The following is a 72,089-nucleotide window of genomic DNA, read 5'->3' as shown; positions in this document are numbered from 1 at the left end:
AGGTTGTTGCAGATAGATCCAAACAAAGACTCTGAAGTATTATAAAGAAGAGATTTATTGTAACAATGCAGAGGGTTGAGGGTAGCTAGTATGGAGAGTATGGGACAAGAGACTGAAGAGAGAAGGAAGTCAGAGGGAATGGTGTGGCTTGTGGAGGTGGCTGAAGGGCTGCTGGTTGAGAGCAGGCAGGCTGATGAAGATGGTCCTGGAGGACAAGACAACGCGGTTAGACAGGGACGTACACAAGAAAGACTAGTGGTTTGTCTCAATTTGCATACATCTTTACTCACACTTGCATTCTGAGTGCAAAAGTGAGTACACACTGCCAAGTATGGGAAATGCAGTGCACTGAGTACCCGGATGGTGTCCTCATAACGGTCTAAAGGTTGAGTCTGGAATGTCTCATCTTCAACAGTAGTCATCTTGTCTACATTTTGGAAGGGGAGCTTCAAGCAGCAGTTGCGGTTGAGGTTGTTCCAACAAATGAAAGTTAAGTATCATTATACTGTTGCTGGATGGAAGCCATTCGTTTTGTTAATTGGGTATTCAGCAGTCTGTAATGATTTGGTTCTGAAAAACGATAACACTGCTCGCTAGTTAACAGCTGCAATCGTCTTTAGCACTGAGTGCATACAAGCTGTATGCACAGAGAGACAGAGACACAGACACAGAGAGACAGACACAGAGGGACAGAGACAGAGACAGACACAGAGACACAGAGAGACAGACACAGATATACAGAGACACAGACTCAGATATACAGAGACACAGACACAGAGAGACCGACATAGAGACACAGACACAGAGAGACAGACATAGAGACACAGACACAGAGAGACAGACACAGACACAGAGAGACAGGGACACACACGGGAGAAACACCCGGAAATGTCAGGGAAAGCTAGAGTCAGTGTAACACATCACCACTGTGATAGATGGTATAACAACCCTCATAATAACTATAAAACCAACTCTAACCTCCTCAGTAGGCTGCAGAACATTCTTCTAGAGATAAATAATATGCCATTGAAGGAGCTGTATTTAACATTCTGACCATTAATATAGCAGCAAATAACGGTTGTCTATGTAAAGACATAGTGTAGTAATGTCTGCCTGAGCAGAGAATGAAGTCAGTCTGTCTCGTCTCCTTGCTTTGTTGTCGTCTCTCCTCAGGTGGAAAGTATCTCAGTACACTAAGCATTGGACAATTATGAGTATATGAGTCTATTTTATACTTGTTTTTCATGACGTATTATTCTTTTTACTCTGCTAAAGTCAGACAGTTTAAGTTGGTACTTTGCAGATTGAGCTTTTATGTAAAAAAACATGATCCCATTTGGAATACAGGAGTTATTCTTTACATTTAAGTATTGCTTCCTTTACAGACGTAGTGGATCTGAATAACTAAACCACTAAATGTCACCAATAAGAATGAGCAAGTGTGACATCTTGTTCCTTAGGTTTTAAGTCAATGCTACTAGTTTGAGTTTCTATGCAGTTCCCCTTTCTTTGTCTATTTGTCCACGATCTAGAAATGTCATACAAATCACTTCCTGATTGATTTTTCCTGATAAAGGTTGAATTCCTGTCTTACATTGGTGATTGAAAATAGCTATACCTATATATATAAATATTTATCTGAAACTGTGTCTAAGGGGATGAGAGAGAGAGAGAGAGAGAGAGAGAGAGAGAGAGAGAGAGGGAGAGAGAGGGAGAGAGAGACAAAGAGAGAGAGAGAGAGAGGATGAGTAAGGGGTTGAAGGATTTGATCTACAGCAGGTTGAGGTGAACATGAGAAGGGTCAGTAATCCAGCGTCTTAGGTTTCCTGTTAATCGCTCTTAAAGGAAGTGTTCTGAGGTTCCCACACACACAGTACAATGAGGCTAGTCACGGCTGCTGGAATGTTGTTAAAGCTACCTGCCACCATCATGCAGCCATTCCACAAGTCTTCCTTCTTTCATTCCTGTACATGCTCTCTCTCTCTCTGTCTCTCACTCATACACACACACACACACACACACACACACACACACACACACTAACTTGTCATGCATCAAGTGTAGACCATATTGTGTAAATGTCACATAAAGTGGATGCTGTTTGTCACATAACGCTGACTTCCTGTTGCCAGTAGATGGCAATATGACTATGTGTGAAAATGGTCTCGTAGACATCCTCAGACCATGACTATCAAGCATGGCAAGTTTGGGACAGATTTGAGCAAGTCCAGTGGAGTTACTATACATAAGCTTGTTTTTTCTTGGCGAATCACTTGAATTTGCCTGCATGCCACGGCTACACCATTGAATCAAACGTAAAGCCTTTGATAACTCTTAATCACAAAGGTCTTAAGATTGTACTGACCAAATCTAAATTAAAGGAGGAGGTTGTTAAAGTATTGCACCTGGAAATGGCCAAACATGCAGGGAAAATGCACACAAAATTCAAAATGGCGCTCTTCTTGTTGGGTTTAGGCCATGGCTCCTAGAGGCTTTTTCTCTGGACTATAAGTGATATATGTGTCTACCAAATTTTGTACATCTAGGTTAAATGAGGGCTGCTTTCTCAAAATGTTGTAAGAGGCACTATCGAGCCCCCCTGTCAATCCCAAGCACCACAACCACATCAGGTGACGTCATTTTGGACTTTGAATGTGTGCCAAATTGTAGTGTAACTTATTGTAAGTCGCTTATTGTAACTTATTGTAAGTCGCTTTGGATAAAAGCGTCTGCTAAATGACTGTAATGTAATGTAATGTAATGCCAAGTTTGATTTGGTTTTGAGCATCTCTAGCCCTCAAAGACGCCTTGATTTTTCATGGCAAAGGATGCATCACGACGACAAAGGCGTTCCACAACAGGTCAAAAACTTCATGGGCTGGCATCATGAAAATCGTACATCTATGTGGAAAAAATTTGATGTGGATCTTATTTACCTAAGAGTAGCAAACCAAAGTGCAGCGACTGGACTTCCTGTAACAATAGGTGGCGCTATGACTTTGATTCCAAATTGGCCTGTCGATGTCTTCAGGCCTGGAGTCGTATCAACCATGTGAAATCTGGAAAAGATCTGCAGTAGATATCATCAGAATATGACAGTTCAGTCCTTTTGAAAGGGGCGGAGCTAAGTGTTGACCCACACCAATGAAACATGAACACCGTGTTGAATGGAATTATATCTCACACAAAGGAATACAACCAATGTCAAGTTTGTTATAAAAGGGGCAGGGCTATGTAGTCGGGGGCGGGGAGAATCAACATCACTGAAACGCAAACTCTCTGCTGAGTAGAATCATGCCTCCACAAGTAGGGGCGGGGTTAAAGTGTAGGGGTGAGGGTATGAGTCAATATAGTCATGTACATGTGTTCAGTCCTGGAACTTTGTGCTAATGTACCTTTGAGTTATAATGACTTCTTATTTCAACTAAAGCAAAATGGCCACCACGCCATGGCTACGTCGCCATGGCTACGTCGCCATGGCTACGTCCTTCCACAAAAAACCTCTACAAAATAACTTTTCATCATGCAGGTCTGAAGAATGTGCTGACAATGTTTGTGTTGCATCATGACTAAATGGATTAATCTTAGCATGTCTTGTGTGAGAGACGAGAGGGAACAAGAGGAGCAGACAGGATGGAAACGAAAAAAAGAATTGTAACAAGAATTGAACTTAACATTTCCATATTAATTATAAACTTAGATGTTTCAAAATTAAGACATTTTGGCATACTTTACGCTTGCACAATGAATGTATAGGGACACTATATTTAGTGAGTCAGTAACCTAAAATACATTTTGTAGGACAACAGAACAAAGATTAAACCGATGCAAACAAAATGAATTCACAGAGTCAATTTGTGAATGGTAAATGAGGTAGATTCAAAATATATATACAAATACTATACTAGGATTAAACATGGCATGAGTGTGCATTCAAATCTCTGTTAAAGATCTCTGGGGACATAAAAGATGCGTATATGAAAATACATCAGGCAGAATCTTACCAAGTGATTAATATCAAAGGATTGGCCTCGTTATTAGCATGAGTATTTAAATTGCATGACGATTGAAATTGACCGTAATAGAAACTAATTTATAATAAATCATATTATTCAGGTCAACAGAAGGTCTAAAACCCTCATGTCAAAGCACTATTCCCATTAATAAACATGCTCAGCATAACACATCAATTTAAGTTGTTTTGCATCAAAACTTAGTTTCCTTAAGTTGTTTATTCATAATTGGATGTGTCCTCCTGCTCCACAGGAATGTAGATACTCAGACTGTTCATCTTTTGAAGGTCCAAACCTGACATTTGACTATAATCTCCAAAAGCTTCTTTTGAAGGAAATAACAAAGACAATTATCATCAAACACAAGTTATTACATTCACTTTGTTCAAAGACATTTTTGTCCTCTCTCTGCATCACTAATGTCCCCGTCGTCGTCCCGTTCATGCAGCTACATCAAGAGCTCCTCACTGACGGTCAGGTCTGCCTTCAGCCTCTTATAAACACTGATAGATGATAGATGATAGATGATGTGTGATGTGTGATGTATGATGTGTGATGTATGATGTATGATGTGTCCGTGTTCTCTGTGCTTTCATCAACAGCTGATGAAGAAGACGAGTTCCTGCTCGTCTCTCAGCTAGCTGTGTTGTCAGATCGTCTGTTAGTTCCTGAACTTGGTCTGATGGTGTTTCTTCACACACTGACATGTTAAAGTCTGTATCTGGTCGGAGCTCACCTGCTCACACACCTTTAATCATGCTCTGGGCTGTAGCTTTTGTAAATATGTTCTGCTGTGATTGCAGTCTGCCTTTTAATTCTTAGACAATTTTATGTTTTTCTTGGAGGCTAAATTTAGCTCCATGTTTGGTGTCAAATTGCCGACGTAACTTGTATTCCTTCATCACACTCTGCCTAATCGCACAGAAGACACACCGGTTATTCTCCTTGAAGCACAAACATGTATTCGCTTTCCTATCTTTCATTAAATTGTCTTCCCTCTGCATGAATTGTTCTCTTCTTGGACATTTTGGGATTATTTGTTGATTATTTTCAACTCAATCACTTGTTGGAAAACCGCAAAACCGTTGCCTCTCCTGTCCACCTGTTGTGATAGTTTTAATGTCGGCACTCAGACAACACGCTATCTCATAATTTTGACTTTCTATCTCAATATTTCGACCATGGGGATATTTTTATTTTCAAGTGTAACTTTTAATTTTTTTTTAAATTGCTGGCGGATTCGCGGGCCACATAAAATGACGTGGCGGGCCAGATTTGACGCGCAGGCCTTGAGTTTGACATGTTTGGCATACGTGTTCATTCTGGGAGAGGCTCTCTGACAGGACTGACACCAATAACTCTCCTTTGGTTGTATCTATACATACTACAAATTCATCTCTCAGAGGTGCTGACTTTATGGATTCTTTGGACCTTCTAAGCATTTACCTGTTCAGATGCAAAGGGAACAACTTCGTGGTGCAGGAGGGGTTGAACCCGAAAGACCATGATGCTCTCCAGCATGCAAATGTCCAGCCTAGTGTTATCTATCCAATCACAAAGTCAGCTCCAATGACTTCTCAATGTTAGCTCTCTGTTGCATCACATGAGAGGTATTCAAAGTGAAGCCTATTCTCCTTCATTTTCTATTCATTTTCTCAACGTTTCCTGGAAAGAACTTTGTAGTTTTGTGTGAAGTATAAGCATTAAGTATCTATTATGTGTTCTGAGATCATGGATGCTGCTCACCCTGAGTAGGTGGAGGACACCTTGAATAGGTTGTGTGTTCACAGGCTTGAGGGCAGCTCACTGGCCAGCTGTCTTTGAGGAAAGGCCAGATCCCCAGCTTCACTGCACACACCTCCCCACTAGCATGTTGCCCCGTGGAGTGAAAGCCAAAAGCATCAAAGCAACGGGATGAACTCACAGTGATGTCTCTGCTGTTGTCATTCCAGGCCAAACATGACCTCATTGCCCCTTTGCTTATGTAGACAGAAGATGTTTCTGCAACTACTAAGTTCAGTGATACGACATCAGGCTCCCAAACATTTAGACCTTAACATTTTCTTTTGATATTGTACTTTTTTTAAATTTAGTTTTTTACAACAGCAACAAATTAATCTAGAATTAAACAAATGATGAAAGTCATATGCTGTACATACAGACATCTCTACATCATAGAGGAACTGCAGCTGTAGACAGCTCATAATTGACCGTTCGCTGATGCACACCATTGTTTTTAGAAATCCAAAGCTTCACAGGCCTGTTGTGCCAAGCTACCGATACTAAACTATGAAAATGCTATGCTGTTCAGGTTGTGTATGTGACAAGGAACCTGGTGTCCCCGGTGTCCTGGTGTCCCCAGTGTCCTGGTGTCCCTGGTGTCCGTGTCCCTAGTGTCCTGGTGTCCCCAGTGTCCTGGTGTCCCTGGTGTCTGTGTCCCTAGTGTCCTGGTGTCCCCGGTGTCCTGGTGTCCCTGGTGTCCTGGTCTCCCTCGATCATGTTGGAAACACCAGTTTCCTGAAAGCTTCTTTCAGGACTTCCTGGTTGGCAACGGTAGGTTCCAGTATTATATTGGTCAGATATAGAATATTGTTGTAACTGTGAGCATGTGTGAAAGGGACAGAAATACTGCATTTGTGTGTCGGAACTATTCCTGTTGGCATTCTTCTTTTGTTGATGGGATCGTGGTTTAAGCATGTGAGAGATTGTTATGATGATAACGACCAGATGGACAAACTGTTTGTCAAGCTTGAAGATATGTTAAAAGTTGGTACATCATTCATAGGTTGGTGTTGGAATCTAAATACACTAAAATGTATAGTTGCAAAAAGACGTAAAATGAAATGCTTTTCCTCAACATTTGTAATTGACAGGACCTCAGAGGGGAAGTTGTGAAGCGTTGTCAATGATCATTGATCATCTGAATGATGAAGCCATTGATGATGTTGTGGAGATGTTCAGTTACCAGCACCACCAGAAGGTTAGTTACCAGCACGTTTACTACATCATGTTTACAGGCCAGTGTATTACAAAGTTCTGATGGTAGATTAAACTCCTTCTCTCTATGTTTTAAACCGTTATGTTTTCAGTAGATCTCGTATTAAGTCTCAGGGTTAGTGTAGCAGCTGACTGGAAGAATGTGTTCACATTGGCCCAGAATGAGTATTTTTTACCAACTGTTGAAAGAGAATACATGGCCTGCCTCTAAGCTTTACCTCAGCGATTGAACAGGAGCTCCGTCATCATTCATTTTAGCCTCTTCTGTGATTTCAGATTGTAGTGTGGATCATTCATTGCATCACTTAACCTGATCATGTAGTGATGCTGGACAGGTCATTTATTCTAGTGCCCAGGAACATGGTGCTCTCCAAACAGCTTACTATGCACATTTTCAGATCAAGTCTTTTTTTCTGGTGGTATGCCCATGAACCCTCTTCATACGCTCAGTGTTTGAATCTCTAGATCTATAGAATCCAGTTGGGCCATGGATGCCAGTAATTGATGCTGTGACTATGAGTGGATATTGGCATTCAGGTGTCCTCAAGGCATGACTCTCATCAAGCACGTCAAGTTTGAGGCAGATTTGAACAACAGAGTTGAGATAGAAGAGCCGACATGCCACGGCAACGCCATTCTATGACAACTTTTGATAACTTCACTATCTTTAGATTGTACTGACTAAATGTGAAGGTGGTCCAGTCAATTCCCTGGGCAGAGTTTGTTAAAGAAGAGCCTGGAAAAATTCAGAGAAATTCAAAATAGCCGACTTCTGGTTGGGTTTAGAGCATGGCCTACTATTAGTCACATTGTGTCTGACCTGAGCCCGACACCCATATCAGATCCTTATTTTCCTGAAAGACAGGATAATAATAATAATAAGAATAATAAACATTAGAAGAACAATAGTTCCTACGCTCTGACGATGTCGGTGCTCGGCCCTAAAAATAAATTTTTGACTGGAGGGGGACTTAGTCTGGTACTTTCATGATATTTATATTTCCTTTGGACTTATACCCCTTCAGAGAAAGACTCGCTATTTTGATCATTTCTTCTCGTGCCAAAAGCACAAAAGACTTTTGCGCTTGTACAAAAGAATAAAGTCCTGATTGTGTTGAGTTAAACGGAGCACATTGATCCCTGCCAGAGGATGAACCCTTTCTATTGTGTACGCTCTACACAGTTAAGGTAAGAACTGCAAATTCATCAGAAAAGAAGACAGTTGAAAGTTGCAATGAATATTGTAGGGCATATTTGCGAAACTTTAGACTTCTGGTAAATGGACTTGTCCTTGTATACCACTCTTCTGGTCTTCTGACCACTCAAAGCGCTTTAACACTACATGTCATCATTCACCCATTCACACCCATTCATTCACTGATGGCAGGGGCTACCATGCAAGGTGCCACCTGCCCATCAGGACTCTGACTAATCAGTCATACCCATTCACACACTGCAGGCACAGCCTATAGGAGCAATTTGGGGTTAAGTGACATGGAATAGCGGAGCCGGGGATCGCACCACCGATCCTCTAATTGAAGGACGACACTGATCCAGTACTGAGCTGTAGTCGCCCCAATCTTCACTTATAAGTAGAAGAATCACCAGCTATTGTGAGTCCCTTAGCATCTAGCGTATTCACTATAGTGACGCCACTGCACACCACTACCGTTGGTGTGCAGGCCTGTGCTACCATCTAGTGGTCAACATGTCTCTACATAATTTGTTGAAGACTCACCGTATTAAAACTAGAAGTTGTTATTACAAGCCTGAAACTACATCATTTACAATACAGATGTAAACAAAAGGACCATATTACCAACATTAAAAACAAGGGACTGGACCACACCAGTGGTGATCGGTCTGTTGATGCAAAGACTAACACTGAAAATGAAAATCACTGCAAAGGTGAAAATCAGTCATTTTTACGACCACGAATCAACGATGTAAATCTACCAGAGTAAGGTTAGGTTCCATCCTGGCTGGCTGTGGTCACCTATCCCACCACGTTGAGTTAGATGACTCATTGTGCCGGTGATATCATTCGCCCACAGAGACATATACATAAATATGGAGCCTCACTCATGATGCCGAGGAATAAGACAGCATTATGATAGGCTTCTCCTTCTAAAAGCTATCGCTTTTGGGTTCATCTCCACATGCATGAACAGTCGTAGGGATTTTTGTGCTCTGCATGAGCACAAGTATATGCAAAATATTACAGCAGTGCAATCTGCTTCTGTTTTCTGGCACTACCTGCATGTCTGTCTGGCTCTTTACACTACGTCAGTTGCTCTGAGCGTCTAATGATGGTTGCTTTGACCTTCTGTGTGGAGTTTGTATGTTCTCCCCGCGTCAGCTTGGAAAACAAAACAAAAAAGTTGACATTTTTATCTAGTTAACATTTTTATACATTTTTAAACCATAGTTTTATGCTACACTTTCCGATCTGAGTCATTTTACCTACATGTTTTTGACAAAGTTCTAATTTGAGCCACCCTCATATTTAGGAAGCATTATGGACACCATCATACTTTCCTATCAATCAACCCAATCGCCATAATCAAATGTTGGCATTGTAACTTTACGTTTCTGCAAGCGTCTCAATCTCTAAGTTGAATTACGATCAATAATTAAGATACAAATTCAGGACTCAACTTGACATAACCTGTGACTTGACTTATCCAAGAAAAAAATGACTTGTTTGAGACTTGGACCAAATGACTTGGGTCACATGTCTGCTGCCTAGACAACATTTCCATTTGAACTGTTCCTTCCAACATAATGCAACACAACACAACACAACACCACACAATTGAAGAAAGAGCTCACAGTTGAGTCTGCGTCTCTCTCAACAAAATGTGAACACAAGGTTCACAAAGGTTGGATTTACTGAAAAATGACTTCATCAGCCGGTATTATATTTTACACGTATCCCTGTTGTGTGTGTCCACCACAGTGTACAGTCGTTCATGCATGAGCAAACACACATTCACTCAATGCCATGACTACAAGTAATGTTGCTAATTTGTCCTCAGCATCCCTCCTTCCCAAACTAATTCAACCTGGAAAGCGCATGCCTTGGCTAATCCGACTCTCTGGCATTTACATTTAGAATGCTTTCGGTTTATCAAATCATCCCAACATTGTGGTAAATTCACTTTCCCTAAATCCCCTTTGGAGAGGAGATTAAAATGGTGGAGCAAGGCAGGTCAGAGGGAAAATAAAAGCAAATTCAAAGGTGCTCATTTGTCAGCTCAGCCACTTTCATGGAAGTCTTATTGTGTCAAAATGTCATTAGCGTACTTCAGACAGTGCTTTGGAACGGCTGGGGTGGTCTCTGTGAGTCCTGGGGGCATTCATTATGTCGGTGGGACATGTAGGCCGGGACGAAGCTTAATGCTTTCCCCTTGTCCAGCCGTTCTACTGTTCCCGCAAACCTAATCTTCTAGATATAATTATAGACATCCAATAATGAAAATGGTTCAGCATAAAACTCTCATAGGAGATGCAGGCGGCTTTTGATCTGTTTCTGCATTCCAACATGTATCTTTCTGAGAGTGATCTTAGATTTATCTAGCCTGTCAATGAAGATAGCAAACACATAATCTGAATGACACTGTATGGATAATAATCACTCTGTTTTTCAGGATTGGAAGGGTGGAGGTATGCTGTTGTTCCTAAGGTCCCCCTATTGGATTGTCAAGCCAATCCGACAGCAGGTGTATTGGTTTATCAACTTATTTGGATTATCTCTTGAACCCTAGCCCTATTTTTAGGCCTCTGCTCAAAAATTGCATACCCATACTAAAAAGAGTTTATCTCAGCAACTACAAGCTGTATTTGAATAATGTTGGTGTTATAATAAAGGGAGCAGTTGTGAGATTGGTTCAGATGTGTAAATATCAGTAAATATTTTACTGGTTAAGAGTAAATGAAGATGGCACACAGCACAAATTGAAAATGTTCAGGTTCACCTAAAAAAATAAAAGCACTTTCAGGATTATTATTTCTTTGGAATGATGTAGCTGAAGGTTTAAACCTCTCCCAGATCATAACACAATATGTGAACAGTCTCTCTGCAAGGTTGGACTTTGATAAAGTGAAGCAGAACAACATTAGAGAGGTATTGGTACAGAGTTCAGACGGGGTCTCCAAAATGGTCATTTTGGCACAATGTGTGCCATTTGAATTTTCTCATGTACCAAACTATATATTTCACTTGCATATCACTAATGATGTTCAATACATCCAAATACAGCAGTTGTTGCTTTGTTTTGGAGGCCAGAATCCTCTCTGCACCCTCTCTCTATCTCTCTGTTCACTCGACCCTCCCCCTCCCCACAGAGCCCTGTCTCAGCTACCCATTGGTCGATTTCAGTGATTGACACCTCTTTCGACGCGTTAGAGCCAATAGAATTGAGCTATACACACGTGGAAATGATCGACAGCACTGTTAGCCAATCAGAATCAGCAAAGTTCTGTAGCGATGTGTCGAGTAATCCAGGAAGATTTTTGTGAAGCGCGTATCGAGGCTCGTGTTGATGACGTATGTGGTGACGTTCGAAGCCTCGCGAGCCGGCCGTACCACGTGACTGATTCAGGAAATGGTTTGCGGGTTTGGCGTGTGATTCAAAATATACGGGGCAGCGAAATGCAATGGATCCCCCCCACCCCATTTTGCCATGGTGGCATTATAATCACTCTGCCTGTTTTGCATATATTGTCCACTTGATGGCGCAGTAGAGCAAATGAAGCACCACGAAGCTTCGGCCCACGAGTGAACCAATTGGATGGAAAGCGTCAATGCTTCATGAAGCTTCATCTCGCCATCACTACCGTTCTGTGACGCGTACTGGCTGTGAGTCACAAACATCCCATCCTGCCTCTCATTCTCCTCCGATCACCTAGGGACTCATTTAAATGTAACACAGGACGTAGCTGTAACGTATCAAGTGAAAAAATCACCGGCAAAATGATTTTATCACGGATAAACGACTACGTAAGAGAAATTTTACAACAATCCAGTCTCTATAGATGCATGTGAATTCTGACAATGTCTGTTGCCGTTGCCTTGTTGGGTACCTATGTCACACACCTATGTACATAATGCTACACTTCAACAATAGTCTCACTCATCTTTCACTTTTATAGCAAAGAACAGTAAAGGTATGCTGAGAAAATATTGTTAAATGGATTTGATCCTTACCAAATTTCTCCTGGGCCACTGATACCATTGGAAACTGCCTAACCTTTCATTTCATGATATTTCTATCTGCCTCTTACGCCACTATTTGGAAAGCTAATGCCTTTATTCAAGACCAATGCATTTAGGATGAAAGCAGTACCACAATTCCTCCACCAGATGGAGACACAGACTGTGTGTTCACATGGAAGGCTGAGAAGAGGCTGTTCAATGCTGGAAGAAGGCAGACTTCAAAGGAGCAGTTTGTGTTATGATGATAGCTGGATCTCGTGGCCTGTGCTCGACTTCAAACCTTCACTGTTCACTCTGGATGTGGAATACATTCATACTTTGACTATTGACATTTTGAGTGATCAGCAATTTTGAGACTTTATCTACAGTTTGGTTGTTGGTCTCTGATCCCATGGTGGTGCCCCATATATTATTAACATATGTTAATACAACTGCTTATATTCATCATTTTATTGACATGAATTATTTACTTTTCATACTTGCTAATAACCAAACACACTCCTGCCAGATCCTATCTGTGGTTGAGCGAGCTAGAGAGTGAATGAAGAGAGCGAGCGACGAGTTTTGCCTGCTGCTCTTAGGGTTGCTCCAAACATTGTAGTTTTAAATGAAACAAGTTTTAAATGAGTGAAAACTACACTATTCTTATTCGCTTTTAACTAAATGTTTTTAAAGCCAAACGCCTTATCATCAACGGATTATTACGATTTTTTATTGTATTCTGAATTGATATGCTCTTACTCTGTAGAGTGTAGTTTTAACATAAGATACCTCTCTGTATCAAACCTGCTTAGTAAATAAAATTGCCTTGCCAGGTCACAGCAGGTGACAGCACAGGCCATTCATAACGAGTGCATTAAGGTGCATTGAGGTGCATTGAGGTGCATTGAGGTGCATTGAGGTGAGCTTGTTCTAGGAGGCTCACTGGCATGGTTTAGTGGGACACTTGATGGAACTAAAGCTGGAGTTAGACTTAAGAGTACACAAGAGTCCATTCAGGTCCAAATGTACATTCTGTCATCGGAGGGTGTCGATCACATCGCCTCGTATGCAATATGCCGACATCCAAATATTGGTAATTTGTTGCGACCGCACACACCTGTCCAGCCTTCTGTCCGCAGCTGAGTGTGTCCGTGTCTGTTTGGTTAATGTTGATGGTTGCCGAAATGTAGTCCATAACATGCACAGAGACACAATATTGCACAGAAGCTCACGCGCAATGCATCCTGGTACATGTAGGCGGGGCTCTGTGAGCTCTCTCAGTCAATTTAGCAAGCACTGAGCAATCTATTGCTTCAGTTGACAACATTTACCATCAACACAGTGGCTGCTTTAGGTTCTTACTCCCACGATGCAATGCGTTATTTAAAATACAGGTAATACACCAGTGAAAAACCAATACATAAAAATCCTTGATATTATTATATATTATTATATTTTTAAAATGGTAAATGGACTGTACTTGTACACTGAAGGCACTTTCACACTACTCGTCATCACCACTTGTCATCCATTCACACACTGATAGGGCTAAGTGACACCTGCCGATCAGACCACACACCGTCAGCTATAGCAGCACTTTTGGGGTTAAGTGTCTCGCTCAAGGAGACATCGACATGTGACTAACGGAGCTGGGGATCGAACCGCCGATCCTCTGATTGAAGGACGACCCTGCTCTCCACTTACCCACAGTCAATAAGTGATCCACTTAAAAGGTGTCACATTTTCCCCTTCACATTTGTTTCAGCTTTGTCTTTCCTGCTATGATTACTAAAATAACCTTTCCAACTGATTGGTTCTCTCCTCCCACTGGTTTGGTTCTCTCCTCCCCCTGTTTGTAGCTTTTCTGCCACCTGTTTGTTTCTCATTTTCCACCTGTTTGTTCCTCTCTGATGGAGGATGATGTGGAGCCATCCTTCCTCTCATCCAATGCCCCTGTCCAGACCCTGTCATGTAGGCACCAGGCCCCACCCAACACAGTGGGCTGCCCTGGTGCAACCATCTGAAACCCTTTTCTCTGGCACCAACAAGCTGTGGTCCTCAGTGACCTACTCATAAAGGATGATAGTTTTTCTGAGAAGTCTCTTACATCATCGAGACGTCTGTTTCCAGATGGAGGATTAAAAGTGACATTGAGGCTTGTGAAAGGCACTTCATCGTGTGGGGATTTAAAAGAGACGTGGACACACATAGACCCCTGTTATTGAGTCTTTTCACAGTTCAGTTTGCTGATAATATCACATTGTCAGTAGTTCTAATAGAATTTAAACACAAAAATCAGTTCACCCAAACTGTTTTCAAGAACTTTGTAGTTTCAGTTTTTCTTAAATTTGTATTTCTCTTAATTAACATGATGTGGATGATATCAGATCGTTACTTGACATGCTTTGACAGATAGACGTTAGCTTGGGTACTAGTCTTTAGTAGAACATCTGCTTCCTGGAAGGAGAGTTGCACAACAGGACAGTCACAGCACAGGGGCCTGAAACAAGTCAGGCGTCCGATATTAAGTCATGATAGAGATGACTAATGAAGCTTATGATTCATCCTCCACAGATCCTCCACAGATTAAGGACTGTGCTCTTTATTATGGTTTTAGGTTGCTGTGAAAAGATGAGGGCTGGAAGGAGATTAGGGTCTAGGGCTCTATAGACATCTGCCAAGCCACTGCACCAGCTGGAGAGGAAACACAGGTTGTTAAACTCTCCCTCACCACCGTTGCCTCATTGGTGGCATTTTACCCACACCAGTCATCTGTTGCACTGCTGTATAATGATCTGCACACAAGGTGCCAAAACTCACTTTGTTGTGGAGAATGTTTTTTTTGTCTTTAAAATATTCGTTGCCACATCCTGGAACTATTTCCATTGCACATGTTAAATGCACTATAGTGATTCAGAACCAGGTAAAGCTAAATGCTAAAGATTGCTATGAATGATGAAGTCTCTGTGTTCCACAAACACATGATGTCTGGTGCATGAAAGTCATCGTGAAGTACAGATGTTTTGCCTGGTAGTAGTGGGCCTCCAAAGACAGAGCCAGCTGGCGCTTCACCGTCATTGTTCCCTCCACAAGCTGTAACCTTTCCTCATCCTGGTCCAGGGAGCAGAGATGTGTCTGAGAACTGCCTCCATGCAGCGCAGATCCAGGAGCATGACGGGTCCGGCCTTTCCATCTCCCGGAACCCTGCAACAGTTAAGGCCTGCAGGGAAGGTGTGTGTTGCCCATACAGGACCTCCTCATGCACATTGTGTTTCTAATAGATTTGGTAAAACTCTCTGTATGGAAATACAGAATTCCATCTGGGAAATTAGCCGGCTGTCACCCTGGACATGTACTGTTGGAGTCCGTTCCCTCTGGCAGGAGGCTGCAGCCCATCAAGACCAAGACCTCCATCAGGACCAAGACCTCCATCAGGACCAAGACCTCCATCAAGACCAAGACCTCCATCAGGACCAAGACCTCCATCAGGACCAAGACCTCCATCAAGACCAAGACCTCCATCAGGACCAAGACCTCCATCAGGACCAAGACCTCCATCAAGACCAAGACCTCCATCAGGACCAAGACCTCCATCAGGACCAAGACCTCACGCCACAAGAGCAGCTTCTTACCTTCTGCAGTTGGGTTCATCAACAAAGCTCGGGACCCCCACTGACAGGACAGTTTCTACTGCTACACACATCCTTTCTATATTAAAATACACTTGCAACTTTTATAATATTCTTGTTTTAATGTACTGTTATCTGTTTGTTTGTTTACCGTATATTATTGTACATTTAAATACTGTTCTATTTTTTAATGATGTCTCGATTATTGTACTGTGTTCATTTTGTATTGTTATGCACCATTCACCTCAGTCAAATCCCTTGTATGTGTAACGTGCTTGGCAATAACTGGTTGTGATTCTGATTCTGATTCTGATCATTCCGGGCCAGGTCAAGCTTAAAGCTCCTCTATGAGGTGTCAAAGCCTCCCCAAGCAAAGGTTGCTTGAACACGTAAACGGCACGGAATTAATTAACGTGTTACGATGACACATTAATGCCACGGGAAAAAACAGAGATGCGTAATAATGACGGAAAGCGGAAATCTTGGGAAATGTCGTGCTATTTATACGCCTTCCCAAGAGTTTGGGTTGACAAAGTAAGGCGCTGGTAATTTGTCATTTTATTCCAAAAGTCATAAAGAAAGCAAGAGAAACACATGATAAAGCCAGGTTGAAGAGTAACTGCTCGTCAGGGATGATACGAAGACAATCCAAGAGCAGATGTTTCACAAGAAGCAGCCGTAGTGTGTGAGGAGAAGGGTCACAGCTGGAGAGTAGACAATCTGTCAAGCAATATATCTGTGATATATATATATATATATATATATATATATATATATATATATATATATATATATCAACGATACAGTTTGAACTGAAACAAGCAGGGGCTGTGTGGGAGTGAGGACAGCGTTTGAGGGAGAGCATCACAGCATTAAGTGAACATCAATAAGTCATGCTCTCAAATTGAACAAACATGCTTTTGAATAAAGATAGAAAGAAGATCCATACTCGAGGGGTTCTTCCCCCGCCTCAAAGAAATGAGGCAGAAGAAGCATCTCACCGTCTGACATGCACACGCCCCGTCTCAACAGGCAGACAGCAGCTGTTTATGACAGCGTGGTCCTGTTAAAACAGCGTCTACGTCACCGGCTGCGTGATGCCATCACACAAGCCTACAGGAGGCGCCGGGCTTCCAGCCGCACTCTGCAACAGCCTCACACTCCCATCACGGCCCTCCTCAGAGGGACGACAGTGGTAGGCTTCTGCACAGCAGCATCTTGGGCCTCATTGTGTCCTTCATTCATCTGCACAATGTGTCTGAATCCTCCCTGACTCGTTCCCTTTGAACCATGCTAGACGGCAGGTGACACGTCACCGGCTCTTAGAGGGCTGCGCCGATACTCATAGAGTCCGGAGTTACATTACGTAACAGACATTCATGGTTTTGGTTTAACAGCCCACAGCTTTACTGTTTCTCTTAACTCACATCGCTCTTATAGAGAACCTGTACACTACCTGGGGAACATGGTGGAGTCCTATCTCATCCTACCTGTTTGGTTTAAGGCTGTAGATGGTAGTGGTTTCATGTCCACCCCTGCAGTTTCTGTCCCTCTCCATTTCAATGTTTTTCTTCTCTCGCTTGTCACAGTAGAGTTTGACTTGAGATTATGCTGTTGCCTGTATTTCTGTTCCAAGCAGGCTGAATATAATCTAGGCTTGGCCAAAGTTATGAATAAGAACAAGTGCAGATGAGTCACATGTCTCAGCCTACAGGAGGATTGCACTAACACAGCATTGAAATAAGAGCCAAGATGGGAACAAATGTGAGCGTCATTGCCAGTCTTCCTTCACCAGACACACACCATCCCAGCTGACCCCCCCCCCCCCCCACACACACACACACACACACACACACACACAGAAATCATCTTTGCAAACACACAAACACTTTGGGATTTTGGATTCATGCAGGTCTCCTGATGATGTATGCAGATGAAGAAGCTTTGGTGGAAAACCAAGTCTGTATGTGGAGAGACATTTGTACGCCTGCATGCTGGGTGCACATCTGTTAGTGTGTGTGTGTGTGTGTGTGTGTGTTTGTATGCCCCAGCTGCACTCTGCCATCCCCCATCGGATCTCTTCTGACCCTGTTTAACCGGGAATCCAATCAGATTTGTGCAGAGACCGGAAGGCCTGTCAGACATGTCAGCTTCAGCTCGCCAAAGACTTCACTGCCAGATGTTCACTATGGCATCTGCTTAAACTGTCTCACTGTTTCTTTCTCATCCTCTCTCTCTATCTGTGTCTGTGTCTGTCACTATCTACTATGTTCATCCCTCCTGTTTCCTAATTCATTTGAAAATACTCAAACAATATTTACATCATTCCTTTTGGAGCTTTGCATGCGTCACAAATTGACCATTTCTTTTAAAACCACTGAGTTAGATTTAGAAAAAACATCATGGTTCAGCTTCAAATAAACACATGAAGTTAGGTTTACATAGCAAATATATATATATATATAATAATATATATATATATATATATATTATTATATATTATTGGTTTACCCAACGCTTCACTGTGGTTTGTAACACCGGTCTCGTGGTCTTAGTCCTTGCTTGTGTTGAATTTGTTTTTGAATATGTACATCATCGGTCACTGTCAATATCAATCCTACGCGCTGTACACACAGTATAGTCATCTTTACTTGTACATACGATACATAATCATCCAGTCCATATATATATCTATTCACTATTGATTTATTTGTTTTGTTTACAACTTACAGAACACTTGACTTGTATACAGACATTTTATTTCTTATGTTATTGTTGGCAGTTAGTGATTTGTATACATATGTATATACTACTTGTGTTTACACCTATTTTTCACTCCCTGTGTACTTCTCCTTTATCTGCCATCTTTGTTGTCCTGGTCTCCAGCTGTTAGTTCTATTTCTGTGGAAGTACATTGTGACATGTACAAATACCTTGTATGTGCATGAATACTTGGAGTGCAAGAAGAAGATGAGAGCAGATACTCAGCGGATGAGTGAAATCTGTTCAAAGTTAAGAACGATGAAACAACTAATGTTTATTTTGCAATAAATTCTGAGCAACCGTGAACAGCGAATCCTCTCTGGAGTCATTTAGAAAAGAAGGCTGGGAGTCTGAGGTACTGCTCACACACGTATGTGGTGAGAACAACAGCAAAGAGAAGTAGTGTAAAGAACAGCAAACTGAAGTCGTCAATGACGTGATGGATGTTTGCTGGAGGATCGTTGGAGCATTAAGTGAAACAAAGACAGAGGAAACGCATGTGTTACAAAATAAATAAGTGAGCACTGCATCATAGCCACTTACGCACATAGACATTCTAATTTTTTAGAAAATTAGCTGGATTAGATCTCCCTAGAGCAAAATAGTACCACATCTGGTTTGCTCCTCTGCACCGCAGGACACCTGAGCTTTCACAGATCGATAGATTCTGTCAGTGTCCAGGTCACATTTTGAGGTTTTGGATGGGACAAACCTTTGCCTCAGATCAGTGGATGGAATGGATAGACGGCCTGGAAAGGATTAAAGGCTTCAAAGGCGCTGTCTGAATCCTATGGATCCTATGGATCCTATGGAAACCTTCACCACTGCACTACTTTGCTGATTCAGGAGGTTGTGCGTGCTATTTGTGTCCTTGGAAAGCACAATGTTCCTCCTTTAAAGCACGTCACAGTGCGGTGACTTGAGGCGGCGGCTGCAGTGCTGCTGGTGAAGGTGGACAAGAGGCTGTGGTAAGAATTACACCTCGACTTAAAACCCTCAGTCTTCTGGATGAATAGCCAATAAGGGCTCAAGTAAATTGGAAATGACCATGCTTGGTTTAAGTCCTATAGCCAACAGAGTTTCATCGATTTGTGACAACACAGATCTTTGTCAATGGAGATGCTTAAGCAGCAAAAACAATCCTGCTGATGATGCCTCAAGAGGTCTGAGTGCAGTCAAGCTTGTTGCTGCGTGCCCCTGAGTCCTGTACCTGAAGGGGAGTTGGCCTGTAGAAGAAGCATGGGCTCCAAGTCAATGTTACAAGATGATCTAGAGGTCAGAGGAAATGCTTCTGTATTCACGACAGTGACGATGAACACTGAGACTTCCACAGCCCATCTCATTTCATTCTTCTCAGGAGGCTGCTAAAGCAGTGGCATGGTACCTTAAACTAAAGCGTGCGTCTCAGTTGATCAGCTGAAGGCAGTCACATCTCTACCCGCTCACGCAGCCTGAAGGGGAGCGCTGAACTTGGCACTTTCAGGACCAACCTTGGTGGACAGTTCCTCACAGTGGAGGATCTCTCACAGGCAGAACGTTCCCGTGCTCAGAGGCAGTAGCCTGTAGTTACACACGGGACAACAAACCCATGTAGAGTGCAGAGGAACAGTAACATCTGTAGGCCCAGCTCTTTACTAGATGAAGACATCATAAGAGTAGGTGGCCAGCTTCATAGATCTGCAATGATTGATGAGATTGGATCTTGCTCTAGAATTCAGTCCCTGAAAGGCCCACAACCAAACTGTGCCTCATCCTAGAGACTGAACACCTTACAGGTCTTCCTTCAAAAGATTCAAGAAATACATAAAGAATGTATATACTTTTATACTTTGGTTAGTTAGCACATTGTTCATTTGAGCTCCTTTTTCTAATGAAGTTATGTAATTAATTCTATAGATAACAGTTAGGGGTCGGTGTAGGAGCATTTTGAATATGTATGTTATATATATATATATATATGAGTTTATTTATTTAGTTAGTGTCCTCTCATCACACCAGACTTATTACAGAATTAGCAGATGGTTTTAAAACTTAAATGTTTCATTAATTACCCTTAGCGCCCTTGAATTGTAATTAGAAGTGAAAGTCAAAGGTTCTCCCTCTGAGAGTCAGCAGAAAGAACTAAACTAGAGAGCCCACGAAGAGACTTAGCTCTAGGACACAAGTTCACCTCATAATTCATAATCTGCTCTACAAGCATTTTGTGTGTCTCTTATTTGTGATGGTAAACCCAATGCATCCTTATCTGCTTTCTGATGTTGTGTTATTTAGTTTTATGTCATCTTAAGATACTGTGTATCTTTGTACGGAGAACATGTTGCCTCCACAACTCTCTCTCTATGAATATCATCAGCAATTCATTGGGTTTCGCTGCCTTTCCTGAGGCCTCTCTAGTTGTACTCACCACACCAAGGTGAGACCAGGTAAGCATGACCTTCAGGTGTGTTGTTGTTGTGGGACACACCGTGATCCAGGTTAGTCACATTCTCTTTCCCTCAGCCCGCCGTGTGAGATTCCATGAAGTCAACGATGACCATGCAGCCCTGACTCAGTCCTACACGATGGCTGCAATATATATATATATATATATATATATATATATATATATATATATATATACATATATAGCAATCATGTGTGTGTGTGTGTGTGTGTGTGTGTGTGAAGTTAGATGATAAAATCTAAAGTTAGATGATAAAAATGTCTTAATAAAGCAAAGCAATACATATCAGTCATTAGTGAAGACATTTCTATCATCTAGCTTCATCAACAGTTCCTCTTCATGTCTGTCAGTCTGCTTTCAGTGATGATGAAGACCTTTGATCCTTTGAGAGGATTTATTCCTGTTCAGATGTTATCAAATGTTGTTATCACATGTTGTTATTACATGTTGTTATTACATGTTGTTATTACATGTTGTTATCACATGTTGTTATCACATGTTGTTATTACATGTTGTTATCACATGTTGTTATCACATGTTGTTATCACATGTTGTTATTACATGTTGTTATCACATGTTGTTATCACATGTTGTTATCACATGTTGTTATCACATGTTGTTATTACATGTTGTTATCACATGTTGTTATCACATGTTGTTATCACATGTTGTTATCACATGTTGTTATCACATGTTGTTATTACATGTTGTTATCACATGTTGTTATCACATGTTATCACATGTTGTTATGTTGTTATTACATGTTGTTATCACATGTTGTTATCACATGTTGTTATTACATGTTGTTACCCCATGTTGTTATCACATGTTGTTATCACATGTTGTTATCATGTTGTTATTACATGTTGTTATCACATGTTGTTATCACATGTTGTTATCACATGTTGTTATTACATGTTGTTATTACATGTTGTTATCACATGTTGTTACCCCATGTTGTTATCACATGTTGTTATCACATGTTGTTATTACATGTTGTTATCACATGTTGTTATCACATGTTGTTATCACATGTTGTTATTACATGTTGTTATCACATGTTGTTATCACATGTTGTTATTACATGTTGTTATCACATGTTGTTATTACATGTTGTTATCACATGTTATCACATGTTGTTATCACATGTTGTTATCATGTTGTTATTACATGTTGTTATCATGTTGTTATTACATGTTGTTATCACATGTTATTACATGTTGTTATCATGTTGTTATTACATGTTGTTATCACATGTTGTTATCACATGTTATCACATGTTGTTATCACATGTTGTTATTACATGTTGTTATCATATGTTGTTATCACATGTTATCACATGTTGTTATCACATGTTGTTATCACATGTTGTTATCACATGTTATCACATGTTGTTATCACATGTTGTTATTACATGTTATCACATGTTGTTATCACATGTTGTTATTACATGTTATCACATGTTGTTATCACATGTTGTTATCACATGTTGTTATCACATGTTGTTATTACATGTTATCACATGTTGTTATCACATGTTGTTATCACATGTTATCACATGTTGTTATCACATGTTGTTATCACATGTTATCACATGTTGTTATTACATGTTGTTATCACATGTTGTTATCACATGTTGTTATCACATGTTGTTATTACATGTTATCACATGTTGTTATTACATTTTGCTGAGCAAGATGAATGTGGTCAGCACATTTCATGTAAATTTGCACGTTCCACTTGGATATTTTGATATAAATGGAAACATTGGTGCGTTTGTAGCATTAAAGGTCAGATATCATCCAAATATTAAGATTGATGAATATTCATGAACTATATTTGAGGGACCTTTTCCTGTGGAAACGTCGAGATGCTGGTGAGAGGAGAGGACTAGTACTCGTGCAGATGACCTCAGCATGGAGTGGTGCTGTCCATGCATGGACACAAAGCTGCTGTTTAGTTAGTGGCAGTAAAGAGCACTGATGTCATTAAGTCATTAACTATTGTGACAAACACTCTGCACTGAAAGAACACCATCGACATGCAGCTCTTTTGAAATCTACCTTTTATTACAAAAACAATATCATCAGTGTAAGTGTATCATTCCTTCTTTGATCTTTTTGTCCTTTTCACACCTAAATCAGTAAAACAATAAACTGTGCTGTTTTTTGTTTTTAGGTTTTAATACCAGAATGGAAAAAGGAAAAAAATGAATTGATAAAAACACACAGAGCAGAGGTTTATTTTCTCCTCGACCTGAAATGTAGGGAAGCAGAACGCAGCTCGGGTTGAGACCAGGCGGCAACCAGGCAATGCAGAAGTAACCTGCATTCTCTCTACACTCCAGCAGGGGGCGACTCCTCTGGTTGCAAAAATAAGTCTGATTGTATGGAAGTCTATGAGAAAATGACTCTAAATAATAGAATAATAAATAATAATAATAAGCATTGTAAACATGAGTTTATGGTCTCAATCTCTAGTTTCAAGTCTTCTTCAATACATTTAGTATATTATGTTCATTTAGATCAAACAGGCCATAAAGCAGGGGATGCTTTAGGGGCGGGGCTTGCTGTGATTGACAGGTCACTCCTCCTCAGTTCAAATATGGCCTTTTCCGTTCACTGGTTACAAAAAAACAATATGGTCTAGGACCAAAATGCAAAACTTGAGGCTGCAAAACTACTATCCACAAACCAATGGGTGACGTCACGAGGACTCGGTGCACATGTTCTTTACAGACATGGTGACATTCTGCAGTTATTGAGCATGGTGGATGATATTGTGATGAATAGGCTACAAGGACTTAAAGATACATGGGGAAGATAAAGAGACATCAGAGGGAAGAATGAGTCAGACTCTCTGGAGTCAGGGTCATTTGGTAAATGGACGTGCATTTATATATATAGCGCCTTTCTAGTCTTCCGACCACTCAAAGCACTTTTAACTTGGCTGCATGTCAAAATTCACCCATTCACACACTGATGGCAGGGGCTGACCTTGCCCTTTACAGCACACCTCGCCGAGACGGTCAGAGCCGATCCACCGCCACCCCTCGAGCTGGTGGACTTGGAAACATCAATACGGCAGCTGAGCTCCGTCTGCAGACCCGGTCTGCTGGGAAGTGGAACAAATAGTGTTGGTTCATTATGAATCTGTTGTGGGCATAATTAATGGGAGACACCGGTGCTTGATCAATGCTCCTCCAGCGATTCTATGAGAAACGACCCAACCTCCAGGGTCGTCCTGCAATCGGTTGTTCGATCCCCGGCTCAGCTGGTCCACGTCCACGTGTCCTCGGGCAAGACACTCAACCCCAGATTGCTCCCGTAGCTGTTCCTGCGGCGTGTGAATGTGTTCTGAATGTTAGAGTCCTGATGGACAGGTGGCTCCTTCCTGCTCCTGTCATCAGTGTGTGAATGGGTGAATGATGACGTGTCGTGTTAAACAGCTTTGAGAGTTCAGAAGACTAGAACAGTGTAAAAGAATAAGACCATTAACCATGTACAGAGGGAGTTTCTGCACATTTGAACCCTTCTTACTGTACGCAGCTCACAACACAACCAGCAGAATGTGCTCATGGAGAAAACAAACCACTGATGATTGTTCTTTTTCTTTTTGTTCTGATTTTAAAATCGATAAACAGAAAACAAACGAACCAAAGAAAGAACGATACACAGATTCAACAGACCTTCAGCTCAACTGTTGCCAATAAATCACTTTGTCTCATAAAAATGAAATGTCTCACTTTGATCACCACATATTTAATAAAAATAAACATTATTGGAGGTGATTAACAACAACAATGGTAAGATGTGCCTTATCTTAATCAAAATATATCAACTTGTCGTTTACATTATAGAACACAGCTATGAGAACAAAGTAAGTGTGCGTTTGGGGGGTGGACATGGCGTACGTCAGACTAACACACTGGATGAATGGTAGTTCTGCATAATGCGTCACATGGCTACAGAAGAAACACGTCAATGATCATGCTGATCAAATCGTGCCTTTCAAAGAAAAACAAGGAGTCACATGTTTTCACACTGAAGGACTCACACTGAAGTGATTTGTGTTGTCACGTGAACGGAATTCACAGTGGAAATGCTGCAAAAGAAATGAGAGTGGAATGTTTGAGGAGGGCCATGCATGAAGCAGGTGCTGAGTAGCCTGAAGGCAGTGCTTCATGTAGCCACGCTGGATCAGCAGTGATGGTCCGATCATTCACCGGCAGCACGTCGCTCCTCTCCACCCTCTGCTCGGCCAACAGGCGCTTAGCTTCCGTCTCCGCTTCAGGTCCGAGACGCGTCCCTCTCGTCACGCTTCTTAGTCTTTTCTGCCGATCTCCATCCGTTTTGCATTGCTTGCGCTCCCTGCAGTGATTTGTTTAATGTGACCCTTTCTCTCCTGGTGGGCACTGACTGCTGCTTGTTTTTCTGTTGTTTTTTTGGTATAGTGAGAACGTTGCATGTCGGCGTAGTTTTGGTTGAAGTCTCTTCAGTGGGCCAATAGGGAAGGAAGGAGTTTATGCAGGAACAGTAGAGTGATGCAGAGGAGGGGGTCCATGGTGCTCATCACACCACAACCTGCATGAGAGAAGATGAAGAAAGACAAAGACAACGGTGTTTACCAAACCACGCTTCAACTGATCTCGTTTAACATTAGATGATCAATTAACAAGAGCCATAGAGCAGAGACACAGCGGTGCTTTGAGCTTAGCACCATCATGCTAACATGTTGTGATGTTAAGCTGAGGCTGTGGGAATGCCATCAGCTTTGCTGCCACTGGCATGGCTAACGATGAGCAAGTTTACTATTTCTTTTTGAACATTGTAAAGGTCTATTAGTCATACACATCAGGCCAAAGCTACATACTATTTATTTTCTTCATTCCAGACATTTATAGAGAGGCATCAATGTGGAGAGATGAGAACGATAAGAGACCTGCAACCCTACCGGTCTCCAAACCAAGTCTACAGACTGACCTGCTACCAGTGTTGGCACTAAAAGAAGACAAAGTGCTCTGCAGCTGATCTTACAACACAATGAATTGAATGTAAAAGCCTGCCAGTTCTATCGCCGGTGGTCTTTACATTTTCAAACAGCATAGGGGCCAGTTTCAAAAGAGACTGATTCATTCAGATTAAGAGCAACATGGAGCACCTTTCCCTTAAACACCCAGGAATGTTCAGATCCCCCTGCCTGCCTCTTGATCAACGGCACTACATGTATGTGTTAGGTGAGCTAAGGTGTTCTCAGCTGTCAATGAAAGCATCAAGTTTAGTTGATACTTTTGTATGATGTGCTTTAAAGAATGGAGGGAAGACCACACCTCATGTAAGCCTGGACACCAACATTCAGTTCAGTCACTTTGTTATCCAGGATGGTTTAGGTACACAACACCAAAAACACAAGTCCAGACAATAGAAAACAAAAGGTACAAACATGTTTTTATGACAGTTGTGGTCTGTGTGTGAGTCATCATGGCACAATGTGCTCCTTGATACCGGGCACTGAAGGGGAAACTACCGCAGGCGGTTGTGAGTACTTTGTCTATCGGTCTGAGGACAGATCTTGTCAAGGCGATAGTCACAACCGAGCAAGACGCAGTCACAAAACTTAAAAAGAACGCCGAGGTCAAGGATGGATGTGGTCCCAGCAAGGACGGTAGGAAATAGGAAAGGAGCCATTGGCCTGCTTTGGCTGGTGTGATCTTGTGAAATCACCAGATTTTTTTAAAATAACGTGATATTGATTTTTACCGCCCAGCACTACATGTGGCCACATCTTACACCTTTAAATGCAAACACCGTACATCATCCCCCATGATAGGAATGAATGTATGAACACACACACACACACACACACACACACACACACACACACACACACACACACACACACACACACACACACACAGCTGGTGGAGCAGCTGTCAGGCCAGATACAGCAGAGACTCTGTGTGTCTGTGTAGGAGTCTGATTCTATCTCACTGTATTTCTCCTTTCCTTTACCTGAATCTCTTATCGCTTTTACTGCAATAATACTGTTGTGTAAGCGATATTGGAATCACATTATGAAATACTGGACCTATAATTGCTTTTCATTGGCATGTTGAGATACTGGCATTCATTGAGAAAACATTCAGCCGCCATGATTTTTTTTTTTGTAAAAGAGACTGGTTGGTGTTTACATATGCAAATATCACAATAATGGTACTCAAACCCTGTACCCTGCTTCATGGTGACTTTCATCCTTCCCACTGTAAGATGAAGCTAAAGTTCAAAGTGACTTCTCTCTAAATTACCTTCTCTTGGCTTCCATCCATCCACGTATTTTTATCACTGCTCTCTTTTATCTTGCCAGTTTAATATCTGAGCCAATACCCTCATGATTAAGACCGATGGAATAGCAAAGTCCAAGTGAACAAGCTCACGTCTGCAGCCCCTGTGCACATAGCTGGGGTTATCTTAGCAGCAGAGGAGCACCAGACTGATCCAGTGAGGGGGCACCCAGCCTCGGACTAGGAGCGTTTCAGGGCTTCTTTGCACCATTTTTTTCCCCCCATTTTTTTGGGGGGGTGGTAACTGGTGTTCTGCCTGGAAAACTACTGCTTCAATTTCATTTTACTGCAACGTATGACTACGGGAAACATGAGATTTAATTATATTTAAATGTTATGGTTACTGCTTTGTACGAGAAAGCCATGGGCAGTTACCAATCAAACCTTCCTTTGCTTATCTGTAGGCAAACAGGGGGCGTGCATAAAGACGACGGACACCAAGTGTTAACCATGGAGCTATGGAATCCACAGAATCTCTAGTTTAAGGAGACGTCTCAATCTTCCCTCTAAACAAATGTAAATCTTATTATATATTATGACAAACGCTCTAATTGCTGAGCTGAACTGTGTTCTTGTCCAACACATTCTATTGTACCGTTAACCTACATATGACTACTGAAACTAATACAAATAACTCACTTTAAATAAAAATAAAAATGACTAATAAAACTAAACTGAACCTGTTCTTCCTGCAGGTCGTCACTTGGATGAATACTTAAATCAGTCATACGCTCTCAATAACCCTCTAACATCAAACTATCCACTGCTCAATGTAAATCCTACATATAGAAGTACATTACATTACAGTCATTTAGCAGCTTACAATAAGTGCATTCAACATAGGTATTCAAGAGAACTACTAGTCACCAGCAGTCATAAGTACATCTCCTTTAAACAAGCATCTGAGAGCATGTATATACAGTATATAAACATCTTTACACTATCTTGCACTATTTGTTTACAACTCGCAGAGCACTTGACTCGCATATAGACATTTTATTTTTATAGTATTGATTATTTTATATTAATATACACACCTATTTGTTCACAGTCCTGTCTATTTCTTGCCTGTATTTGTCCAGCTTTGTTGTCCTTGTTCCTAGCTGTTATCTCTATTTCTGTGTAAGTATATCGACAGAGATGAAGAAAACAGTCAAATTCCTTGTGTGTGCACGCATACTTGGCCAATAAACTCTTTTTTCCTCTTAGCATTCTGCTTAAAAAAAACAAAACAACAACAACAACAAAAACCCAACAAGCTAACATTAGCTTCCTCGCTAATTATCACATCCAGGCCACACTGTCACCCCATGTTGATAAGCTTGTTGACATGAACCAGTAATGTTAGTCCTCAAGCAATTGATGATGATTGTGGATTGATTCAGAGCTAAAGAACACATTCCTGGCTAAAGCTCCACAAACCCTCTGAAGGCTGACGGTGACACCGCCTTGGACCACAGCAGCAGCGCAGTCCAGGAGAGAGGTCTGGGATAGTCCTGATAAGGTGGCAGACTGGACTAGTCATTGTTTACTGGAGTAAAATTCACAGTGTTTTAAGTATGACGGTGGAAAGAATAGCTAGCACGGCGGTGTATAGACAGCCACAGGTGCACAACCATCCAAACTGATAGCAACACAAAACTGGAAGATGTAGAGAAGGGATAGGAAGTAGCCAGACAACATGGCCACAACTCTCTGGGCTCATCCCAAGTCTATTGATTGCATCCATGTTGTCCTCACTTTCATCTTTTAGATGAGAGGGAAACGAGGAAATAGATTTTAAGAAGAATGTAACCTCCTTTCCTCTGAGTGTCACGTGAAGCGACGTCTGTTTCTGATGACGGCTGATCACATCTGGATCAGCTATCCATCGGATCAACAGCTGGAGAGACCTTATTGTACTGATACTAATGTAGACACAGTTATTATCACTGTACTGATACTAATAAAGACAGTTATTATAACTGTAGTGATACTAATAAAGACACAGTTATTATCACTGTAATGATACTAATAAAGACACAGTTATTATCATTGTACTGAAACTAATAAAGACACAGTTATAATCACTGTACTGATACTAATAAAGACACAGTTATTATCATTGTACTGATACTAATAAAGACAGTTATTATCACTGTACTGATACTAATAAAGACACAGTTATTATAACTGTACTGATACTAATAAAGACACAGTTATCATCATTGTACTGATACTAATAAAAACACAGTTATTATCACTGTAATGATACTAATAAAGACACAGTGATCATCATTGTACTGACAAGAATAAAGACACAGTTATTATCACTGTAATGATACTAATAAAGACACAGTGATCATCATTGTACTGACACGAATAAAGACACAGTTATTATCACTGTAATGATACTAATAAAGACACAGTTATAATCACTGTACTGATACTAATAAAGACACAGTTATTATCATTGTACTGATACTAATAAAGACACAGTTAATATCATTGTACTGATAATAATAAAGACAGTTATTATCACTGTACTGATACTAATAAAGACACAGTGATCATCATTGTACTGACACGAATAAAGACACAGTTATTATCACTGTAATGATACTAATAAAGACACAGTTATAATCACTGTACTGATACTAATAAAGACACAGTTATTATCATTGTACTGATACTAATAAAGACACAGTTAATATCATTGTACTGATAATAATAAAGACAGTTATTATCACTGTACTGATACTAATAAAGACACAGTTATTATCACTGTACTGATACTAACAAAAACAGTTATTATAACTGTACTAATACTAATAAAGACACAGTTATAATCACTGTACTGATACTAATAAAGACACAGTTATTATCATTGTACTGATACTAATAAAGACACAGTTATAATCACTGTACTGATACTAATAAAGACAGTTATTATCACTGTACTGATACTAATAAAGACAAAGTTATCACTGTACTGATACTAATAAAGACACAGTTATTATCACTGTACTGAAACTAATAAAGACACAGTTATTATCACTGTACTGATACTAATAAAGACACAGTTATAATCACTGTACTAATACTAATAAAGACACAGTTATTATCATTGTACTGATACTAATACAGACAGTTATTATAACTGTAATGATACTAATAAAGACACAGTTATTATCAGTACTGATACTAATAAAGACAGTTATAATCACTGTACTGATACTAATAAAGACAGTTATTATCACTGTACTGATACTAATAAAGACACAGTTATCACTGTACTGATACTAATAAAGACACAGTTATTATCACTGTACTGATACTAATACAGACACAGTTATAATCACTGTACTGATACTACTAAAGACAGTTATTATAACTGTACTAATACTAATAAAAACACAGTTAGTATCACTGTACTGATACTAATAAAGACAGTTATCATCACTGTACTAATACTAATAAAGACACAGTTATCATCACTGTACTGATACTAATAAAGACAGTTATTATAACTGTACTGATACTAATAAAGGAAGTTATCATCACTGTACTGATACTAATAAAGACAGTTATTATCAATGTACTAATACTAATAAAGACACAGTAATAATCACTGTACTGATACTAATACGGACACAGTTATCATCACTGTACTAATACGAATAAAGACACAGTTATCATCACTGTACTGATACTAATAAAGACAGTTATTATCACTGTACTGATACTAATAAAGACACAGTTATTATCATTGTACTGATACTAATAAAGACAGTTATCATCACTGTACTAATACTAATAACGACACAGTTATAATCACTGTACTAATACTAATAAAGACAGTTATTATAACTGTAGTAATACTAATAAAAACACAGTTATTATCACTGTACTGATACTAATAAAGACAGTTATTATCACTGTACTGATACTAATAAAGACAGTTATTATCATTGTACTGATACTAATAAAGACACAGTTATCATCACTGTACTGATACTAATAAAAACACAGTTATTATCACTGTACTGATACTAATAAAGACAGTTATTATCACTGTACTGATACTAATAAAGACATTTATTATCACTGTACTGATACTAATAAAGACACAGTTATAATCACTGTACTGATACTAATAAAGACACAGTTATCATCACTGTACTGGTACTAATAAAGACACAGTTATTATCACTGTACTGATACTAATACAGACAGTTATTATCACTGTACTGATACTAATAAAGACACAGTTATTATCACTGTACTGATACTAATACAGACACAGTTATAATCACTGTACTGATACTAATAACGACAGTTATTATCACTGTACTGATACTAATACAGACACAGTTATAATCACTGTACTGATACTAATAAAGACACAGTTATCATCACTGTACTAATACTAATAAAGACAGTTATTATCACTGTACTGATACTAATAAAGACACAGTTATTATCACTGTACTTCTACTAATAAAGACACAGTTATCATCACTGTACTGATACTAATAACGACAGTTATTATCACTGTACTGATACTAATACAGACACAGTTATAATCACTGTACTGATACTAATAAAGACACAGTTATCATCACTGTACTAATACTAATAAAGACAGTTATTATCACTGTACTGATACTAATAAAGACACAGTTATTATCACTGTACTTCTACTAATAAAGACACAGTTATCATCACTGTACTGATACTAATAAAGACAGTTATTATAACTGTACTGACACTAATAAGGGAAGTTATCATCACTGTACTGATACTAATAAAGACAGTTATTATCAATGTACTAATACTAATAAAGACACAGTAATAATCACTGTACTGATACTAATACGGACACAGTTATCATCACTGTACTAATACGAATAAAGACACAATTATCATCACTGTACTGATACTAATAAAGACAGTTATTATCACTGTACTGATACTAATAAAGACACAGTTATTATCATTGTACTGATACTAATAAAGACAGTTATCATCACTGTACTAATACTAATAAAGACACAGTTATAATCACTGTACTGATACTAATAAAGACAGTTATCATCACTGTACTAATACTAATAAAGACAGTTATTATAACTGTAGTAATACTAATAAAAACACAGTTATTATCACTGTACTGATACTAATAAAGACAGTTATTATCACTGTACTGATACTAATAAAGACAGTTATTATCATTGTACTGATACTAATAAAGACACAGTTATCATCACTGTACTGATACTAATAAAAACACAGTTATTATCACTGTACTGATACTAATAAAGACAGTTATTATCACTGTACTGATACTAATAAAGACACAGTTAATATCATTGTACTGATAATAATAAAGACAGTTATTATCACTGTACTGATACTAATACAGACACAGTTATAATCACTGTACTGATACTACTAAAGACAGTTATTATAACTGTACTAATACTAATAAAAACACAGTTAGTATCACTGTACTGATACTAATAAAGACAGTTATCATCACTGTACTAATACTAATAAAGACACAGTTATCATCACTGTACTGATACTAATAAAGACAGTTATTATAACTGTACTGATACTAATAAAGGAAGTTATCATCACTGTACTGATACTAATAAAGACAGTTATTATCAATGTACTAATACTAATAAAGACACAGTAATAATCACTGTACTGATACTAATACGGACACAGTTATCATCACTGTACTAATACGAATAAAGACACAGTTATCATCACTGTACTGATACTAATAAAGACAGTTATTATCACTGTACTGATACTAATAAAGACACAGTTATTATCATTGTACTGATACTAATAAAGACAGTTATCATCACTGTACTAATACTAATAACGACACAGTTATAATCACTGTACTAATACTAATAAAGACAGTTATTATAACTGTAGTAATACTAATAAAAACACAGTTATTATCACTGTACTGATACTAATAAAGACAGTTATTATCACTGTACTGATACTAATAAAGACAGTTATTATCACTGTACTGATACTAATAAAGACACAGTTATCATCACTGTACTGATACTAATAAAAACACAGTTATTATCACTGTACTGATACTAATAAAGACAGTTATTATCACTGTACTGATACTAATAAAGACATTTATTATCACTGTACTGATACTAATAAAGACACAGTTATAATCACTGTACTGATACTAATAAAGACACAGTTATCATCACTGTACTGGTACTAATAAAGACACAGTTATTATCACTGTACTGATACTAATACAGACAGTTATTATCACTGTACTGATACTAATAAAGACACAGTTATTATCACTGTACTGATACTAATACAGACACAGTTATAATCACTGTACTGATACTAATAAAGACACAGTTATCATCACTGTACTAATACTAATAAAGACAGTTATTATCACTGTACTGATACTAATAAAGACACAGTTATTATCACTGTACTTCTACTAATAAAGACACAGTTATCATCACTGTACTGATACTAATAACGACAGTTATTATCACTGTACTGATACTAATACAGACACAGTTATAATCACTGTACTGATACTAATAAAGACACAGTTATCATCACTGTACTAATACTAATAAAGACAGTTATTATCACTGTACTGATACTAATAAAGACACAGTTATTATCACTGTACTTCTACTAATAAAGACACAGTTATCATCACTGTACTGATACTAATAAAGACAGTTATTTTAACTGTACTGACACTAATAAGGGAAGTTATCATCACTGTACTGATACTAATAAAGACAGTTATTATCAATGTACTAATACTCATAAAGACACAGTAATAATCACTGTACTGATACTAATACGGACACAGTTATCATCACTGTACTAATACGAATAAAGACACAATTATCATCACTGTACTGATACTAATAAAGACAGTTATTATCACTGTACTGATACTAATAAAGACACAGTTATTATCATTGTACTGATACTAATAAAGACACAGTTATAATCACTGTACTGATACTAATAAAGACAGTTATCATCACTGTACTAATACTAATAAAGACAGTTATTATAACTGTAGTAATACTAATAAAAACACAGTTATTATCACTGTACTGATACTAATAAAGACAGTTATTATCACTGTACTGATACTAATAAAGACAGTTATTATCATTGTACTGATACTAATAAAGACACAGTTATCATCACTGTACTGATACTAATAAAAACACAGTTATTATCACTGTACTGATACTAATAAAGACAGTTATTATCACTGTACTGATACTAATAAAGACATTTATTATCATTGTACTGATACTAATAAAGACACAGTTATAATCACTGTACTGATACTAATAAAGACACAGTTATCATCACTGTACTGGTACTAATAAAGACACAGTTATTATCACTGTACTGATACTAATACAGACAGTTATTATCACTGTACTGATACTAATAAAGACACAGTTATTATCACTGTACTGATACTAATACAGACACAGTTATAATCACTGTACTGATACTAATAACGACAGTTATTATCACTGTACTGATACTAATACAGACACAGTTATAATCACTGCACTCATACTAATAAAGACAGAGTTATCATCACTGTACTGATACTAATAAAGACAGTTATTATCACTGTACTGATACTAATAAAGACACAGTTATTATCACTGTACTTCTACGAATAAAGACACAGTTATTATCACTGTACTGATACTAATACAGACACAGTTATAATCACTGTACTGATACTAATAAAGACAGTTATTATCAATGTACTGATACTAATAAAGACAGTTATTATCTTTGTACTGATACTAATAAAGACGCAGTTATCATCACTGTACTGATACTAATAAAGACACAGTTATTATCACTGTACTGATACTAATAAAGACACAGTTATTATCACTGTACTGATACTAATAAAGACAGTTATTATCACTGTACTGATACTAATACAGACACAGTTATAATCACTGTACTGATACTAATAACGACAGTTATTATCACTGTACTGATACTAATACAGACACAGTTATAATCACTGTACTGATACTAATAAAGACACAGTTATCATCACTGTACTAATACTAATAAAGACAGTTATTATCACTGTACTGATACTAATAAAGACACAGTTATTATCACTGTACTTCTACTAATAAAGACACAGTTATCATCACTGTACTGATACTAATAACGACAGTTATTATCACTGTACTGATACTAATACAGACACAGTTATAATCACTGTACTGATACTAATAAAGACACAGTTATCATCACTGTACTAATACTAATAAAGACAGTTATTATCACTGTACTGATACTAATAAAGACACAGTTATTATCACTGTACTTCTACTAATAAAGACACAGTTATCATCACTGTACTGATACTAATAAAGACAGTTATTATAACTGTACTGACACTAATAAGGGAAGTTATCATCACTGTACTGATACTAATAAAGACAGTTATTATCAATGTACTAATACTCATAAAGACACAGTAATAATCACTGTACTGATACTAATACGGACACAGTTATCATCACTGTACTAATACGAATAAAGACACAATTATCATCACTGTACTGATACTAATAAAGACAGTTATTATCACTGTACTGATACTAATAAAGACACAGTTATTATCATTGTACTGATACTAATAAAGACAGTTATCATCACTGTACTAATACTAATAAAGACACAGTTATAATCACTGTACTGATACTAATAAAGACAGTTATCATCACTGTACTAATACTAATAAAGACAGTTATTATAACTGTAGTAATACTAATAAAAACACAGTTATTATCACTGTACTGATACTAATAAAGACAGTTATTATCACTGTACTGATACTAATAAAGACAGTTATTATCATTGTACTGATACTAATAAAGACAGTTATCATCACTGTACTGATACTAATAAAAACACAGTTATTATCACTGTACTGATACTAATAAAGACAGTTATTATCACTGTACTGATACTAATAAAGACACAGTTAATATCATTGTACTGATAATAATAAAGACAGTTATTATCACTGTACTGATACTAATACAGACACAGTTATAATCACTGTACTGATACTACTAAAGACAGTTATTATAACTGTACTAATACTAATAAAAACACAGTTAGTATCACTGTACTGATACTAATAAAGACAGTTATCATCACTGTACTAATACTAATAAAGACACAGTTATCATCACTGTACTGATACTAATAAAGACAGTTATTATAACTGTACTGATACTAATAAAGGAAGTTATCATCACTGTACTGATACTAATAAAGACAGTTATTATCAATGTACTAATACTAATAAAGACACAGTAATAATCACTGTACTGATACTAATACGGACACAGTTATCATCACTGTACTAATAATAATAAAGACAGTTATTATCACTGTACTGATACTAATACAGACACAGTTATAATCACTGTACTGATACTACTAAAGACAGTTATTATAACTGTACTAATACTAATAAAAACACAGTTAGTATCACTGTACTGATACTAATAAAGACAGTTATCATCACTGTACTAATACTAATAAAGACACAGTTATCATCACTGTACTGATACTAATAAAGACAGTTATTATAACTGTACTGATACTAATAAAGGAAGTTATCATCACTGTACTGATACTAATAAAGACAGTTATTATCAATGTACTAATACTAATAAAGACACAGTAATAATCACTGTACTGATACTAATACGGACACAGTTATCATCACTGTACTAATACGAATAAAGACAGTTATCATCACTGTACTGATACTAATAAAGACAGTTATTATCACTGTACTGATACTAATAAAGACACAGTTATTATCATTGTACTGATACTAATAAAGACAGTTATCATCACTGTACTAATACTAATAACGACACAGTTATAATCACTGTACTAATACTAATAAAGACAGTTATTATAACTGTAGTAATACTAATAAAAACACAGTTATTATCACTGTACTGATACTAATAAAGACAGTTATTATCACTGTACTGATACTAATAAAGACAGTTATTATCATTGTACTGATAATAATAAAGACACAGTTATCATCACTGTACTGATACTAATAAAAACACAGTTATTATCACTGTACTGATACTAATAAAGACAGTTATTATCACTGTACTGATACTAATAAAGACATTTATTATCACTGTACTGATACTAATAAAGACACAGGTATAATCACTGTACTGATACTAATAAAGACACAGTTATCATCACTGTACTGGTACTAATAAAGACACAGTTATTATCACTGTACTGATACTAATACAGACAGTTATTATCACTGTACTGATACTAATAAAGACACAGTTATTATCACTGTACTGATACTAATACAGACACAGTTATAATCACTGTACTGATACTAATAACGACAGTTATTATCACTGTACTGATACTAATACAGACACAGTTATAATCACTGTACTGATACTAATAAAGACACAGTTATCATCACTGTACTAATACTAATAAAGACAGTTATTATCACTGTACTGATACTAATAAAGACACAGTTATTATCACTGTACTTCTACTAATAAAGACACAGTTATCATCACTGTACTGATACTAATAACGACAGTTATTATCACTGTACTGATACTAATACAGACACAGTTATAATCACTGTACTGATACTAATAAAGACACAGTTATCATCACTGTACTAATACTAATAAAGACAGTTATTATCACTGTACTGATACTAATAAAGACACAGTTATTATCACTGTACTGATACTAATAAAGACACAGTTATCATCACTGTACTGATACTAATAAAGACAGTTATTATAACTGTACTGACACTAATAAGGGAAGTTATCATCACTGTACTGATACTAATAAAGACAGTTATTATCAATGTACTAATACTAATAAAGACACAGTAATAATCACTGTACTGATACTAATACGGACACAGTTATCATCACTGTACTAATACGAATAAAGACACAATTATCATCACTGTACTGATACTAATAAAGACAGTTATTATCACTGTACTGATACTAATAAAGACACAGTTATTATCATTGTACTGATACTAATAAAGACAGTTATCATCACTGTACTAATACTAATAAAGACACAGTTATAATCACTGTACTGATACTAATAAAGACAGTTATCATCACTGTACTAATACTAATAAAGACAGTTATTATAACTGTAGTAATACTAATAAAAACACAGTTATTATCACTGTACTGATACTAATAAAGACAGTTATTATCACTGTACTGATACTAATAAAGACAGTTATTATCATTGTACTGATACTAATAAAGACACAGTTATCATCACTGTACTGATACTAATAAAAACACAGTTATTATCACTGTACTGATACTAATAAAGACAGTTATTATCACTGTACTGATACTAATAAAGACATTTATTATCATTGTACTGATACTAATAAAGACACAGTTATAATCACTGTACTGATACTAATAAAGACACAGTTATCATCACTGTACTGGTACTAATAAAGACACAGTTATTATCACTGTACTGATACTAATACAGACAGTTATTATCACTGTACTGATACTAATAAAGACACAGTTATTATCACTGTACTGATACTAATAAAGACGCAGTTATCATCACTGTACTGATACTAATAAAGACACAGTTATTATCACTGTACTGATACTAATAAAGACACAGTTATTATCACTGTACTGATACTAATAAAGACACAGTTATTATCACTGTACTGATACTAATAAAGACACCGTAATTATCACTGTACTGATACTAATAAAGACACAGTTATTATCACTGTACTGATACTAATAAAGACACAGTTATCATCACTGTACTAATACTAATAAAGACACAGTTATTATCACTTTACTAATACAGACAGTTATTATCACTGTACTAATACTAATAAAGACACAGTTATTATCACTGTATTGATACTAATAAAGACACAGTTATCATCACTGCACTAATACTAATAAAGACACAGTTATTCTCACTGTATTGATACTAATAAAGACAGTTATTATCACTGTACTGATACTAATAAAGACAGTTATTATCACTGTACTGATACTAATGAAGACAGAGTTGTTATCATTGTACTGATACTAATAATGACAGTTATAATCACTGTACTGATACTAATAAAGACAGTTATTATCACTGTATTGATACTAATAAAGACACAGTTATCATAACTGTACTGATACTCATAAAGACAGTTATTATCACTGTACTGATACTAATAAAGACAGTTATTATCACTGTACTGATACTAATAAAGACACAGTTATTATCACTGTACCGATACTAATAAAGACAGTTATTATCACTGTACTAATACTCATAAAGACAGTTATTATCACTGCCAGTAGAGGTGTTTTCTCTCTGTAGCCGGTTACCGCAAACTGCATTGAGTATTTATATACTCAGACTGTGGTATTTATTCTTATATATTTATACTGTGGTATTTATATTTATATGTTCTGTTGGTTATAAGTGCAGGACAGATTTTTACCAGCGGAATGCGTTTGTCTTATTTATTCATTATTTACGCCTCAATTTACTGATATTCTGATCGTCACGTCATTATTAAATAACCCAGAATATGATAATGTATTTCTTTGTATTGGAACGTATGTATTAGGCTAAATGTTTGGGGGAAAATTTGAATAATGGAACTCGTATAAAACGCGAGGCTCAGGAATGATCAGCCTCACGTTACTGAATGGAAATGACAGACATCATTGTATCCATAATAAAAGTTGTACCAGATCATAAAAAGACAAATCTTTCTAAAAAATGAATAAAGTGTATTATGATTCTTTTATTGTTTGAACTTTTAACTAACACATTTTACCAGATGGTGAATCAGAAAACAAATCAGATGTAAATACGTGAGAGTGATACACTGATCTGTCTTCACTCCGGTGAAACTTCAGTGATGTTGAGGAAAATCAGATCAGTCCATCAGCTGCAGCGTCCACTCACATGACTGATGAACAGTGAGGGGGCGTGTCGGCCGTTAAAACGGAGCAGAACAAGGAGCAAGGATAGAGGACATATCTAACAGGAGACGTGGGATGTACCCTCTCTCTTGCTCTCACACATGCTCCATTACTCTCTCTCTCTCTCTCTCTCTCTCTCTCTCTCTCTCTCTCTCTCTCTCTGAGCTCATCGTATAGAAGCCCGTCACCACAGCACCTCTGATTGAGGATATCTGGGATTCAGTCTGTGAAGCTACTGTTACTACTCCGCTCAACATTTTTAAATAAGCGATGGTTTGCTTTTAACTACAAACCCACAAGTACCCGTCAGCAGACTGCAGTTCTACAGAGCGTGTTGTCTTTCAGCTCACTGTGTTACTGCTTGCTTCAGTCTCAGCGCTCTCATCGTGTTGTTGATCAGTTAAAGACTAGCTGAAGAACACAGTGAAGCATTTAGCAGCTAAAGAGTTTATCAGTGACGGTGACTAAGGAAGGCCACCAGACCTCAGAGGAAAAGGAGAATATGACACCCGACAGCTTATCTGTCCCCTCCCCCACCACCCTCCCTCCCATGTTAATTGTTTCTGCCACTCAGTCAGATGACATTGCAGAAATGTGTCAGAAGCCTGCGTTTTTTCTTCTCTCTCACGCCATAGGCTGTTATTAGTGAGGATAAGGCAGCAGAGCCGAGAGCGAGCACGAAGTAATCTTTCAATTTTGCCAATCTTCTTAACCTTCAGCTGTTGTCAAATACTTAAAGCAGACCAACTTTGAGGAAACAGAGGTGAAAAAAGCTGCCCAGGATGGATTCCTTCAGGTTCTTCTGTCAATAGCAGAGAGTCAGAACAGCTTAAACTGTGTTTGATAAGAGACAGTAGCAGGACTGATGACAGTCCACTCAAGGACTCACATGTGAAGACATCAGCTCCACCACTGCACTATTAATCAGATAGTTAGACAGCCTTCTACATCCAGATCTGCACTGAAGTCAAATCCATTTCATGTAATATTCCTTTAAATCAGGAATAACTCATGGAACGTTTCCATGGTGCAAACATCAGATATCAAGAGAAGAACACAGTGATGCAACAAAAATAAACCTTGATCATCATGAGACAAATACCACTGTGTTACAATATTCATTTTCAATATTTATGTAACTTTGAGTTAAAAAAGAGACAATGGGTCAGGCAGTAGTGGCTCAGTTCATATGTAGGGACTTGGCTTGGGAACCGGAGGGTATCTGGTTCAAGTAGGTTCACCTCCAGTGCACTGCCAATGTGCCCTTGAGCAAGGCACCAGACTCCTAACTGCTCGGGGCGCTGTGATGCAGCGGCCCCATAATACTGACATCGCTCCACATGTTAAATAAAACACTTATTATTATCATTTACAGCCAAAGTTGTGCTGTGAAACAATGATGAGCACGTTGTGTGAGTTTCCTCACAGCAAGAAAGGGCGACTGTGTTTCTTCCAAACGTCCAAAGTTAGTTCAACTTAGGGCTGCCCCCTAAACGTCCCAGCTAGAGGCCTCAACAGTGCAACTGTAGAGACAGCAACAGCACGGCAGGCTGTAAGCTTAACAAAGCTGGTTTTCACCTAACTAACCGTGCTGGAGGTAGGTGATGGTGATGGACATGGAAGGCGCGGGACTCGTGTCTGTTGGCTGCTCTAATGACAGCTCAGTGCGAGTGAAGCTGGCTACACTACTTTTGCACACTGGTACAACCTCTACTGCTGATCAAGCTGCAGTACATGTAGTTGAGCAAAGAGGAGAACACAGGACCATTGTCTTCAAGATCCCAGAAAGTAATGAGCCACTGCACTTCACTCTGAATTCACCATCACTGTCTGATCAACACAAAGTGAGGCTGCATCGTACCCCTTGAGTACAACAAAGAATATAACTCCACAGGCATGAATACACAACCAAGCCAGTTGGCTGAGTCAATCCATTTCATATGTCGAGTCAGCATTGTCCCCTCGGTACGATACGGGTTTCATCACCGTCATAGCGTTCGGCCTCTACATGGACTTTACGTTACCGTCTTTCCTGTAGTAAACACTTTGGTTAAGAGCACACAGGTTTTGGTAACAGGTCAGAGGCGCTGCTGTCAGCCCTCAGCAGATCATTTTCACTGTCGACACACCAAATCTCTTGGCTTCAGCCGCTTGGTGCTGCTTGTGTCTTTTGTACGGTACTTGTCCAACAGCGTATATGCTGCGTATCTTCAAACTCTGTCTTCATGTGGGTGAAGATGGAAAAGGTTATGTCAGCTTTGGGTGTCTTCAAAGATGTCAATTCTTTTGATTGTAATGTAAATCACATTTTGGCTGCGGTGAAAGAGGTGAAAATAAAAATCCAGATTGATCAGCAACACAGTTGACTGACAACTTAAAACAACAGGCGCAGGCTCCTCCTCCATGTACGTCTAAACCTCATTTTCATTCTTATTTGGATCAAATAAACAAATATTGGTTCTTTTTTAAGATACGTTCCCTTGTATTGTCACTTGAGTGAAAATTGGTGGAGTAATGTTTTGAGGCGAGTATCTCTTTTCATTTTGTATCGTTGCGATAACATACTGTGTCCGCAAAACCCCCAAAATACTGTGAACTAGCTTTTAGGTCGTATCGGCCACCTCTACCGCTCTGATAGATCAAACGCTGCAGAAATGCAGCTGGTACGATGTCATACAGGCCATCACTGTGGCTTCATTTGATTTCTTTCTTTGTGTGAACAGAATTAAGATTTGGAGTATTTGAAACAGAAATCCACCACTCACTCCTGAAATAATAGATTACGGTCACTTTCTATTGTCTTGACTCCTCAGCCTGGTAACAGAGGGAATGTGAGCACTCCAGTTAATATCAGCACTGGAACTGCTTTGAAATGGTTACAACAGCCAGAGGCACTACTCAATCAGGCTTGACAGTCCAACGACGAAGGTCAAGCTTCTGTGAGCTTCATGTGCTGCATCAGTAATCATCAGAAAACAACAGATGTACTTCATGTTAGGGACAGTGGACACCTGGCTTCACCACTACTTTGTTAATTGGTTGTTTTGGGGCTTAGAGATACAGAAGGATGAAATCAGTGTTCACTAAAAGCAGGTGTGGATTTACTACGCCTGCTTTCAATTCAATTACATTTTTAAATTGTCCAAATAATATTCGTTGACAGTCCTGCCAATGGATGTCCTGCTGTGGCTCAGAGGCACTTTAATCCCCAGGTCCTCCAGTCCATGTCGATGTGCCCTTGGGCAAGACACTTTACCCAAAATTGCTCCCGAGGCTATGCCCTAGGCATATGAATGCGTGTGAATATGAATTAGTTTAGTCCTGATGTGATGACAGGTAAAGGTACAAAAACAAATGCATGTATGCGTTTGGCCTGAGCATTGGTTTGTCTGCAGGGTGGGCCTGCCTCTCCTGCACGTCATACAACTTAACGGACCATTTCTGTGGTGGGATGCTGTATAACGGCGTTATCAGACCTGCGGAGACGTCTGAAGTCACGTGTGAAAACGTGTGTTGACCACATTTATGGAAAACTTTTATGTGTAAGTGTTCATTTAAAGTAAATTTGATGTGTGTGAGAGAGAGATAGAGCAAGACCTGCAGCGTTGTAACCAAGTCTGAAAAATAAAACTTCTAAAACTTTCCACGAAAAGTGTCTGTCTGAGTTCATAGAGGAAGATTTTAGAGAAGATCTTAAGTCTCAAGCACGTTATTAAAGACTACTTTATTACTCTGTCGTATTTTTTTAACCAAGCAACCAATCTACTTCCTGTTTACACCCGCATGCCCAGTGTACGAGAAGAGTCACGTAATATTCGTTGTTTTAAAACGTATTAGTTTACAGGGATGTCTGCGAGCCTCATGGGGGAGGACATCGACAGCAAGAAAGACTGTATCACAGACTACATCACCTTCTTCGTGAACACCACCGTCCCCACCCAAAGAGTGCGGTGTTTCCCAAACAATCACCCTTGGATTACCAGTGACCTGACGCCTGCTTCTCCCTCCCTCACAATTCCAGACCTCGCTCCTCCCCTGCCCAGAGGAGGTGGAGTACAGGGACCTGGTGACCAGTTTTGCTGAGTGGTGCAGAGAAACCACATGCTCCTGAACATGACCAAAACCAAAGAGATGGTCATAGACTTCAGGAGAACAAGGACTGCTCTTGATCCCATCATCATTCTGCGAGAGGAGGTGGAGTTGGTAGAAAAGTACAAGTACCTTGGAGTCCCCTTGACAGCAGACTGGACTCTACTTCCTCCCAAAGGACCAAAAACCAATACAAACACCCTCACACCTTTCATCCTCTTTAAATGGTCTAATTCAGAACGTTGAATGTCTAGATGAACAGTAAAGTCCTCTCATTATTGAGCCATTAGTCTCTTAGTCTAGCTATTAGTCGATGAGTATTGTCTTATTGGTAAGTATTGTATTGCACATCATTGTTCAACGTCTTTGCTTTGCTGCAGTAATGGTACGGTTTCCCACTGGGATTAATGAAGTGCAATGCTTCGAGCAGATGCAGCTGTCTGAAAAGAGCACTGGTATTGATTAAACTAAACACTACACCATTTCCAACTGCCTGCAATCACAGAAGGAGAGGAGCACACATTACCTCTACTCAAGTGTAGAAAACCTTGTCACGTTGAATTGAGCAACAGGTTCCCTAGTTGCCCACGCTGCTGTCTCAAGTGACATCAAGTCTTTGCAGGTATTAGAAGAGGCAGATATGCATTAAAGGCATTTTGAGCTGTATCGAGATGGACCAAGAAAGATGGTTTCATGTTCCTCACTCACTGCGGACCCTTGTCTCTGTTATTGAGATGGACATTTTGTCGTGAGTGACCTTCTTGTCCTCTGTGCAACCCCTACCTCCTCCCACCAATCACTGGGACAAGAAACATTCATTAGTCTCACAATTCATATGGGAGAGGAGGCGACCTCGGCTCAAGAGTTCTGCCGTGCAGCGCCACAAATCTGATGGGTCTCTTTCTGTTCCAGATTCTAAACTCTCCGTCTGGTCAGTGCTTCATCCCCTCTCAACATGGTTCAACCCTAACTCATCAGTCTCTTCCGGTCCGTGGAGGAGAGGCTGGAAGGGCTGGTATTGGTTTACTGGCTCGTCCTGTTGTATGGAATCCATTGTATGGAATAGACTATAGAACATAATGGTGGAACGCTCCAGGAACACTGACCATCAGCAGATCCACATAATGAAGGCTATTCCCTCCCCACAATGTGACCTCTGCCCTGTTGGACACGCTGCACCTCATTACTGAATGTGTAGGGAATGTAGCACTGTGGCGGATTTTAAGAGTCCATGTTCACCCACAGCCATGCTTTTGAGTGATTTCCAGTTATCATACCCTGGAAGCCGTTTAGGGTTAGCAGGCCTGACCGCAGCTAAGAAGATGCTCCAGACTAACCTTCTCTGGTAGCACCAGCGCATGATTTCATCACAGCTTTTTTTTGTAAAGCATGATATTCATCAGTCGTGGAAGGCTAGTTAAGAACTACTGTACTTAATGCTACTTTCTACTCCATTTCAGAGGGAAATGTTGTCTACTTCATTATATTTATTGATAATGAGGATATAAAATACAATGCATTGAAAAACAGTAAATGAAACCACCCAACAGTATGAATAAAAATAGCTCTATTGCAGCCAGCTACAAACGTAAAATGCATCTTACATGTTAGCGCATCAATAATAATAATATAATATACAAGAATGTTGTAGGAGCCGCATTTAAGTTCATGTCTATGAATTGTAATTACTGATCTTTTTCTTTATCTGTGTTGAAAGCAAGTGTGCCCCGCCCACAGGTGAGGAGGACAGTCTATAAGATGGAGGTTATGACGCAGAGAGGTGGAGAGCAGGTGATGGAGAATACAGGCGTGGACCTCGGCCTGTGACAGCGTCGGCTGATTGAAAGGCATCAGAAACGCTGCAGCAGAAACCCAAAGACATTAAAACAACGGCATCTTATGTTCCTATGTTTGTTTATGTTGCAATGAATGCAAAGCAACAGTGAACCATCAGGTCCTTCTGGATTCTCTTTGAGGAAAGGCTGCGAGTCTGACGTGAGGCACCCGAACTCTACGTAGTGGTAAAAACTATACAGGACAGGAAATATAGGGCTTAACCGGGGAACAACCGCATTTAGGAGTTCTGCCTGTACAAATGTAATCCCTCAACAGCCCCATTGGCTGCATAGTAAGTACTTTTACTTTATATGTTTAGTACATTTTCTTGATTATTTACGTACATCATTTTAATGAAGTAAGGTTTTTAATGTGTTTTTTTGTGTAATTGTGTAATTTGTAAGTGAGTAAATGATACCAGTACTTCTTCCAGTACTGGTGTTATCTCCATCCCCAGATGTTGTCTTTGAATTGGTTTCTTTATGATCTTCTTTTGTTTGTCAAACAGGGCACAATGTTGTGAGACCACGTGGATCTATCCATCAATATCCATATTGTTGTGTGATGGTATGTATTGATCACATGAGCAAAAGTCATTACTGTTTGGTTGGCTTGTTTTTATCAGCATGGGTGAACTACACTGAACTAAAAAACTACATTGGGTGTGGATCGGCTCATAGACACAGATGGTTCACATTGTATAAATAACACACAAGATATTCGCTTTGGTTTGAAAAGACCTCAAGCCTACAACCCTCAGTATCTCACGCAGCAGTCTCCTCCCCTTCCTCCGGTCATTTAGCAGCGTTACTGTCGCTGCATCCTGTGCTTAGACGGTGGTGATTAGCTAAGGGAAAGACAATCGAGCCATTCCCGCCCTGTGCTACGATGACAATGTGTGGAGCCAGACCCACCGTCAGCTCGGTCCGTTCATGAGAGAGAAGTAGTTTGTGTGCACATAATGAATCTATTGTCCCAACATACAGACCCACTTACATTTCTAATACATGCAGCAGCAGCATCAGTGCAGATGAAAGTGCACTTCCCTTTTCTGGTGAGAAGCCTTTTGAATGACTCATCAAAGCTGCGACAACAGTGGAGCGACACTCTTCTGAAAGGAGACAGCAGACTGCAGCAGAAAGGGTATCACCTCTAGAACCTCTGACAAGCCCTCTCATGTAGCAACATGATGCCAGCACATGGCAGGAGGCGTTAACGCTGGAGTCTTCCACAAGAACGTAGAGCGTTTACGTGTCGTACAGTCCACAGGGCCGAGCGACTGCTCTCTGCATCAGCGGCCTCACAAGCCTCCACTAGACTTCGATGAGTTTTAATTATTCACGAGTGCGCTTCATCGAACAGAACTGGGGCAGGGAGAAGAGCTAAGACGAGGTAGATTACAAATCCCCACTCCCCTTCCTCCATCTTTGCCCGTGCCATCTGCCAAGCGGCTGGCAGAGGGAGTCATAACTAGGTGTTGCGTGTTCATGCGCACGCGACCGAAAATGACGACGTGATTTAAAGAGATTTGAAAAGTGTGACGGAGCTTCACCAGGATCACGTGTGTGTAGATGACGAGGAAGGCCGAGCTGGGCGATCACACGGATGAGAGGACACACACATATAACACAGAAATACTCATATTGAGCGGTTTCCACCAAATCTGAATATCTTATGATAAGTGATACTATAACAAGCTCACATATGCTGCACACAAGCTGAACCATGTAGATATAATAAGTGTCAGAACAAGACTGAAATATGAATCCAAATGTTTTAAAGCCTAAAATTGCAAGAGGTGCAATATTTGTTCAGAAAAAACATTCTTCTGACTTCAGAAGTGTGGTTCTGCAGAGACGTCCCGGCCGACAGCTCTCACTCTACGGACTCAAGTCAAAGTCTCTGTTTCGTTCAGATTCACAAAAGAATCACACCATAATCAATGCAAAATATGTTTCAATGACAATGAGAGTAATGATGCAATTCCATTTTTTTCTTCAAATCGTTCAGCGTAACTTACAAAATATGGACACAAAACAGCTAATATTGCAGGTAACTTACACGTCCTTCTATACCAGATCTCCTGTTTCTAAAGATGGACCAATCAAAGACAGCTCAGAGAATTATAAGTAACTACAGAGAAATTACATGAATGATGTTACTTTCTAAGAGTGCGGTGTTCAATACGACAGGAAATTAGGCAGAATCTCGACTTGTCAAGTATATATCACACCTCGAAATATAGTGTCAGGTGGAATTGATAAAAAGTGCATCTCGGACTGAAACGCCCCCCATGACAACACACAGATGAAGGCTCCTTATCAGAGAGAAACTGACTTAAACTGATAACACCTGGAGCCAGATGCAGACCAGCACAGCAGCCACACAGTCTGCTGAGCGTGTCTGTAAATCTCCGTGGTTCCTCCCTTCTCCCAACACTAGGGGTCACTGTGGCTCTGTTTCACATCCACCCTCCCTCCAACGCTCACTCACCAGCTCCAAGCTGCTGCCGGAGGATGGCTGCGTTCCCTGGCGGCGGCGAGGCCGACGACTTGGCCACCAAGGTGGTGGTGGACGAGATGGACGGGAGGAGGCCGGGCTGGGCCTGCTGAGGCACCCGGTGCTTCCCCTGCCCTGACCTCTGACCTCCTGCCAGCCCCTGGCCGGGCTCCGAGGTGGCCCTCCCTGCTCCGCCCCCTCCCAGCCCCGTGTTGGTATTCCTCAGGGGCCAGCGGTTCTGGATGTGCGACACAGCCTCCTCGGCCACCATGCCGTCACCCAGCGCGACATGCAGCACCGCGTGAACCGTAAACTCCTGAGTCTCGTCGGCCCACAGGTCGGACACGCGGCACTCGTACACCCCCTCTTCTTCCTTCTTCACCTTGGACAGGCTGAGGCGGTGGGAGATGGCGTTGCCCTGAACACGCACAGTCTGGAACCGAGAGAGAGGGAAACGCTGAACCGTGGCAGATGGGAATGCTTGAACAATAGTTTCAGCATGCATTAATCATCAACTTAATAAGGCACCAAAAACACCTGACCCTGTATTTGCTTCTCAGCAGACCTACACACTACATCTCATGGAGCCTCAGTTATCCCTAACAAGGGCTCACATGGTATCAGAGCACAGCCTGCCACAGTGGGTTTACCATCAACATGAGATCAAACTGAAGAGTAGGTGAGTAGTGGTCACAGACTAATCCATCAGTTGAATTACATAACGTGTGTAAACACGCATACAAATGATCTCTTGGACTGTCATTGAGCAGTCAGGATTAGAAGCTTGTTTCCCATTAAACGAGAACACAAAAGAGTAAGATGGTTCTGGTTCAGTCAAACATCCAGTCAGTCAAGTCACTTTCATGGAGGCGTGGCATCATGGTCAGACACAAAAAAGAGGCGCATCACTCCACCTTCTAAATCCCATCACACACTACCATGTCAGGCTGGTGTTGTCTTTCTCTGGAGACACGCGATCGTCTGTCAGTGTCCTCACTTTACCACTGACAGTCTTCTGAGTAGTGTTATGAATAATAACTGCTACTCAACACAGGAGAGTGGACACTTACACTTATTTTTGTGGCTTCCCTTGGAACCACCTGAAAAAAGAAAGCATTGTTAATCACATGTAGAAAACGTGTATGTTATATACAGTATATATATATATATATATATATATATATATATATATATATATATATATGACTAAATACATGCACATTACTGGCAACAGTACCACAAGATTGTTATTTCATTTGGTGGTGAGAGCAAACGGCATGAGCAGAGCTGGTTGCGTACATTCCTCAAAGACGCCATTGATAACCTCTCCTCTCTCTCACGCTCGCTTTTCTTTTCTCCTCTGCTCGTCTTTTTTCACCCCGCTGCATGTTTTAATGTGCTTAAACCGCAGAGGAAATGCTGCAGATGTGATTGCCCCTGACTCCTCAGACGGCTGAAAAAGACTGATTTGTCATGCTGGAGGGAAAAGTAATTCCCACCGCGTCCCGTTTTATGCAGCGGACCTGAGAGGAATGAAATGGTGTTGATAACCAACAAGTGCCCTTTCAGAGTCAGGGTGACATCGCCCTCGTCCTGAGCATTAACAGCTGACAACAGCAAGTTTTAAACACTGCTGGTTCTTTAGAAACGTAGAAAAATGGAACAAACTGCAGATCAAAGAAACTGTCTGCATCAGGCTCCTCCATGAAGACTTCACGGAGATCAGGCTCCTGTGGATTTGCATATATATTTCCACACATATATGCAAAGTGTACAAATGTTGATCTCTGGCAGATTTACAGGTTAGAAGAGACATATATTCAGCCGCTGTGGAAGACGAGAGCTGAACAGATGTCGGGGTTCAGGAGTGCAGATAGTACTGGCAGATGTGGACTAACACACACGTTTGGACCTAAGGTATGTCGGATGAACTAACGGCGTTTGGGTCTGCGTCAGTGTTGCAGTTACCTTGGCTCGGTTGGCCGGGGCACTGATCTGCAGCTCATGGGGCAGCTCTTTAGGCACGTCCTCCTTCAGGTACCACCACTGGATCTCCAGAGACATGGGCGCTGGGCTGACAGCCTTGAAGGCGCAGGGCATCTCCACATCCTCTCCCTCCCCCACACTCACATCTTTAGGGACTTCAGTAAATGCCGCTTTGGTTTCATGGAGGCGAATGTGGAGAGAAGCAAGACACCAGAAGCACAGATCAGTGAGTGTGTAAAAAGCTCCTTTCATAAGCCTAAAAACCTCCCCGAGCTCGGCCTGTTGATGGCCACCCACCCTCCTGTCGAGCTCTAGCTCCTACACTCCATTCACTGTGATTTATAGAACGCAATGGTTTTATCAGAGAACTGTGACCTACAATCTGCCTCAGGCTTTATTTCATCAAATAATCCTTCTCATGATGCTGTGATGTGGGCACAGCTGGGCCATTCTGTGTTGCCTTTTTCATGATTCACTGATTTATTGTCACAATTCTCCAACTATTCCAAAACTGTACAGAAATGTGTCAGGCATGTTTAATTCTGCAGACAGCTGGCATGTATTCTAAACTATAGCTCTTCAAAAGCCTCAGTCTATTGTGAAACATGTATTTCATTCCCCGCGTGCCTCCCATCTTCACTTACCATCCGCACAAATCATAAAGGGCGAGTTGAGAACTAAGTAATAGAGGAGGCTGTATAGTCCCGATTTATCCATGTCACAGTGAGGCTCGTCACACTCAGCGCGGACATGAGACGGTCATGGACCTGGATGCGGTGCGTCCTGTTAACTGATACTCAAATAACTCCAGAGATGGGCACAGAAGCAGAAGAAGAAGAAGAAGAACAACAACAACAACAAGAAGCACGCTCCAGACCCGCAGCATCAGCCGGGCAACGATCCGAAGGTGAGCTCGGGCATCATTAGACCCGCATGTCTGCGCTGGAACAACAAGAAGTGGACTTCTCCAAATCTCACTGCAAATCAATCAGGTGAGTATGTGAATCCGTCAGTGGACGCGGCGGCTCCTTTATTCCCCACTGAGCGTCGCCTGGAAGAACAGCGCGAACTTCCCGGTCAGCGGCAGAAACCTGCTCTTCATCATCATCATCATCATCACCACCATCACCCCGCTCCCCCGGTGAAGGAAAGCTCTCGTGGGCTCCGCTCCAATACTCATCACATGACCGACCCTCTGTGGCGATGGCTGCTGGGGAGAGCCACGCGTTTGTCCTTTGTCCGTGTTTGCGGTTCTCCTCTCTCGTCTGGCAGCTGTCACCGACCTGGAGCCTCACCGCGGGTTGGTGTGCTGCGCGAGCGCATCGCGAGGACGCGCGATCAACAGAGGTCTCGCTCTCTCTCTCTCTCTCTCTCTCTCTCTCTCTGTCTCTCTCTGTCTTTGTCTCTCTCTCTCTCTCTCTCTCTCTCTCTCTCTCTGTCTCTCTCTGTCTCTCTCTCTCTCTCTCTCTCTCTCTCTCTCTCTCTCTCTCTCTCTCTCTCTCTGTCTCTCTCTCTGTCTCTCTCTGTCTTTGTCTCTCTCTCTCTCTGTCTCTGTCTCTCTGTCTCTGTCTCTCTCTCTCTCTCTCTCTCTGTCTCTCTCTGTCTGTCTCTCTCTCTCTCTATCTGTCTTTGTCTCTCTCTCTCTCTCTCTCTCTCTCTCTCTCTCTCTCTCTCTCTCTCTCTCTCTCTTACTGGCTTCTGAATAATAGAAGCAGTGTTTTTCCTCTTTCATTTCTGAAAACATGCACCACACCCTCAGTAAGTGACTTATTGGAGGTCTATCTGTCAGGGCTTACCTTTAGGGCATCGATATAATCTATAGGTTAGAGCCGTCACACACAGACAGTCCCAGAGGCTTAACTCTCATCCAAATCCACGTCTGAATCAAATGCTGCTCTGACAAAACCACTCAGAGAGAAGGCATTTCACAATTAAAGCCCTTCAGAATCTCATTCACGAGACAATTTGTCTAACTTCAAATATGATTTTAGAGGAAACGGTGCATTGTTACGAAATCATTTCACCTCAGGTTGATAGCAGACCATACAGCTCAGTCACTGTGTGTTGTGTCATGTTCAAGGACTCTTGTCTTACATCTGCACTAAAGACAATCTCACCAGATCTCAGGACCCTAACCCTGAAGGCCTTTAACACTTCATTCTGAAGGAACAAACTGAACACAGGTTTTGATTGAATGCACAGATCACTGTACCTGCAGACTTCTGAACAATAACACTGGGCTGTTAAGGTGCCGTCTGCTTTCCTGCCAGCCGTCACGTCAACAGTAATCATTATACAAGTGGAGCTAGACAGAGATTAGTTTGCTTGAGAGGAATATGAGAATAAACCAGGTCATATCCTGTGTGGAATTCACTGAAGGTTGAGATAGGCCTCAAATCCAAAGACCAACAGTTTGTTATGGAAACCACCCTCTCCACCTCTGCTGGATAAGTGAATAAATCCACCATGTCTGCCTGCACTCTGTGACCCGTTTCTGTTGCATTCATCTAGTCTCAACTCTTTCCACTACAGGTTCCCAGTTGACACTGGCCAATGTTTACTTTCACAAACACTATTATCATTTTGCTGGTTTACAAAGACTATGACATCAATGCAGATCATTAGAAAACTCTGTGACAGAAAGGTGCATCCTTGACTCATGTAAAAGTGCCAGATAGGGAGCAATGCTGTCTGACTCTGTGGCTCTGTGCTTCAAACCATTGTTAGTCTTTAGTTGGATCTTGGCTGTGAGTCCAGAGCCGTACCCAAAAGATTCAAGCATTTGCCTCTAGACTTGATGTTCAACCCGGTCAAAAGCCTTTTCTTAATCTATGGAAATCAGACCAATTTCATTGAACTAGAGAAGCCCAAAATGTCCCAAATTAAAAGACATTTTTTGCCGACCAGGTACGTAATCGGCTTTGTCAACATGAAGGACATGCTCCATCATGTTGGCCTCCACAGGAACTTTGGGCCTTAGCAGAAAGTCTGTACTGTGCACTCAACACCAAAGAGCAAGCTAGAGGGAACGTCCATTTAAGGGATGTTCTAGAAGTGAGAGTGGACCAGAGCTTCTGGGGCACAAAAACCCAGCGGGTCAGATGGAGCTGACTTTTTACTTTTGAGAACTTTAATATTTTATCTTTTTCTTGGGTTTGCAGCTCTGCTACGTCTCTCTCCGGAGCCTTCACAGATCCAGTCCTGTCTAGTAGCATTGTGAGTGTAATGCAGCCACAACCGTTTCATACTACCTTCCCCTGACACACCATTGTTGCAGAGAGCTGGACTGAAAACATGATGAGTGAGAAGGGCCTGAAACATGTTTGCATTCTTAGAAATGAAGCACCATAGTGAGATAATACATTGATAATCCAACTGGATGTTGAACAACTTTGACTGAATTCATTTGGTGTTTGAAACAATAGTGAGCAGTCTTTAGAGTGACCCAGGAGTTTTGACACCGGCTTTGATGACAGAACCTCCACATATCACACACGGTTCCTCTCCTGAGCTGCATCTTCAGTGCAGTTTGAATCTCCATCAGTACGTCCAGGAAAGCTAATCTCCAATTCTCCAACACAGCACTAATGAAAAGTTGAACCCTTTGATTTCCTCTGAAACACAGGAAATAGGTCAACGTCTTTTTAAACAAAGTTGCATCACCACTGTTGCTTTCATGGCTTCACCTCTCCCAGTGCGCTTCATTATTAAATTCATTATTATTATTAAATGTGAGTCTTTAAGAAACATCACATTTAGCTTCTTAACTTCAAAAAGACTGAAATGTAACGTTCATTTAACATTCTCTCTGGCACCATTAATATTTACAGAGACCATCTTGATATTGAATGTCGAGCTGCACCTTTAACGGCCCAGACAACACAGACAGGACTGAACCCAGGCAGAGGTTTAGAATCTTTGATCACGTCTAAAACACAGATGCACAGGCAGAAGTAAAGAAGGGTAGGCAAACACTCTCCGAGCTGAGGCGAGATATGTGGAATGTGGGTTGGATCCTCGTGGAACAAGGGAAGTGGAGATGGACTGCTGCGGGATTGATTCCTGATGCCCACAGAAAGGGAGAGAGTCTGGAGGCTGAGCTGGGAAGGGCATTGTGGCCGTACTTTACCCACAACTGTCGCTTGGCCCGGGACGATGGGTTGAGGGATGTCTCCATTTCTTGAATCGGCCTCAGTTTGGCCGTTGGACTCTGGGCGAAAGCTAGTAGAAAGACTGACGGAGGCTCCAAAGAAACTGCAACACTTTGAAGGGAGGAAGCGGCCCGTCCAGGACAGCACTGACCTCGGCAGATTTGATTCTCATGAAAGAACAAACACTTTCAGTATTTGCACATTTTGAGTTGATTCACTGTGTTTCCTCCACGTTTAGAGGACGAGCACGCTGACTTTGAACTCTTTTGAATAATCTGTAACCCTGTGACATGACATGGTTATGGTTAGGAGACTTACCTTTAGATAAGGAGCACTAGTTGTTCTTGTCTGGACAATCATCCCATTATGAATGAAATGAATCAGAGATATTAAGTACAGGAGTGAAGGTGCCTTGAGTCACTGCTCTCTGTCAAGCTGCTGATTCATTTGACGCTATCATAGCCAAAGTGCTTTACTTACTGATGAAGTACACTCCTCTGCTGAACAACGGACCCTCAGGAGAAACAGACTCTCATGCCGCTGTGTTAGTTTGTCCCAAGTGGAGATTCAATCCGCTGCCTTGCCGAGCAGCTACACCTCCTGAAAACACAGCAAACTTACCCGAACAAGCAGCTTCTCAAACAACCCGTTGTATTTGACTCTGTGAAAAGTAAAAAAAGACAAATTGTGTTCTTCATGTTTAAGATTAAAAATGAAACCTGATTGGATGTCAGCTAGTTGTAAAAAAACAAGTTTATAACTTGTTCAAAAGTCCATTTTAAATGAACTACTGTAGATGTTACGTTTAGTTTAGTAGACATGTTTCAGTCACACTTATACTGAAACACCTGCAAAGTAACAATCTAATCTGATCTGATTACTTGTGCCTTTCTGCTCCACAGCGTTCTATGTTATATTATGCAGTCATACTCATACTAAAGATGGAGATGTTTAATGGATGCAGGAGTGTGAGCTTACAGCAGCACAACTTTCCCAAAAAAATGCAAAACATCAGTGTTACAGTAGGAAAGTGTTACGATGTAGTCGTATGTAATGTTATGTTGTAAATTCATAGGAATGTAAAAGTATTGAATGCTCCTTATGACGGATGAGTGATGATGACTGATATGTCTTATACTGTATGTGGCCAAAAACAGAAACAGTCGATTTCTTGGCATCAAAGGAGGGGACAACGTTTTCAGCTTCCAGAACTCGCTCTCTGGAAAGATCAAGTGAATATAGAGTTCCTCATCACACAATGATGTGCGTGCTGTGGCCTATGAACTGCGCTACATTCTTGTCTTTATTATGGTATACGACAGAATACACTCATCAACATTGGAGAAAGAAGCCTGGGGATCGAGACAGTCACCGCCCATAGCCGACCCCCCAGCCAGACCTGCTGGACCAAACGCCACTGAAAGCGGAGGTGAGACAAAGGAGAACCCAGATGGAAGCTAAGCTTACCCAGCTAAGACCTGACGCTACTCCACCACCCGGTCTGCTCCTGGATAACGTCTTCACAGAGACGTGGCTCCACTGTAGCATCCCGGATCAAGCTACACTTGACAAACAGACAGCAGGACTCCGTGGGATGAGAGGAGACTGATGCTTGGTGCTCACACATAGTCAAAGTTGATGATCACTGTTTCACTGATGTCATTTTTTTATGTAAAGATGTTGGCCATATTGCCCAGACTGTTGTTTTGTTGCTGCTGTTTGTTGCTGCTCCTGATGCAAATTGAAGCTGTCACGAAAACCGCCCTTTCCACCTCTGCTGGACAAGTGAATAAATCACGTCCTCCATCTTCCTTTGTCGGGAATAACACTGGTTGAAAGACTGTAAGGTTAAGTTAGACCAAGACCAACTGCTCAGACAGACACACCTAAGCCAGAAGTCAGGATCAGCCCTCCGGATGTTTTCTGATAGCTCTTCTTCACTATTACTTCCTTTTGGCCTGAACCTCTCTTCATCACAGGTTGATAAGAAGCAGCCCCAACATGTGGCCTGTTTGCTCTCCGGGGAGCAGCGACATCCTGCAAATAAAATAATGTCAATCTAAATATTTTGCTACTGCAGCGTCATCTTAAACTCAAATTGAAGCCTACAGATCTTGTATTTTGCTAAACACAAATGAGGAAGTGTTCCCCACTATAAAGTGCTGCAAGTAACTCTAACTCAGGGGTTGTCATGGACTCATATTTGTGTTTGAATGTGTGGTGTGACGTTGTGATGTATTAGCTGGATCATGATCTGTTATAATAGAACATGTACTGGTGGCCGACTGAGGCTGCGTTGTAGGTCTGGACAGGTCCTGCTCAGGTCCTCGAATGTTGCATTGTTCTACAGTGTGAAGAAGAGGACAGTGAAGATACCAATGCTAAGCTCTGCTTCTAACTCAACACAACAAAGCATATAGTAGCCTACAGCACAGAGGACATATATGATCAATACTTACACTTCATTAGACTAAGAGGGACCTAGATCTAGATCTAAGAAGGTGGCTATTGCCCATGCTGCTGTTTATTGGATCATTTACACATCCAACAGTTACAGAACAACATGATCATTGGTTAGGAGCAGTGTTTGTGGCCACCTGATCAATGTAAGGGCAGTGCTCTCTTTCTTTTCGCTCAGGTTTTGGTCTCCACCACATGAGGGAAGTATCTGTCTGTTTAGCTGATGAACCTCCACTCTGGTCACCAGACTGTCAGTCTGCTGTGTGTTTGTTGAGCAGGTAATGAACAGTGGGTTTATCTGAGCTTCACATTTCACTGCTGCTGCTGCTGGAAACAAACCTGTGGGAGCGGTGACAGTAAACCAGAACAGAAACAACACTGAGCTGAAACTATGAAGCTCTGTAAAGCTGAGATTCAGCAGATAGTTCAGGTAAATCCCTGTAGGTTCACCAGAGACACCTTCAACATACTGAAGGATCTTTGTAGAAAGAACAGCCTGAGTCCAGTCCAGTTTGTCTTATTGTCACGGACCCCAAGGTACTTGTAGGAGTCTACACTCTCCACTTCCTCTCTCTGGATGATGACCTGGACAGGGGGCTCCTATTCCTCTGGTAGTCCACCTACAGCTCTTTGGTCTTCCTGATGTAGAGCTTCAGGTAACTGTTATTGCACCATGTGATGAAGCTCTCCATCAGTCCTCTGTACTGCTCCTCGGTGTCTTTGCTGATTTGAGTCTGATTTTGAACAATTATGTACAGATTACAGTTAGTAACAGTTACAGTACCTGTTGGTACATGTGAGTGTGCTCTTCACTGCTCCCATACAGTTACAGCTAACGCCGTCCTGATCGACAGCGCTGTCGTGGAAGCGTAGCATCCATATATATAGCCTAGCTCTATCAGCGCATTAGCATTAGCGCTGTTAGCACCGTTTGCCGTCTCAGGTGTCGGCCTGTTGAGGGCTCGCTTATGATGCTCTTTGAAATATACTCACTTGATTTACTTTTATATCTTGTTCGCCATAAATCATGCTGTGTGGTTTTTATTGTTAATTATTGTAGTCTTGATACTTTAACCTAATTTTTCTACAAAAATTCCTACACAAATAATGTGTTCTTTGAAATTATTACAATTATGGAGGACGTGAAAAAAGGCCTGCTCTAAATAGTATAACAATGTTAGATTGCTGCAGAGTGACCTTGCTCTATAAGTGCAGACTTCAGTACATTCGTTCTGTGTAAAATCAGACTTCGATCTTAATTGTCTCTCTTTAAAGAGACTGAAAAGAAAAGTAGCCGTTCTTTTAGTTAAGAAAAGCCATTTCATATCAAACAGGAAGCGAGGGCGAGCACGTTTATCCCAGTCGTCACTCTGAGAGAAACATCTTTCTCTGCATCTGTCACGGCTGCTCTCAATGTCTTCTTTCATTTTCTATTCCAGCCGTCTCTGCAGCAGAGACAATTTATTTTCTTCGGACAACACAGAACGTTGACATCTTGCATCTGAAGTTTTCTTTTGGAACTGAAAAAGTGTAAAGAAGAAGAGACGTGTTTCTGCTCAGCTCGTACGTGTTCAAAGTTTGTTATGTAACTGCATTACTGCACAAATACTCAACAGCAGTAATTATTACATTACTGGATACTTTCACACACTCACAGCTGCTCCGTCAGAGCTGCCTTCAAACATCGCTAAACACCAGAGGTCTCTCCTATTTAACGTACTAAATCAAAACGCCACACATCGCGGTGAAACGAGCAGCCATGTTGTTTAAAGTTCGGTGGTACCTAGTCATTGGCAGCTAGCCTAACTCCGGTTAATGCATGCAACGATCACAATGAAGCTGTTGGGTCCACACACCTCCAACTCTAAATATAACAGTCACACTTTACAATACAGCCCGCAACTTAGGCGTGTTCATTTGTACAGCACATTTCAGCAGCAAGGTCATTCAAAGTGCTTCACATAAAAGCATTAAAAGCATCAAAACATAAGTCAAAAGAAAAAGAGATTTCAAATCAAGTAAGAACATTCATTGAAACATTAAAAACAGGAACAGTTGTTAAAACACTAAAAAGCAGTGTAAGAAATAGAATACGGTCGTAAAATGCAAAAATGCAGAAATTGATTAATGTCCTTGAATGTGGTTCAATTAAAGGCAGCAAACAGAAAAGTCTTCAACTTCAACTTAGACAGTGGATACTCAATAACTCAGTCCACACAGTGTAAGTTTGACCTTCGACCCCGTCCACTCCAGTCAGTTCCGAGTGGACCTCTGCATCTGGCTTTGTGACATCAAACAGCGCTTTCCCGATTAAAAATTAATCGAGCGGTAAGCTCAGCGGGGACTCTAACAATCAGACGATCAGCGCCAGGGGCAACACTGATGCTTTGTCAAGTCGTTGCTAAGCGCTGTCAGACCGTCACAGAGAACATTGATGCTGATATCAAGAATGTTCTGATCCGATTACTGAACAGCACTCTTTGATGTCTGGAAACATTCATTATGTTCCTCTGTGCTGCAGCGAGGTGCCGGGTTAGGACCGCAATATCTTCTTTTTCAACAAATGTTTTGTCATTGTACAACAGGGTTACACAATGGAATGTTAATGCAGTCCCTTTTCACAAAAATACATATATATATATATATGTAAATATACATCATATGTGGAGGGGGAGGATGAGTTATGGACTCTCACAGCCTGAAGAAAGAATGTGTTCTGGAGTCTGGAGGTTCAGCAGCTGATACTTCTGTGTCTCTTCAAACCCAAAAAAACGTTTCATTCTCTTATTTTTGATTTGCTGTATTTTTCAATGTTCAAGAGCACAACTTGAACTTTCAGCGTCTTCTAAATGAGCGCGTAGAAGATGGAAGAGAAGCTTGTTCTGGATGTGTCCGTCCTGAGCTCTACATGTCAGACACTTCATATATCAGAGAACTAAAAGCAGACGCGTTGTCTCCGCTGATCGTCCTCCTCGCTCTAACGTTAAGGCTGTCACATCGAGTGTGAGTGTGAGTGTGAAGCATCCTCCGGTTTGGTGCTTGTGGTGAAAAGGAAAAGTCACACCAAAGTAGCCCAAATAGAAAACAAATATTAATACAAGTAATACATATGTTGTCAAGATATTGTTGTCATAGAAATGCCCTGCTGGTGCTTTTTATGTGGACACAAGGCCCTTAGTGTGCAACACCTGTCTCCAATGTGAACATATGGAGCTCTCATTCAGCTCCCATGTGCTGTCCATGCTTTTTATAGTTCTTTATTCAGAGAGCATATTGAGAGCGTGACTCATTGAAGAACAGATACTGAAAGAACACAGATGGGGAAAAGCTCCTTAACTGTTATATTACTACTTTTAATTAAGTAAAAGATTCAAGTACTTCTTCCCCAATACCAAACAGTAAAGAAACACGTCTTGTACAACTTAAACGCTGATTGGTGAGACATATAGGATACAAATTTCAAGTAGAAGTGCTTTGCTTTGCATGTTGTCTTCACTCTTGCACGGACCTCGAGAGGAACTTCTCCTCTTGAAACCTCCAACCACTCGTGAGTCCATAACCAAATACATTGAAATAAGAAACCTTCAGAGAAAATCCATCTATGTGCATACTTTGCCAGTATGCAAGCACCGAAACACCTACATGGAAGGATGCTCTACCAAGGCCAGGATGTTGTGAGTCCAGGATAGGATCCGTGCACACTGCTGTACTCTGCTGACAATTAAACAAAGAAAACCAAGACATCACATTCGTTTAAGACGTCGCTCTCCCTCTGTGTGTGTGCTTTTTGATTTGTTCACATAGCCGGCCCTGCTGCGCATGCTGTCGGTGGGTTGGTGAGCGTGCCGCACCGGTTAGCACCGGTTAGCACCGGTTAGCACCGCTCTACACTGCTCTCATGCGGCGGTTCCAGCTGATAACGCCGCCCCGACCGACCGCGTCAGGTAAGCGCTGTCAGCTCTGTCAGCACTTTCACTGATGTTTGCGCTCGGGTACCGTTTCATATTTCATGTCAATCCAGACGCTTTAGGATCATAAAAAATATCAACCCGATGATGGCAGTAAAGGTAAAGTCAGGGTGTGTGTTGATCACACATCATTATGGTCCCGGCGGTACGGTGGAGCCTCCAGCCTGGCTAGGAACCCTCAAAGACACGTCACATGTTAGAAGGTAGCCCTCAGTTAAACTACTCCTCAAGGCGTTGTAGCCCTTCTCTTAGCAGGTCTTTGTGTCCACGGTGCTCAGCAGAGGACTTCCTGACATTTTTATTATGGAAACATTAAAATGTAATGAAAAAGAATAGGAACAGTGGTGTGCCACATTAAGTTTCATGATTGAATCAATGTGTTGTGACATTGGTTGAATGAGGATTTATGAGAACAACATTTGCTCAGGGGGTGACGGTAAACTGGCGGGCTGGCAGAGGGATCATGACAGGGTTTGTTTGAACACAATGTTAGAGATGCGTGTTTCTGGTGATGATGTTCTCTGTAGAGACTGGACAGGATGCCGGTCACTGACAGAGAAACAGAGTGAAAGAGACGGGAATCTGTTCTGTGTAGATTTGTACGACCTCACAGAATCCAGACTCAGCCTTCAGAGAACCTGTAACTTCTGAAGTCTCACTGGATTTCACTGTCCATGGGTTGTTGAGGTTGTCCTTGTTTGACGTCTCAGTCACTCTCCTGTTAGCTTTGTACAAATAAGACAGCTCCACCCAACCCAAGTAGAAGTTAGGTAATCGTCCAAAGAACGTGAGATCACCTGTGTTGGTGTACAGAGCATGGAACGACACTTAACGTTGAGACAAAATTGAAAATGTGTCTTCCAATCAGCAGATCGTCGGTTTCATCCCGGCTCCTCCGGTCCATGTATGGAGTAATGCAAATTAGTTTCAGGTTAAACAGTACTGCTGTTGTACATCGCCCTGTTTAAGTAACAAGATGTACAACAGTACTGCTGTTGAAAGGTAAACCTGTGGTGAGCTCCACATTGTAAATATAGTCAAATAATAATAAAAGATGCGGTCACAGAACTTAAAGGTGTGTAGTTGAGATGGAGTTTAAAGATGGCCCTGGTTTGAGCAAAGGGCGGTAGGAAGGAGGGACGGGCCCCCACCTTCAGCCCCTGACCCAACTCAGCATCCCGGCTGGTGTGATCGCTAGTAAGTAAACACATTCATCGTTGGTTTGGGACTCTTCGTGAGTTTTTTGTTGGCAATAATAGGAATGTAGAATATCACAAACCTTATCCTATAAGATGGTGAGACATTTGGCCCTGTTTGCCTTAGTTGGTTAGTTGGACAGACACAATGGAGTGTGAAAAGAAACAAGGAGAGCGAGCCTCAGTCTGCGAGTCCACCGGGACGGCCTGCATCTCTTTCTGTCGGCTGGCTTTTGCATTTACACTGGAGCCGCGTTATCTTAGATATCTGAGATATCTGCCATATTTGCTGAGAGGATGATCAGCAGTTGTTAGCATTTTGTCATGTCATCTTGACACGAATTCCACTGAGGCCTCCCCACTGTGGAACAGTGTGAAAATGGAGACTGCGATAGTCCCTGTAGATCACAATCATCACATCTGTCCTGTCAGTGGTGTCTCTCTGCGGTAACACAAGAGCCGATCGGCTGACGTGAAAGGTTTGAGTTTCCCTGAAAAGCATGAGGCTGACAGTTAATCATGAAGACAGAAGAGCTCCTGTCAGAATTAAAAGCCGCTCTCAGACACAGAGACAAGAAGGCACTGTGTCGCTCTGTAACCTGACGCCGAATGCTAATCTGAAGATCCTCCTCTTAAGCACAAGCATGAGTACATGTATTGACAGGCATCTCATAGCACATTTTCTGCTCTGCTGGCAAATGTAATTGAAGACGAGTGATACTGCTGTCCTTAGATCTGCTGAGTGTTTGCTCTCGGAGCCCCCCATCAGCGCTCTGCAGTCCCCTGTGGTCCCCTCAACTATAGCGTTGAATACCTGATTTACATGACCTCTGGTCAGCTGCACTGTTCATCATGTCCACAACCTAATCCACACAACAAAGACACAGAAACTCCTTCATCATGTAGCGTAAACACAGCTGAACATGAAGAGCTGTTCATTAGGCTGTACTTGTGTCTGTGTTGACTCTATGCTCCCACAGTGTTGTATTAATTAATATTGAATTAATATAACACTGTAACATATAATTAATATATATTCATATTATGAGGAGTAAAAATACTAGAAACAATTCACAGTGAAGTCCAATCTAGCAACAATATGATATCCAACCTCCACAGAGTGATGCAACCAATGTACCAGAGAGCTGAGGCAAACAATACACACTTCTATTGGACATCATGCAGAAGACAAAAGCCCATTGATGCACACATTTCAAGTAGTGTGGAAGACAACCTTGAGTCAGTATTATTATGTTGGAAAGAGATTGTCCTCTTCAGCCTTTTGTATTAAAAGAGCCTGAAACAATGGATCTTCTGTTGTGACATGGTTAATGAGGAAAGAAGAAGAAATGTTGTGACACCACATGTTCAATCCAAACACAAGCTAGAGTGGAACTAATATATATATATATATATATATATATATATATATATATACTAATATATCCCCAGCCAGTCATGAAGAGAAAAGATAAGAAGAGATGAGATATAACTTCATTTATCCCGAAGGACATTGTTGAAATGCTCTTAGATTCAAGTATTATTTATTGTTATTATGCAACACAGGGATGCACAACGAGGTGCAGTTGTAGCACATTTGTAACACATGACAAACAAAAACAGTAGTACTTTCCTGTAGTGCATCTTTCAGGAATGTAAACACTTAAACTCTGGTCAGATAACATGGCCGACGTCTTCACATTAATAACTCAGCATGAGGAAAACACTGTCCATCAACTCTGACTGTCTGAGCACCAAGCATCATGATGTGAACACTGAGTCCTCCTCTGGTCCACCAGAGTCCTCTGGTGCCGTTCGGTCCGTTGGGTCCGGCTGGTCGGTCAGATGTGGGCGGTGATCGTCTCAAAGTCTTCTGCACTAAACCCAATCCCCACGCTTCCTTTTCCAACGTTGATGAATGCATCATGTCAGACATAGGCTGTTAGCGCTCCACTAATGAACAAATGAAGACAAAAGACTGTAGCTGCTGGACACAACATGTTCATGCACCGCCGTTGCCATAGGTTTTATGAAAAGTGACACATTTAGTGACGTATTTGGGGGATCAGGAGAAAAGATATCCTCTTTGAATGAGTTCCCATGCTGCTGCTCAGGGTAGTCACAGCCTCCTTCTGTCCTCTTGCTGTTGCTCTGCAGACAGTGTGTGTGTGTGTGTGTGTGGGGCAGGAGGACAATGGATGGGAGCTCAGTTATAGTATATGGAGTTTCTATGGTTACATTGACACTCACTGAGCACGACTAAGTGGTGAACTATATCATACGCGGCGTAGCTCTCATTCACGTTCAAAGGTTATGTTGAGGATTTTTCTTTTAAATCTAATTCAGCAATTCTATTTGTGTCAGAGTACAATATAGAATGTAACATCAATGAATCACTGAAAGTTTATTTTCATAGCGATGTTGACAACATTGCAAAGTCACAGAACACTTCACAGACCAGCAACTCTGTTCTGTACTGTAGCAGCAGCTGAGCGGTCCAAACACCGCGTCCACACAGAACAGAGAGCCACTGTGTTCACACAATGAACCTCCTCTGCTCACGCTTTCTTTGGCTGTGTGGAGAACTGAAACACACCTATTACCAACAGTGACCCAGGGCCAGGAGTGGAAGTACTCAAAGTCTCTTCTCATGTAAAAGTAGCTTAATACAACGATGTGAAAACACTCAATGACAAGGAAATCCCACCTCAGTAAAAGTACATTAAAGTATTATAAGCAAAATAAACTTCAAGTATTAGCAATAAAAGTACTGCTGTCATCCGTGTGACGGACATCTGATTCTATGAGACGTGTAATGTTGGTACCGAAGCATTCATGTTGGAGCCGGGTTTAGGTGGAGCTTCCTTTTAACTACTCTTTATACGGTTATTTAATTCAGTCCAGTGGCTCCCGACCGAGGGGTTGGTCCCCTCGAAAGCTACACCGGATACATGTGAAGGTTTGGCCAAAGACACCGTCCAACACAACAGCAGTGTGCAGACTGGTTCTGCACACTGCTGGAGGTCAGAGATCCACTCAACTGTGTGATGGCCATTTGAGTTTGGTGAGTGAGGAGTCAGCAGGCAGTCGACGGCAGCATAAAACAGGCCGTAAAAGGTGTGAGTCACTGCAAACACCGTGGTCCTTGAGCATGCAGCCAGAACTGGCCATTGAACAGAAGATGCAGTTTGCTGCAGCAGAATGCGAGATAGCAGTGGCTGAAAACAGAGTCCCACTCATAACCTCGTACAGAATAACAATCGATTGGATTCTTCTCTGATATGTAAAGCGTTTGTTTGAGCTTCCCTCTCACTCGTTCTCTCTGCATCAGGGCCTTCCTATAGTGTCCTATATATGTGTGTTTGATCTTGTGAATATTCAAATTGTTTGTTTGATGTTATCCCTCTCTTTTTTAGATCATCATTATGTTTACTTCAAATACACGACGTCCTTGTTGAGAGTTTGCGATTATTTGGCTTTAGCTGATTTCTCCCTCGCTGCGATCGACACAACCACCAGTCGAGTGAAGTCAAGCAGAGCACTTCCTGTCCGTGAGGTACAGTAGCCTGCAGTCATTCTGACGGTAGTGTGACGTCTTTCCTCTGACTGGTCGATCTGTGTAGCTCAGCTTTGCACTGTTAGGCAGAGGTGTGAGCTGGTGCATGTTCTGAGAAACAACGAGCTGAAAGCGTCTAAAAGGCTCTGGAGGTGGAGGATAAGTCTCCTTACTATGAGCGAGACATTTGGTTCATTGTCTGTATCAACGACATTGATTAGTGTATTCAACCCATGCTGTTGTCCTCTGCTAACTAGAAGATGTGGAATGTCTGTCAGTAGTTTGTGGATGATGACATCACACGTCTCTGAATATGTATGCACACAAAGCTCACCCTTCAGCCCTGCCTCACACAAAATCATGTTCCCTCACAACTCGACTGCTTTCTCAATTGACTTCCTTCGTATTTTCTTCGTGATTTACGCAGTTTTATGAACGTGGTTATCGCTGTAAATTGACTCAAAACTAAACAAAAGGCAACAACACTACTCGGAGGTGCACAAGACAAGCATGTCTAATCTGACGATGGAGGATCAGTGGGTTGCATGGGGACTATTATGACGCATAATCTACGTCCCACTCTTCTGCAGCGCTGTGCTGTGTGATGACAGAAGACATGTTTCCTCCTTGTTTCATTAGGGTTTTGAACTGTTGTCTGCTTGTGGACCGTGGTGTCAGAGACAGACTCTGTGAGTCTAAGCTGTGGTTCCCTGTAACCCCGCCTGCAGGGAGCCTGGTTTTCTCTCTATTGTTTGTAGTCCAAGTAGCTCATCTTGTGTTCTTCAGTTCAGTGAACGATGCTCTGCAGTCAGGTTGGATGTGTGAGGTGAGACGTGGAGGACAGCTGACAGCTGGTGGTCAGAGAGAGAGGATCTGGATCTGGATCTGTTCACCTTCATCACGGAGAACGTTTGTTCACGTATGGAGGTCGATCCAGAGAGAACCAACATCTTCTGAGCGTGTTGCTTCAGTAGCTTAGCGAAGCCTCAGAGGTCTGTGCCGCTCTGCATCAGTCAACACACTGCAGTGAATCTGCTGCTCACACATTCACTAACGCTCTAACTTACGTAAATTGAGGAAAAAAACAGCAACAGTTGCCTTCAAAATAAAAGCAACGCAGCTGTATTCCGTGCACGACGTACACTTATTTACGCTTCATTCCTAATTTTCCATTGACGTCCCGCGGGCCGGTCGGAGACAGCCAAAGGGTCGGGTATGGCCCGGGGGCCGTACGAGGCCCGGGTCTGGTCTACAGAATACGGGGAACATGAATGAAGCGGTAGAGCTTCTGAATGAATGCAGCATAAACCAACACAGCTGACACAGAGCAAGCACTTCCTCCTTTCTCATTATTCAGACCCGTTCTCCCTCCACTAAGGAACCGTTTCCTTTTCATGTGTTCTTACTTCAGATAATATTGTGTTAGACCTTCAAAGCCTCAGCACTCATCTGCAGCCCCATACCTAGCCCTGCAACTTCATCTGAGGCAAATGTGTTATTAACATGACAAAAGCTCTGTGGTCTCTCACTGCCCCGCCACTCATTAGCATTTATAGAGACGCTGGACACCACACAGCCTGCTGTACAGCTTAATTCAGAGCAGCATGCTCAGAACTGACAGGGGGGAGGAAAGCAGCAGGAAACTAAATATTGATGGATAACGGAGGACGTGCAGAAGCCTGTATTTGTCTGATGGGGATGTCATGCTGTCTCTAGAAGTATTGTTTGGGCCCCAATGGAACAGCTGATGAGCACTTGGCTACTCTGCTTTGTTTCATAGGAGCACATCAAAGGAGACCGGCTCTGTTGAACACATGAAATAATAACACTGATATTACCCTAAATCACATCCACATAATGTTCATTCATGCCGGCATCGGTTCGGTTCGATTTGGGTTTCAGAGCTTCTTGAGATTTGTGTTGACATTAAAGGGACTTGTTTCCCCAACAGCAAGACAGATGTTGCATTCTTCTGGCCAGGGTTACAAGGAAGAGACAAGCAGCAGGAGCCGCATTCACAACCACTCTGAGAATACGTTCAAAGATCGTAGCCTGAAAATCAACCAAATACTCCTAGCTTTAGATATTTAGAGAGCTTCATCTCAGCGAGGATGTGACAGAAACTGTTTTAATGATTGAGGTGTTGTTGAGCTCATTGCTAGGCATGATGCATTCCTTTAAACAAGTGTGAATGGTTGATCCAAAGAAAGAAGAGACATGCTCTCTGAGTTCAAATGGCATAGATCAGAGGGTGAAATCCATTGGCCTAGTTATACAATGTGCTATCTGTTGAGACATAGTGAGATGGATTAGCTTTCATCAGCTTCTGCAATTGCTGTTCAGTCTATAAAAGAAGCAGCGTTGGTCAACTTGGTAAACCAGTGAACACTGTTATCTTACATTACATTACATTACAGTCATTTAGCAGACGCTTTTATCCAAAGCGACTTACAATAAGTGCATCAACATTGGTAATCAAAAGAACTACTAGTCACCAGAAGTCATAAGTACATTTCCTTTAAACAAGCATCTAAGAGCCTGAAGCAGAGCATAACTCAGAGCCAAAGTACAGAAACAAGAGAAACAGTTAGTGCTATAAGTAATACGAATACAATAAGTGCAACAAGCTAGTATGAAAACAATAAGTGGTGAGTGGAAGGCTCAGGGTAGCACTTCCTGAAGAGGTGGGTTTTCAGTCTGCGCCGAATCTTACTGTTGGGATTTCTTTCATTTCTGGCATCATAGCGTTAATGCGCTAGGTGGGAGATGTAAGTGCATCTCTAATGAGATCAACCACAAACATCATCCCTGCTCCATCTAGTCTGTATCATTAACTCAATCAGCATATGGAGACTATTCCTCCTACCTTCCCGTCTTTCCTGCCTCCTCTACCTGAGGAACTCTGAATCCTCTTAAAAGTCCTCCTGCCTACTCCTAACACATGTTCACCTGAGAAGTTCTCTTGAAGTCCAAGATGTTTTGTGAATAACTTCTTTACTGTAAAGTGAAATTCTTAGAAAACATTATAATTCTAAGAATGTTCTTAGAATTTCATCTCCAGGAGTCACTATTAGTACTAATAAGCTTCATGAGTTCTGCCCCAGATGATGACAGAAATAAGTAGCACACAGGAAGAAAGAACACAGAACATTTTCTATATTCTAAAGGTATTTTTTCCAAATTGAATTGTGACTACTTTTTGACACTTTTGGACATTTGTATAAAGATGGTCATTTACTTTACTTTCTGTGCGGTGGGAGATGCACTCACAAAAACATCCCACCAGGCGTTTACCAGCCACACCATGCCGGAGCACAGAACAGCTGTTCAGTGCACCTGATAGGGGCCATGCATTCAAAATCGACAAAGCAGATGCACCTTTCTTCCTTTTACCCTGCATGGGAATAAAGACAAAACACATCCAGCTCTATAAACCTCCAAGCATCCAAGCAAAGGCTGGCAAACCACCTCTGCAGCTGCCACACGTGTAGGAGGCAGAGCGGTAGTATCGGACAGGCAGCTGCCACAAACCCCGGCACCTGCATCCATCCATGGAGGTAGGCGGTCAGCGGGCAAATCGCTGTTTGCAACGCTTATGCAAGTTTTAAGTGGGCGAATGCATGCTCACGATTGGAGGAGAGCGTTACCGTAGAGTCGAACAGCTTATGTGAGTTAGACACCAACTCTCGCCCCTCTCTCTGCTTGTAGCGGGTATCGTATTTTCAGTTTATTTCAATCCAATTGTATTTGTATAGCTCAATATCACAAATCACAAATGTCCTCAGAGGGCTTTACAATCTGTACAACATAATTCACCCTCCGTCCTTCACATCGAAAGAGGCGCTCCGTGTATCCTAGGAAGTCCTGCCTGAGCCAGGCCTTTCTATGAGCGTTGTCGAGAAGTGTGTCTTAAGCCCACGCCTAAATATGATGTCATGATGTCATTAGATCGTTTATTTCAGGAGTGTTCAGGGCTAATTACAATCACTTCAGTTTTGTCATAGGAAGTTGCAGGTCATCCAGGATTCCTTAAGGCATGCTTGGAGTTCAGCTAACTGGTTAGTTCTGTCTGGCTTGATTGATATATATAGTTGGGGGTCGTCTGCATAACAATGAAAGTTTATAGAGTGTTTTCTGATCATATTGCTTAAAGGAAGCATATATAAGGTGAAGCACAGAACCTTGTGGAACTCGGTTACTAACTTTGGTGTGCATGGAGGATTCATTGTTTACAAACTGCAACTGATCTAATAAATAGGACTTGAACCAGCTTAGTGCGGTTTCTTTACTGCCAATCAAATGTTCTAGTCTCTGTAACAGGATGTGATGATCAATGGTGTCGAAGTCCTTGTCTGATGCAATTAGAAGGTTGTTTGTTATTTTCACCAGAGCTGTCTCTGTGCTATGATGCACTCTAAATCCTGAATTAAAATCCTCAAATATACCATTGTTTAGAAAGCCACTGCTTTCTAAATGATCTTAGACATAAAGGTAATGTTAGAGATCGGTCAATAGTTAGCCAAAACATCTGGATGGAGAGTGGACTTTTTAAGAAGAGTAACTTTGAAGGACTGCGGTACATGGCCTGTTAGTAAAGATGGATAATATCTAGTAAAGAGGTACGAACTGAAAGGTAAAACTTCTTTAAGCAGCCTAGTCGGTATAGGGTCTAAGTCTCTAAGCTCAGTCAAGTGGTGGGAGTAAAGCAGTCAGGTTTGACAGCTGTTTCTCTGGTTTCTGTGTTTGAGGAAACATCTGTACCCATAGGAGCTGATTCATTTAGTCTTTAATAGTTAGAATTTGATCAGAATACAGGCTCATAGAGCTGTGACCCTCTGTCAGCCTGGCTGTAACCTGAGCGTGTTCTTATTTTCCTCTATTAATGGTGAGTAATAAGCTGCTCTGGCATTACGGAGGGCCTTCCTTTAAGTTTTAAGATGTCTCGCCAAACTAACCGACATTCTTAAAAATGAGTGGAACACCATATGTTTTTCTGATGTTTGCTTTAATAATGTATTCTTAATTAACTTGCATCATTGGTTTGTTTTAATGAGTAATGAAAACTCATTATATGTCAAAAAAAGGAGCCTCAGCCAGCAGGACGTTTCAGTCCTCTTTGGTTTGATCAAGTTAGATCAGCACACAGTGTGTTCAGCTTCAGTGTGTGTGAAGAAAACTGTTGAAGTCTCGTAATGTTTATTAGGAACAAATTAGTGTGTATTCTAATTTCATCAAATTACATGACATATGTCAACAGTGGTGAACAAACGTTATTATAGCGTTATGAATACATCTTTATATTAGACTTTACACATTGTTCATCTGATCTAAAGTATCATCTAATGAGAAAAAACAGGAAGGGAACCTGGTCTCCGAGCAGCAGCGTACATCTCATCTTATTTAATAATGAGCATTTCCTCTGTGTCTTCGTTGAAGTTGGTGGCGAGTCTGTTTTTTATCTGACCTACCATAACGATACCGTAATGAGCTTTCCCTGTGTATCTTTGTTGTAGTTAAAGATGAGTCTTTGAATTGATATCACCATAATTATAGCATTGCCACAGACGTACTGAGCTACCTTTTAAAGTCGATGTCATTGGTCCTTTGAGAGAAGTGCTGTGCTGTCTGCTGACTAATGTTCATAACAAGCCTGGATCATTTAAAATCCCTGCTCTAGTTCAATAACTCAACAGTTTGTTTTGAGGTCCAGTCCAAGCGGATATCCCGCCCACTGTTCAAGCAGTGATTGGTCTATCTCCCTGTCAATCAACAACTTGGTCACTTCATTAGTAGTGCTCATAATAATGAATGAGCATCATGCTTGTGTGTTATTAGTGGAAGTTCTCAC

General features: G+C 40.7%; 1 protein-coding gene across 1 annotated transcript; it reads right to left on the bottom strand.

Moving 5' to 3' along the window:
- Window positions 1–23,126: 23,126 nt before the first annotated feature.
- Window positions 23,127–52,194, bottom strand: vstm2b (V-set and transmembrane domain containing 2B). The gene is made up of 5 exons (XM_068710674.1): window positions 51,555–52,194; window positions 50,893–51,080; window positions 49,995–50,024; window positions 48,919–49,357; window positions 23,127–25,628 (listed from the first exon to the last, which is right to left on the bottom strand). The coding sequence occupies exons 1-5, from the start codon at window positions 51,625–51,627 to the stop codon at window positions 25,540–25,542; spliced, it is 819 nt and encodes a 272-aa protein (XP_068566775.1). The 5' UTR covers window positions 51,628–52,194; the 3' UTR covers window positions 23,127–25,539.
- Between the last annotated feature and the right edge of the window lie 19,895 nt (window positions 52,195–72,089).

The sequence above is a fragment of the Cebidichthys violaceus genome, unplaced genomic scaffold, assembly GCF_023349555.1.
Source record: "Cebidichthys violaceus isolate CVI_PGR_0920_01 unplaced genomic scaffold, fCebVio1.0.p SCAF_16, whole genome shotgun sequence".
Classification (NCBI taxonomy): Eukaryota; Metazoa; Chordata; class Actinopteri; order Perciformes; family Stichaeidae; genus Cebidichthys; species Cebidichthys violaceus.
This window is presented reverse-complemented; position numbering and strand designations above follow the sequence as displayed.

Coding starts and splice junctions, on each gene's coding strand:
- vstm2b (XM_068710674.1), bottom strand. CDS start 51,627: ATGGATAAATCGGGACTATACAGCCTCCTCTATTACTTAGTTCTCAAC. Junction 51,081..51,554: donor CTTTATGATTTGTGCGGATG/GTAAGTGAAGAT, acceptor ATGAAACCAAAG/CGGCATTTACTGAAGTCCCT. Junction 49,358..49,994: donor GGGAAGCCACAAAAATAAGT/GTAAGTGTCCAC, acceptor TCTCGGTTCCAG/ACTGTGCGTGTTCAGGGCAA.